A 72,089-nucleotide genomic window follows, 5' to 3' on the forward strand; every position below is an offset into this window, starting at 1 on the left:
TTTTCTACCTGGATGTGACTATACAATAACTTTTCATAGGTCTCGAGAGTTTTTGTGGGACCTCTTTGAACACTAGTCGCCCCCTTTGGGAATTGTGGATATCCATTCACCTGAATTGAATCAACAATATTCAATCCATTTCAGGTAGACCTCCCAATGTTTCTATTTATTTATTTATTTTTTCACCTGGAGATTTGTGGAATATTTTCATAAGTTTATGGTTCATTGTTTGCTTCACTAAGCCATTCTCCATCTCCCCTTTTTGCATAGGTGGATCATTTATAGCCCCAGTCTTTGAATATGTCTCCATTACATACCACCCTCTATGGTTACACCATATGATCCTTTTTCTGGGTTTCCTCTCGACCTCAATTATACATTTTATATCTTGATCAGTCCATCTTTATACAGGTAATTGTTGCTCCTATTACAAGTTGGTTATTATGACCTCAGCCACGTTGGGATTAAATATCAATTGTGTTTATTTTTTGATAATATGTGTATTCCTGTATTTATATTATTTTGTAATCATATGTATTGTTGTAGGCAGCTTACTAACACTGGTGAAACATGTAGAGAATTTTGTCAGTCCGAACACTCTGAAATTGTACTGTATACTTTTGGATGGATTTTATTCTGTCAATTTTTAACTTTTATAAATAAAATCTTTTTTGATATCTGTTTGTGTAATTTGCACCTAAAAAATGCCAAACCTTCCTTTTCCTTGTGCCCTCATAATGGACGTTGATGGGAGCCCCTCATAATGGATGTTGGTGGGAGCCCCTCATAATGGGCGTTGATGGGAGCCCCTCATAATGGATGTTGGTGGGAGCCCCCCATAATAGATGTTGATGGGAGCCCCTCATAATGGATGTTGGTGGGAGCCCCTCATAATAGATGTTGGTGGGAGCCCCTCATAATAGATGTTGGTTGGAGCCCCTCATAACAGATGTTGGTGGGAGCCCCTCATAATGGATGTTGGTGGGAGCCCCTCATAATAGATGTTGGTGGGAGCCCCTCATAATGGATGTTGGTGGGAGCCCCTCATAATGGATGTTGGTGGGAGCCCCTCATAATGGATGTTGGTGGGATCCCCTCATAATGGATGTTGGTGAGAGCCCCTCATAATGGATGTTGGTGGGAGCCCCTCATAATAGATGTTGGTGGGAGCCCCTCATAATGGATGTTGGTGGGAGCCCCTCATAATGGATGTTGGTGGGATCCCCTCATAATGGATGTTGGTGGGATCCCCTCATAATGGATGTTGGTGAGAGCCCCTCATAATGGATGTTGGTGGGAGCCCCTCATAATAGATGTTGGTGGGAGCCCCTCATAATGGATGTTGGTGGGAGCCCCTCATAATGGATGTTGGTGGGATCCCCTCATAATGGATGTTGGTGAGAGCCCCTCATAATGGATGTTGTGGGAGCCCCTCATAATAGATGTTGGTTGGAGCCCCTCATAATAGATGTTGGTTGGAGCCCCTCATAACGGATGGTGGTGGGAGCCCCTCATAATAGATGTTGGTTGGAGCCCCTCATAATAGATGTTGGTGGGAGCCCCTCATAATGGATGTTGGTGGGAGCCCCTCATAATGGATGTTGGTGGGAGCCCCTCATAATGGATGTTGGTGGGATCCCCTCATAATGGATGTTGGTGAGAGCCCCTCATAATGGATGTTGGTGGGAGCCCCTCATAATAGATGTTGGTGGGAGCCGCTCATAATGGATGTTGGTGGGAGCCCCTCATAATGGATGTTGGTGGGATCCCCTCATAATGGATGTTGGTGAGAGCCCCTCATAATGGATGTTGTGGGAGCCCCTCATAATAGATGTTGGTTGGAGCCCCTCATAATAGATGTTGGTTGGAGCCCCTCATAACGGATGGTGGTGGGAGCCCCTCATAATAGATGTTGGTTGGAGCCCCTCATAATAGATGTTGGTGAGAGCCCCTCATAATGGATGTTGGTGAGAGCCCCTCATAATAGATGTTGGTTGGAGCCCCTCTTAATGGATGTTGGTGGGAGCCCCTCATAATGTATGTTGGTGGGAGCCCCTCATGATGGATGTTGGTGGGAGCCCCTCATAATGGATGTTGGTGGGAGCCCCTCATAATGGATGTTGGTGGGAGCCCCTCATAATGGATGTTGGTGGGAGCCCCTCATAATGGATGTTGGTGGGAGCCCCTCATAATGGATGTTGGTGGGAGCCCCTCATAATGGATGTTGGTTGGAGCCCCTCATAATGGATGTTGGTGGGAGCCCCTCATAATGGATGTTGGTGGGAGCCCCTCATAATGGATGTTGGTGGGAGCCCCTCATAATGGATGTTGGTGGGAGCCCCTCATAATGGATGTTGGTGGGAGCCCCTCATAATGGATGTAACAGGTGCACAAATAAAGGAACACAGCTCAGAGATCTCAACAATAAATTTCCCAAAAGATAAAAAATTGTCAGATGGTTTAAAGGAGTTGTAAAGGAAAAAGTGTTTTCACCTTAATGCATTCTATGCATTATGGTGAAAAAACTTCAGAGTATACCGCCCCCCCCCCCGGTCCCCCGTTATACTTACCTGACCCCTCAAAAGTCCCACGCTCGGCCTCGACATCCTCTTCGCCGCTCATCCTGGCCGCTGATTGGCTAGAGCTGATGGATTTAAAGCAGCGCAGACATTGGCTGGCGCTGCTGTCAATCACATCCAGTGATGCGGCGCGCCGGGGGGCGGGGCCGAGTGATACAGTGAGCTGCTATGGCCGCTCGCTGTATCACGGGAGTGTGCCCGCAAGGACTACACACAATGCAAGCTCTCTCACATGAATGTGTGTAGTTCTTGCGGGGAGTACCAGAGACAGCCGCTGAGGGACCCCAGAAAACGTGGATCGTGGCCACTCTGTGCAAAACGAGCTGCACAGTGGAGGTAAGTATAACATGTTTGTTATTTTTAAAAAATATATTTTTTTTGTTTACAACTCCTTTAACCACTTCCAGACCGCCGCATGTATATGTACGTCGGCAGAATGGCACGTACAGGCACATTGGTGTACCTGTACGTCCCTGCCTAGACGTGAGTCGGGGGTCCGATCGGGACCCCCCCCGCTACATGCGGCGGTCGGATTCCCACGGGGAGCGATCCGGGACGACGGCGCGGCTATTCGTTTATAGCTGCCCCATCGCGATCGCTCCCTGGAGCTGAAGAACGGGGAGAGCCGTATGTAAACACGGCTTCCCCGTGCTTCACTGTGGCGGCTGCATCGATCAAGTGATCCCTTTTATAGGGAGACTCGATCGATGACGTCATTCCTACAGCCACACCCCCTACAGTTGTAAACACACACTAGGTGAACCCTAACTCCTACAGTGCCCCCTGTGGTTAACTCCCAAACTGCAACTGTCATTTTCACAATAAACAATGCAACTTAAATGCATTTTTTGCTGTGAAAATGACAGTGGTCCCAAAAATGTGTCAAAATTGTCCGAAGTGTCCGCCATAATGTCGCAGTCACGGAAAAAATCACTGATCGCCGCCATTAGTAGTAAAAAAAAAAAAAAAAAAAAAACTATCCCCTATTTTGCAAACGCTATAAATTTTGCGCAAACCAATCGATAAACGCTTATTGCGATTTTTTTACCAAAAATAGGTAGAAGAATACGTATCGGCCTAAACTGAGGGAAAAAAAAATGTTATATATGTTTTTGGGGGATATTTATTATAGCAAAAAGTAAAAAATATTGAATTTTTTTCAAAATTGTCGCTCTATTTTTATTTATAGCGCAAAAAATAAAAACCGCAGAGGTGATCAAATACCACCAAAAGAAAGCTCTATTTGTGGGGAAAAAAGGACGCCAATTTTGTTTGGGAGCCACGTCGCACGACCGCGCAATTGTCTGTTAAAGTGACGCAGTGCCGAATTGTAAAAACCCCTTGGGTCATTTAGCAGCATATTGGTCCGGTCCTTAAGTGGTTAACTCACCAATATCTACCAAAACTGGAAATATTTGTTTTGTGTGGATTGACCCCTTAACATATCAATATATTATTGAACTATTGGTGAAAATCCACACTAGCACATACAATTCTCTGGTGGGATTTAGGGCAGTGCTAGGTACCATACCAGAACACCTCTACAATGGAAGAACACAACAGTCACTGTAACAAAGCTGACAGTTGTAATTGTGTAATTGATGAAAACTGTTTTGGAACATTACCATGACACCTTGCATCATTCATTGCACTTTTTATACTAATGTAAAATTGTGGTTTAAAAGATAATAAACCACAACTTCTGAAAATTGATGTCTATAAAGAAGCACAGAGGTGTCCAAGAGATGAAGAAGCATTTGGATGCAGAAAGAGCCCACTGACCCTTCATTGATAAAAAGGTAAGCCAAACCAATTTCTAAAGAACAAAACTTGGAGGAAAGAAAAAAGAATATATGAGGTGATCCCTAAAGTGACGAGTCAGACTTTTCTCATTAAAGACGGGTCTCTGGGGTCAAGCAAGCATTTCCCTTTTTCCCCTGCTATAAAAAATATAGTAAATACTTTGACATAACCAGACTTTTTTTTGCTTTTACAGACATGTATCCTCTACTTCTGATCCTTTTGTTGGGAACCATTTATGCCCAGGAACCAGGTGAGCTGACAATCTAATATATCCGTATTAGAATTTTTAGGGTAAAAAGGAAACACAATTTTCAGTGACAAAATGTTTAAACTTTTTATTGCTTAACCACTTGAGCTCCGGAAGGTTTACCCCCTTCATGACCAGGCCATTTTTTGTGATATAGTACTGCGTTACTTTAACGGGTTGTGCAACACTTTACCCAAATAAAATGTATATCCTTTTTTTCCCACAAATAGAGTTTTCTTTTGGTGGTATTTAATCACCTTTGCTTTTTTTTTTTTTTTGCGCTATAGACAAAAAAAAAAATAGAAAAAAAACAATGGCCCAGATTCAGCATAGTTTTGCGCTAAACTTACGGAGGCACAGGGCAACGATTTTGCCCTGCGCCCCCGCAAATTTGCGCCGCTGCCCTTGATTCACGGAGCAGTAGCTCCGTTACTTGCGAGGGCGCGCCGGCAAAATTGTCCGGCGTAAGCGCGCGCAATTTAAATGATCCCGCCGGGGGCGGGAATCATTTAAATTAGGCGCGCTCCCGCGCCGAGCGTAGAGCGCATGCTCCATCGGGAAACTTTCCCGACGTGCATTGCGGCAAATGACGTCGCAAGGACGTCATTTGCTTCAAAGTGAACGTGAATGGCGTCCAGCGCCATTCACGAATCACTTACGCAAACGCCGTGAAATTCAAATTTCACGGCGCGGGAACGGCGGCTATACTTTAGCATTGGCTGCCCCTACTATTAGAAGGGGCAGCCTTGCGCTAAAGTTGCCGTACGGAAACTCCGTACCTGGCTTGCGAAGGGCCCGCGCAAGTTTGTGAATCGGTGTTAGTATGCAATTTGCATACTACACGCTGATACACAATGGGAGCGCCCCTAGCGGCCCACGCAAGAATGCAGCCTAAAATCTGCGTGGCATAAGAGCCTTATGCCGCGCAGATTTTAGCCTGCAGTCGGTGTAACGAGGTTCCTGAATCAGGAGCACTCGTTACACCGGAGCAAGTAAGCAATTGCGCTGTGTAACTTATGGTTACACAGGCGCAATTGCTTCTTGAATCTGGGCCAATATTGCTTACTTTCTGCTATAACACACATCCAAAAAAACAATGTAATTTTTTTTTTCATCGATTTAGGCCAATATGTATTCTGCTAAATCATTTTGGTAGCAATGTATTGATTGGTTTGCACAAAAGTTATAGCATCTATAAACTATGGGATAGGTTTACAGAATTTGTATTTATTTTTTACTAGTAATGGCGGCGATCAGTGACTTTAACTACGCACCCCACCCTTCCACAGGGTAGGGGGGAAGGGGGGTTGAGCATGCTGCAGCTACTGGGCGTGGGAGGGTCCTAAAAGGGCATTAAATATCAGGAGGGTGCTACATATAGGCCTAGATTCTCAAAGGGCTTACGACGGTGCAACGCAATGTGCGCCGTCGTAAGTCCTAATCTGGGCCGTCGTATCTATGCGACTGATTCTTAGGCCTAGTACACACGAGAGGATTTATCCGCGGATACGGTCCAGCGGACCGTTTCCGCGGATAAATCCTCTCGAGGATTTCAGCGGATTTGGATCCGATTGAGTGTACTCACCATAGGATCGAAATCCGCGCCGAAATCCCCTCGCGATGACGTGTCGCGCCGTCGCCGCGATGATGACGCGGCGACGAGCGCGACGCTGTCATATAAGGAATTCCACGCATGCGTCGAATCATTACGACGCATGCAGGGGATCCCTTCGGACGGATTGATCCGGTGAGTCTGTACAGACCAGCGGATCAATCCGTTGGGATCAATTCAAGTGGATAGATTTGTAGACATGTCTACAAATTTTTACCTGCTTGAATTGGGAAATTTCCGCGGATAAATATCCGCAGGAATGTACACACCATAGAATCTATCCGCTGAAACCGATCCGCTGAGATTTTTCAGCGGATGGATTCTATGGTGTGTACGGGGCCTTAGAATCAGTTACGCATAGAGAACCATTAGATCCGACAGGCGTAAGGCTCTTACGCTGTCGGATCTTAACTGCAATTTTTTTTTTCGCCACTAGGTGTCGCCTCCGTAGTTTTCCCCGTCGGGTATGCAAATTAGCAAAATATGCGAATTCCCAAACGTACGCGCGGTCGACGCAGTGAAGTTACGACGTTTACGTTAGATTTGCGATGCGTAACGTTGCCCCTGCTATATGAGGGGCAACCAATGTTAAGTATGGCCGTCGTTCCCGCGTTGAAATTTAAAAATGTACGTCGTTTGCGTGAGTTGTCCGTGAATAGGGCTGGACGCCATTTACGTTCACGTCGAAACCAATGACGTCCTTGCGACGTCATTTAGCGCAATGCACGTCGCATGCGCATTAGGTTCGGCGCGGGAACGCACCTAATTTAAATGCTATACGCCCCCTACCCGCCTAATTTGAATTAGGCGGGCTTGTGCCGGGGGATTTACGCTACGCCGTCGCAACTTTACACGCAAGTGCTTTGTGAATCAAGCACTTGCCCGTAAAACTTGCGGCGGCGTAATGTAAATGAGATACGTTACGCCTAGGGTTGCCACCTCATCCCTTTAAAAAGGAACACATCTGAATTACACAGATTCTGAGGCTAATTTAATGCAGATAAGGCACCAAGTGAGTTTAATTACCACCTTAATCAGCCACAGAACCTGTGTAATTCAGATGTGTTCCTTTTTAAAGGGATGAGGTGGCAACCCTAGTTACGCCGCCACAGAGATGCGGCGATCTACGAGAATCTGCCCCATAGTGTGCAAAGTTCTGGAGGTTGCTAGGTACTGGGTCAGGAGGCTGCTAGGTATGGAATGCAGGGTTCAGCAGGGTGCTAGGTAAAGGGTACATGGTTCTGGAGGGGGCTATGGACAAGGTGCAGAGTTCTGGAGGGTGTTAGGTGCAGAGTAGTTCCACCCCTGAATCCCCATTCCTGACAGGATTGGCTTCCCAATCCACCTTACTTTGCAAATACCACACTAAATGCTTTTAATCCCCCCCAAACCTCCCCTCCCAACACGGACCCCAGATACAGCGTGGCTTGGTGCAGGGTGGGAGATGCCCTTCCTCCCAGGCTCCTCCTCAAGACCTGTTATAAGACACGTCAAAGCTGAGGAGGAGCCTAGCAAAAGCTTCCCCTGCTCTAGTGTGATAGGCGGTGGTGAGAGATGCTGTGGGTGTGGAGAATCGCAACAGGGCAACTCCTTGCTACCCAGCATTAGTACACCAGCTGTGCCCGGGGAGGATTTAGTGCAGTGGTCCGGACAGGAGTGCTGTCACTTCTAAGCACAGATGCCCAGAAGTGACAGTAGTAAGTGGAAAGCACAGGGCCAGCACTGGATGTGGCAGACCTCCAGGCAGGTGCATAAGGCAATGAATAGTGTTTAGGAAGACTTATTGCAACACAGAAAAAAAACTGAAACACACACAGATCCATTGCGCCTTTTGAAAATAGAAAAAAAAAAATCAGCCGCACTCCAATTAGCTCTTCTTGCAGTATATATATATATATATTTTAATAATCAATGTGTTGACTGCATACAGCAATGTCTCCGACAAAAAAACAGCCTTTCTTGATGCATTTCACCACTCCTGGCTTGCTCAAAAGCAAGCCTATCCTTGTGAGTAAACAAAGAGTGATGAAACACACCGAGAAAGGCTGGTTTTGGTTTGGAGACATTTCTATATGCAGTTAATGCATTGATTCAAAAAATACTGCAAGAAGAGCCAATTGGAGTGCATCAGATTTTTTCCGATTTTCACAGAAAAAAAATCTGATCTGCCCAAAGCAGCTGATTAGATAGGAGATTTTCAGAAGTTCATTGGAGAGGAAACTGGTCTACGATTGGTTGCTACAGCCCACTCTACACCCCTGTGGCCTTTTGGTACCTACTTTACGTTCCTCAGGCCCAGGTGCCATTAGTCAATATTTTCCCTGCTTAGGCGCTCACTCAGGGCCAGTGAAGGGGGTAGATTCAGAGAGCAATTACGCCTGCGTATCCATAGATACGCAGCGCAATTGCTAAGTAGCGCCGGCGTATCTACTTTCTGTATTCAGAAAGCTAGATACGCCGACTTTAGCCTAAGATACGACTGGCATAAGTCTCTTATGCCGTCGTATCTTAGGGTGCATTCTGACTCTGGCCGCTAGGTGGCCCACCCGTAGTTGTCAGCGTAGAGTATGCAAATTGCATACTTACGCCGATTCACGTTTTTTACGTCGTTTGCGTATGTCGTTTTCGCCGTAAGGCTGCTCCTGCTATTAGGAGGCGCAGCCAATGTTAAGTATGGACGTCGTTCCCGCGTCGCGATTTCAAAATTTTACGTCGTTTGCGTAACTCGTCCGTGAATGGCGCTGGACGCCATTTACGTTCACGTCGATACCAATGACCTCCTTGCGACGTCAATTACCGCAATGCACGTTGGGAAATTTTAGGGGCGGCGCATGCGCAGTACGTTCGGCGCGGGAACGCCCCCTACGGGATTATTTGAATTACGCGCCTACGCCGGCCCCTTTTACGCTACGCCGCCGCAACTTAACAGGCAAGTGCTTTGTGAATCAAGCACTTGCCTGTAAAACTTGCGGCCGCGTAACATAAATGTCATACGTTACGCCGGCGCAGTTTTGCGCGCCCCTACCTGAATCTGGCCCAAGGAAGATATCCACCAGACTGGGTTCTTCCGCTTCAATGGTTTGGTTTATTTCTTTCACGTTTTCAGATTTTTGTTGTTCCTAATACTATTCTCTTTCCATGTATTTTATTTTCCTCTAATCTTTTTAAAGGGATACCACTCAAAAGAGACAATGCAACATGTATAATTTTTAGGGGGCTGTAGGTAGTGAAAGTAAAGAGACTGTAATGGCAGAGATCCCTAACAGTCTCAGTACCATTTCCCAAGTTTCTGACTGTCCCCTGCAGTAAATGTTGTATCCCCCAATCACATCAGTAGCATATTGGCAGTTTCTCATAGTTAGGTTGAAAAAAGACACAAGTCCATCTAGTTTAACCCCCAAACAGAAAACATATTATACACGATACTATACCCACAGTTGATCCAGAGTAAGGTGAAAAAGCTTCCTCTATTTAAATACGATTGCTGTCCCTGACCATCTCCTGTACCAATACACTAACCATTTACCTCAGTATGTCTGAAATCCTACAGAAAACTGTCATAAACTGCAAACACTAAGGCCGGGTACACACGGACAAACATGTATGGTGAAAGCGGTCCGTCGGACCGTTTTCACCATACATGTCTGCCAGAGGGCTTCTGTACGATGGTTGTACACACCATCGTACAGAAGTCCGCGCGTAAACAATACGCGGGGCGTGTCCGCGGTGTCGCCGCGTCGATGACGCGGTGTCGCCGCGACAATGACGCGGCGACGTGGGCGGCCCGCCTTTAAAATGCTTCCACGCATGCGTCGAAGTCATTCGACGCATGCGAGGGACGGCGGGCGCCTGGACATGTACGGTAGGTCTGTACTGACGACCGTACATGTCCGAGCGGGCTGAATTCCAGCGGGCTGTTTTAAAACAAGTCCAGGAATATTTGCCCGCTGGGAAAAGGCCCGGCGGGCAAATGTTTGCTGGAATTCGGCCCGCTCACGCCCACACACGAGCAAACATGTCTGCTGAAACTGGCCTGCGGGCCAGTTTCAGCAGACATGTTTGCTCGTGAGTATGGGGCCTAAGGCTCTGTACACACGAGGAGACATGTCCGATAAAAACGGTCCGCGGACCGTTTTCATCGGACATGTCTCCTGGGAACTTTTGGTCTCATGTGTGTACACACCATCAGACCAAAATCCCCGCGGACAGAGAACGCGGTGACGTAGAAGACACCGACGTTCTCAAACACGGAAGTGCAATTCTTCCACGCATGCGTCAAATCAATTCGACGCATGCTAAGAAACTTTTGTCCGCTGGAAACCTGTCCGCTAGGCCGTACACACGGTCGGACATGTCCGCGGAAACTGGTCCGCGGACCAGTTTCAGCGGACATGTTCGACCGTGTGTACGCCGCCTGAGGCCCGGATTCACAGACATCGGCGCATATTTATGCTGCCGTAGCGTATCTCTTTTACGCTATGCCGGCGCAGCGCACAGAGGCAAGCACTGGATTCACAAAGCACTTGCTCCCACTCGCTGTTAAAGATACGCTGGGTTTCCTCGGCGTAAGCCAGCGTAGGTGGAAGTGGGCGTGAGCCATGCTAATGAGGCGTGACCCCATGCAAATGATGGGCCAAGCGTCATAAAAGTACTTAAAATTAATGGCGCATGTGCCGTCCCATGGCCACATCCCAGTGCGCATGCTCAGAATCACGTTGAAACAACTGCCTAAGATACGTCGAATCACTGCCTACGACGTGAACGTAACCTACGCCTAGTCATATTCACATACAACGTAAACGACAAAAGATACGACGGCTTGTGTTCCCTGGTCCATAACTTTGCATAAGTTGCGCCTCCTATATGGGGAATAACTTTACGCCAGACGTACGACTCAGGCCTCGTACACACGACCGGACATGTCCGCTGAAACTGGTCCGATCGTGTGTACAGGCTAGCGGACAGATTTCCAGAGGACAAATGTTTCTTAGCATGCTAAGAAACATGTCCGCTGGAAAGCTGTCCGGCGGACATGTCCTCTGGTTAGTATGTCTAACCAGCGGACCGAAATCCCGCACATGCGTCAAATTGATTCGACGCATGCGTGGAAGCATTGAACTTGCGCGAGAGAGAACGTCGGTGTCGTCTACGTCACCGCGTTCTCTGTCCGCGCGGATTTCGGTTTGATGGTGTGTACAGCCATCAGACCGAAATCTCCGAGCGGACAGGTCCGATGAATACGGTCCGCGGCCTTTGGCAAACCGCGTATATGATGCGCGGGGCGCAACTACGTTTGTGAATCGGCGTATATCCCTCATTTGCATATGTGCATAGAAAATCTATGGGAGCGGCAAATGCGCCCGGCGTAAATATGCGCCTACGGTACGACGGTGTAGGCAAGTTACGTCGGTCGTAGGAAGCCTATTTTCAGGCGAATCTAGTTTTGTGGGCACGGCGCACAGATACGACGGCGCATAGTTACACTTACGCGGCGTATCTCGAGATACGTCAGTGTAAGTGCTTTGCGAATCCGGGCCTGAATGTGTGTGGCCCTTTGTTGATATATAGAGCCCCTGTGCAGCCCTTGACATCAAGGAAAATTTACTAGCACTATAGTATGTCATCAACTTCATTTCTTTCTTTAAACATCATGATTTGGTAAATAAATTTCATGTTTAAAAAATACACACTTAAAAGTATTTGTAGAAATGGGGGTTAACTTGGGGTGTAGCTCTGGTCCTGTCTCCACCAAGCACTCTAATATTGAAAATTCAAACCTACTTGTAAACCATCTCAACATTTTAAATGTATTTTTTCTTAAGATGATTACTCTCAAGATGACTCGATGTCTCAAGATGAAATAGAGGATCCAAATGGCCAAGAGAATCACTGTGACATGCCTGATACCCTGGAGACAACCCCTTTAAATGACTGTCAGTTGGAGAAATGCCACAATGTCTCTATGAAAATAAATACAAGGTTTGGTGATGTTTGTCCAGACAAAAGTACCTGTCACTATCAAGCTTTCAACTGCCCCACAACCTTTGGGTGGGCTCAGGTTAGTGAAAATCTTAAAAAATATAATTTTTTCCCTATTTTTTTTTTATTAAACACAGAACAATATGAATTAGATAGGTGGGAGGATGAGTTGGGATACAAAATGGCAGGGAGGATGGATGGCAGTACCAAAATGGAGACCAGTCTGCAACATTTTGCAACCCAGACTAAAATACACTTTTTTGACTATAAGATAATTTCAGGATAAGCAAAGACAGTAAATTGATGGTTAACCCAAAGGTGAGTTTTAGTTATGGAGGGAATCTACTAGGTTTAGTTAGGCCTTGACTTACTTTATATAATTTCTACAAGTTTTTAAAGAACGTTCTTGAGAAAGTTTTTTTAATATTATGGCTAAAATATATCCTCAGCTAATATTTTCACCTTATTGTCTCTTCTCATTAGTGACCATGGTTCTTAATCATTGTTCATCCCACAGTAGGTTGGAAGGAAGTTTTGTGGCTGGGTGCTATACATAGTCACGGAGGGGATAGTACAAGTGTAGCACTACCCTCGGAGGAGCTGCTGGTTTGTTTTGGGTCTACGCTCTGGTGGTCAACCTCTGAAGTGGCTCAAAACCCTCCCTTGGCACAAATTGTAAAATGGGAGTTGTGGGCCCCAGTAAATGGTTGGGGAACACAGTATTCCTTTACACCAGCCCTCAAAATTTCCACTCGCCTACTAGCATTTGGCGAGTGGATTTAAGGGGGGGGCAAGTGATGACAGGGCTGCATGACCAATCTCCCTCCAATCTGTGCCTACACTTAGAGTCTCGATGCGATTGGCGGCCGAAGAGAAAAGGTGCATGCTCGGGAAAAGTAGTCTGGTGAGCCGCGCACAGGCAGAGCAGTACACAGGTGCTCTCCTTAGAAATTCTCATTAAGCCATGGGACCTAACAGTATGACCTCTCTGAGCCTGCCCCCCTCCCCGGGCCCCCCGACCAATGTTGCTGGAGAGCAGAAAGTAATGAGTGAGGTGGAGGATTGCAAAAATTACCACTCGGTGCAGCGCTCACTGAAAGTTGTCCTGACATGACAGCGGCAGCCTTCTAGTTTGTGCAGTTTTCTTCTTCTTGTGCTCTATGTAAGCCTGAGCACTGTGAACAGACTGGTCTCAATGTGTGCTGTGCGCTGTCAGTGTGCGCTGTGCTATGGTGTCAATGGCTGTGCAGTTGTGTGGATCTCGGCGCTGGATTGTACTCCCTCCCGTTGTGCTGCAGCTCCTCTCCTCTCTGCCAGCCTGAATAAAAGGGGGAAGTGGGGACATGCAAACGTGGAGCCGCACACACAGGCTCCTGATGATGAGATGAATGGGAGAGAGAGAGAGAGAGAGGATGGATGGGAGTTGCAGAGGAGACAGCAAGAGAATGGGGAAGAGACCCAGTTCTAGTGCCCTGTCCCTTTGGTCTGCCCCCAGTGCCCTGTCCCTTTGGTCTGCCCCCAGTGCCCTGTCCCTCTGGTCTGCCCCCAGTGCCCTGTCCCTCTGGTCTGCCCCCAGTGCCCTGTCCCTCTGGTCTGCCCCCAGTGCCCTGTCCCATTTTGTTAAAGTTGTTGTTGGTAATATTTAATTTTGTAACTTGATTCTGCATAAAACATTGTCATTCCATGAGATAATCTACGAGGGGGTGTTTACGGGTGCAATTAGGCGCAGGGCAGTGTATGAATTAGATGGGGCAACTGGTGGCGAGTAACTCTTGAGGCCTGGCTAGTAGCTCAGGACTTGAAATTTTGAGCCCTGCTTTACACTACACCAAAATATAAAGGTTAGAGGTTACCTTAATTTGAATGGATCCTGCAGTATGACAGATAGACTGTACATACGTTTCAACGTAACCAAAGGGGGTACTTTACTTGTAAGATAAAGCAAAGAAACAAAAGTAAAACGGTAATAATTTGCTCTCAGAGCCCTGCGGAGTCAGTAATAGTAATAACACATAGGTGTGAGTTAAACTACAATACTTAGATAGACCTGTGTGAGCACACAGAAAGGGGATCCCCTCAATAAAATATCTATATTGAGGTAATTTATAATGCAATAGAATCAGTTACTCAATTAGATAATATAAACTGGATATCCATACTTTATGATAACTAAATAAAATGGGCTAGATTCAGCATTTTTCACCAAATCATGCTAGAAATTCAGTAAACGTGAACTAAGAAGTGATTCCTTTTAAAGAGGCAAATATTGTTAAATTCTGGCCATTTTTAAGACTAATAATTTCTGTGAAAAAAGCATAGGAAGCTCAGCACTGCCATAGGGGACATGTACCAATGTATTTTTTGAAATGCTATATGGAAGGCAGAGTGTCATTCGGCTTGGAGAGCAACATTGAGAATTCACAAAACCTAACTGTACGTGGAGTCACTTGACAACGTATACTGACATATTTTGTTGTAAATGTTATTAAAAAATTATCTTCACTTTCATACAACAGCACCCAATCTGATTTATTCCAGTTTATTCAGATAACTTTAGCAGTTACCTATGCTTTTTCTTCAAATGGCAATATACCAACTTTGACCAGCAAATAGAAATTAGTCTAATTTGCTGTGGTTGTCCTTTTTTCTGGAAATGAAAAGGTGTCTTTTATCTGTCCTGTATCAATTACTATAAAGGATTTATTAAGAATTATTGTAGCGCTAACCCTGCAAAGGCCACTGAGTTTTGTCCCAGGTTCTTTCCCACTAGTGTGATGGCAGCCAGGCACACCACAACATTCACTCTTCAGGCTCAAAGAACAGTCTAACTGCCCTTTCACACGGAGCGGATCAGTAATGATCCGCCTCCGTGTGTCCGCTTTGCTCAGCGGGGATCCTCCGTAAAATCCCTGCTGAGCTGGCAGCTAACAGGGCGGTCCCCGCACACTGTGCAGGGACCGCCCTGTGTTTCCTCCGCTCTCTCCTATGGGGGATCGGACGAACACCGTATGTCCGTGTTCATCCGATCCGATCCGGCATATGGAAGAAAAATAGGATTTCTTCTGTCTGCAAATGCGGATCTTTGCGGAGGCGGACAAATTACAGGTTTCAGCGGATGTTCATCCGCTGACAACCGTAATCACATTAGGGACCCATGTATGTCCCATTTTCATCCGCAAACGGACGGATGAAAATGCGGACATATGGTCCGCTAGTGTGAAAGGGCCTTAAGGGTTGCTTTTTTTCTGTATTTATTGCTCAATAGCTTGGATAGGGCATGAAGCTGTGGGATACTCCAGAACGCTCAACAGTAATAATAGGACACTCTTCTCTTAGTATTGTTGCTGTTAACCTCTGTAGTCACTCAGGGCCAGATTCAGGTAGAATTACGTTACGCCGCCGCGGCGTAACGTATCCCATTTACGTTACACCGCCACAGGTTTACAGCGTAAGTGGCTGATTCACAAAGCTCTTACCTGTAAACTTGCGGCGGTGTAACGTAAATCCGCTTGGCGCAAGCCCGCCTTATTCAAATGGGGCGGGCACCATTTAAATTAGGCGCGTTCCCGCGCCGAACGTTCTGCGCATGCTCCGGCGACGTGCGTTACGTCGTTTCGTATTCCCGGACGTCTTACGGAAAAAAAAAATTGAAATTCGACGCGGGAACGACGGCCATACTTTAACATGGCTGTTCTAAAGATAAGCCATGATAAAGCAGGCCTAAGTTTGCGATGGGAAAAACCGACTAGCGACGATGTAAGAAATTGCGACGAACGCGCGTATCTTCGTGGATCGCCGTAAGTAGTCATTTGCATATTCTACGCCGACCGCAATGGAATCGCCACCTAGCGGCCGGCCTAGAATTGCATCCTAAGATCCGACGGTGCATAGTTAGGACGGGCGGATCACAGAGATACGACGGCGTATCAGGAGATACGCCGCTGTATCTCTTTTGTGATTCTGGCCCTCAGATCCTGCTCTCAGGTCTGTATTCACAAGTCCTTAGGTACTAGGATGCCTACAGTACCTGCTGTGTTAGTTTCCTTTGTGAACTCTCCAGACCAAATCCTAGGTGCAAATCCCCCTTTCTTTTAGCTTCAGATGTTCTTATTAAATAGGCCTCTCAGCTTTAGCATAGCTGGGACCTCAATGGTAAATGTCAGCTGGGCTGCCTGAGAGGGCAGTAGCCCTCCAGGCAGGGAACTTATCCTGGACAAGACCCAGCCTGCCCCAGGTTATTTATGTGCTCTGCAGCCACCTATTGGTGATGCCTCTCCAGGGGTTGGCTGAGACCCCAAACATATTCAGGTTACTCCTTCGATCTGCTCCACTGCTATGTTCTGGAACTCTCCAGAAGGTGTGGGGGAGGGGGGGGGCAAGCTTGCAGCCTGTGGGATAACATGAAAAACAAAAAGGCAGGAATGTGTTAATTGGTGTAGGAGCCAACACTCTGAATTAAAGAACAGTGTCCTAGCTGACCCTAATCTCTCCCTATGCAGTTTATTAGCTTTCTCTATGCTTCCCCTGCAACAGCTTCAAATTTACTATGGCTGCTCTGTGACCCCCTTGAATAGGGAGGGGGCTGATTTATCCAAAATGCCCCTTTTTGGCCCTTCCAGGCCTGCTGGGCAGAGTTCAAAAGCCATTATGGCTAAAAAAAATCTCTTCTCACAAATGCATATAATTCATCTCATGTGCCCTCATCGTTTTTTGGTTTGTTACAAAATGTTCTGACATAGAATTGCTTGGGATTTCAATGCTTTTGAAAGAAGTTCAGGTGAATTTTCTAATAAAATATGAGGGTATCAAAAAATGTCATAGAATAACTGATATACTGTATCCAGTATTAGAAAGGAATCTGACCCTTTTGCTGCAATATTTTGAGTTCTATTCCTCTTAGGCCTCGTACACACGACCGAACATGTCTGATGAAACTGGTCCGTCGGACCAGTTTCCGCGGACATGTTCGGTCGTCTGTACGGCCGACCGGACAATTTTCCGGCGGATCGGACAGGTTTCCAGCGGACAAATGTTTCTTAGCATGCTAAGAAACATGTCCGCTGGAAGCCTGTTCCTTAGGACATGTTCGGTCGTCTGTATGACTCACCGGACATGTCCGCTCGGCCAAAAGCCCTCGCATGCGTCGAAATGATTCAACGCATGCGTGGAAGCATTGACCTTCCAGGGTCGCGCACGTCGCCGCGTCATCGTCGCGGCCATGTCACCGCGTATCCTAACCGCAGGGAATTTGGTCTGATGGTGTGTACAGCCATCAGACCAAATGATCCCAGCGGACATGTCCGATGAAAACGGTCCGCGGACCGTTTTCATCGGACAGGTCCCGTCGTGTGTACGAGGCCTTAGGAAAAGTTAAGAACATTATGCTACATTTTCTCAGTCTCCTAATCTGAATGCATTTGTTAAAGGAATGCTCCAAAGTGTGAAACTCGTTGAAAACTTTTACAAGCTTATGCTGACAAATTTGTTGCTACTTACTCCTAAACATCATGACCAGGTCACATATATGGAGGGATCCTATAAACACAGTTGTCACCCCTTAGGTGTTTGTGAACATCTGATCACCTGTACACCTGATCATCACACATATGTGAGCCCCCCCCATTTGCAGCTACATCTGGGTAGGCTTTCCCCAACATTTAGGGTGTGTCTGTGGGAATTTCTGTCCATTCAGGAAAATATTGTGAGGTCAATATTGACATTGGATGAGAAGATTTGGCTCTTCATCAGTGGTCTGATTCTTCAGAGAAGCATTTAATAGGGTTGATTTCAAGTTCTGTACAGTACCCTCAATTTTCTTTATGCCAACCCGGCCAAACCATGTCATCATGTCTTTATGGAGCTGGCTTTGTGCACAGGGCACAGTCACATTGGAATTTTTGCTCCAAAATTGTAAGCACACAATTGCCAAAAATGTATGCTGTAGTATTATAAATGCCCTTCACTGGAAAGAACTTAATCATTTAAAGGGGTATTTTCATACTTTTGGCCGTATTTCAGGTACAGTATGATGGTCAGGTGTCCTCAAACTTTTTGTCATATAGAGTGTAATTGATTGTTAACAATGTTATTTTATTTTTTTATTTTTGGAATAAGTGGCTCAGTAATGATGTATTTACATGAACTGATATATTCATTATCCCTTTTCACTTCTTCTACAGTATTTCTGCAGGTGCCACAGAGGGAACCTGAGTTCAGTTCCTAATGTGTGTGCCAATAATAGGATCAGATGTTATGTACAGAGATCATGTTCAAACCAGCACTATGCATGGATTGGTGTGTGGAAACCTGCCAATGTAAGTGACAGTTTATATAATCATACTATATACTATAAGAAATGCCACTCAATCTCTATGTAAGGGATCCTCAAACAACGGCCCTCCAGCTGTTGTAGAACTACACATCCCATGAGGCATTGTAACACACTGACATTCACAGACATGACTTGGCAGGATGGGAATTGTAGTTCCTGAACAACTGGAGGGCCGTAGTTTGAAGACCTGTGCTCTATGTTATGGAGAGGGGAGGAACAAAATGAGTCAAAGGGCTTTCTAACTAAAACACTTGAAAGGATGAACATTATCTTCTTAATTTTAAAATCCCCCAAAAACAAGAAATGAATACCAAGTATTTTTGGGGATGTCTCTACCAACTTTGCACATCTACAGAGTGATATTTTGGCCCATTCTTCTTTGCAAAATAGCTCAAGCTCTGTCAGAGATTCTCAATTGGATTTAGGTCTGGACTTTGACTGGGTCATTCTACCACATGAATATGCTTTGATCCAAAACATTTCATTATATCTCTGGCTGTAGGTTTAGGGTTGTTGTCCTGCTGGAACATGAACCTCTGTCCCAGTCTCAAGTCTTTTAAAGACTTTTGCAGACTCTAACAGGTTTTCTTCTAAGATTGCCCTGCATTTGGGTCCATCCATCTTCCCATCAACTCTAACCGGCATCCCTGTCCTTGTTGAAGTGTAGCATCCCCACAACATGATGCTTCCACCATTATGTTTCACAGTAGGGATGGTGTGTTCAGAGTGATGTGTTGTGTTAGTTTTCAGATACACATAGGGCCAGATTCTCGTAGAATCCACAGCGGCGTAGCGTAAGCCATTTACACTACGCCGCAGCAAATTACTGGAGCAAGTGCCGTATTCTCCAAGCACTTGCTCCGTAATTTGCGGCGGCGTAGTGCAAATGGCCCGGCGTAAGGCCGCGTAATTCAAAGGGGGCAGCTTGTATTTAAATTAAGCGCGCCCCCGCGCCGATCGAACTGCGCATGCGCCGGGCATAAAAATAGCCCAGTGCGCATGCTCCAGCTCACAACGGAAAACGTCAACGACGCCGACGTGAGCGTCATTGACGTAAAGTCCTATTCGCTAACGAGTTAGGAAAACTACGTAAACAATGGAAAAAGACGACGCTGACCCGACGCCATACTTAACATGGCATACGACGGACCTTCGTAAACTTACCCCTCATATAGCAGGGGCAAGTTTACGCTTACGGAAACGTTGTAAATTCACTACGTCGACCGCGCGTACGTTCGGGAATTCACGTAAATAGCTAATTTGCATAGACAACGGGGAAAACGACAGCGGCGGGAAAAAAATTGCATCTAAGATCTGACAGCGTAAGAGCCTTACGCCTGTCAGATCTAATGGATATCTATGCGTAACTGATTCTAAGAATCAGTCGCATAGATACGATGGCCCAGATTAGGACTTACGACGGCGCAAATGGGGTTGCGCCATCGTAAGCCCTTTGAGAATCTGGGCCACAGCGTTTTGCTTTTAGGCCAAAAAGTTCAATTTTGGTCACATCTGACGAGAACACCTTCTTCCACATGTTTGCTGTGTCCCCACATGGATTCTCGCAAACTGCAAACAGGACTTTTTATGGCTTTCTTTTAACAATGGCTTTCTTCTTGCCACTCTTCCATAAAGGCTAGATTAGTGGAGTGCATGACTAATAGTTGTCCTGTGGACAGATTCTCCCACCTGAGCTGTGGATCTCTGCAGCTCCTCCAGAGTTACCATGAGCTTCTTGGCTGCCTTTATGATTAACGCTCTCCTTGCCCAGCCTGTCAGTCTAGGTGGACAGCCATGTCTTGGTAGGTTTGCAGTTGTGCTATACATTTTTCATTTTCAGTTGATGGATTGAACAGTGCTCCATGAGATGTTCAAAGCACTGGGATATTTATTTATAACCTAACCCTGCTTTAAATTTCTCCACAACTTTATTCCTGACCTGTTTGGTGTGTTCCTTGGCCTTCACAATGCTGTTTGTTTACTAATGTTTTCTAACAAAGCTCTTAAGCCTTGTACACACGATCAGTCCATCCGATGAGAACGGTCTGATGGACCGTTGTCATAGGTTAACCGATGAAGCTGACTGATGGTCCGTCATGCCTAAACACCATCGGTTAAAAAAACAATCGTGTCAGAACGCGGTGACGTAAAACACAACGACGTGCTGAAAAAAAATAAGTTCAATGCTTCCAAGCATGCGTCGACTTGATTCTGAGCATGCATGGATTTTTAACCGATGGTTGTGCCTACTAACGATCATTTTTTTGCCATCGGTTAGGAATCCATAGGTTAAATTTAAAGCAAGTTGGGCGCATGCGCGGCGCGATGCTGAACGGACTGGCCTGAGCCGCGCTCCACGAGACCCGGGCCTTCTAGGCGGATTTCCCAGGGCAATTCAGCACTCTCAGCGGCGATTTCACCAAGCACCCCTGCAGGAACACCCAGTGTATGCCATCCGCTAGGAAGAAGCGGAATCGGAGACCCGAGCACACCCTGACGAACTTTCTCCTTAACATGGAGCAAAGACACAAGAAGGTGTCCCAAGATGGCGCCGACCAGCACATGTGGACACAGCCCTGCACCGACAAACATCCGACGGAGATCGCGGCTGTACAACCCCACAACAGTGAGTACAACTCACCGCTATCTAAAGCGGATCTAGATGACAGTCTGACAGCCATATTCAATAAACTTGTGGATAAAATTGAACATGAAGTTCATAAGTCCACAGCGGCTCTCTCCCAGGAAATTGCCAATATAGGCAGTCGCACAGACCTTCTAGAAACAAAACACGATGAGCTCTCCCTAGCTCACAATGATCTTAGGAAGGATTTTGAAAACCTAGCAGACAACTTTGCCTTCATGCAGGCTCAGGTCGAGGACCTTGACAACAGAAATCGCCGCCATAATATTAGGCTGCGTGGAGTCCCTGAGACAGTCACTGACCTGATGCCTGCAGTTTCAAAATTCTTTCAAAATCTTCTACCAGAAAAGCCCCCATCTGCCTTCATTTGTGACAGAATACACAGAGCATTGCGGCCTAAACCTCCCCCTGAAGGTCCCCCCAGGGACATAGTGATGTGCATGAGGGACTTTTTAATCAAGGAAGACATAATGCGCGCTGCAAGGAATTCACATAATCTGAATATGGAGGGCAAAAGAATCCAAATATATCCAGATATTTCACCTGCGACTCTGGACAGGAGACGCAGAATGAAAGAAGTCACTACTGTGTTACAAGCTGCTAGAATTAGGTACCGTTGGGGGTTCCCCTTTAAGCTTACGGTCCCACACAATGGATCTACATATACGGTCTACAACGTCATAGAAGGGAAGGAACTCTTGGTAAAATTGGGCCTGATTACTCAAGATCCCCCTTCTCGTCCCCCAGCTACACCCAGGCCTTCCCCCATTTGGTCGACACCTCCCACCAGACGCAATCAGAGGGATCAGAGGAGACTGATCCAGTCCTTCCAATCATAATTCTCATTGACCATGTATGGTCCACCTCACATTAATTTGTGAATCCGTTCTGTTCCCTGGTTCTCTCTGTTACCTCTCCCACTGTTGGTCTATTGACCCTTTTATCACCCAGTCCCCCCTCTTTGGAGCAAGACTGCGAACCAGATCTGGTCACCAATCTATCTTCCAGACTCTCACCCTGCTTGCACTTTGGAGGACAGTTGCTGCGGATACATGAATAACTGAATACTCACCTTAGAAGATTTATTACTACTCCCTGAACAAGCGGACAAATGTATTGTTCACTTCACAAACTTTGTGAACCTTCAAATTCCATGTTGCCATACAAAAAAATGCACGCATCTCTTTGCCCGATTGGATCCAACTTTAATAGACCTGGCTGACTCATCTTCACTGCAACATCGAATTTGGGGTGGGGGCTCCCACCCTAAGTAGCTCTCCGCAAATTTTGATTATGCCCATTATTTTATCTCAGGGGGTCCCACTTTTTTTTTTTTTTTTTTTTTTTTTTTTTTTTTTTATTATTTGTTTTTGTTTTGTTTTATTATCTCCCTCTGCTTCTTCCAGCTCACTGATAACCAAATACCTTTACAATGCATTACTGCTTTGATATATATAATACAAGATGCCTAGAACATCCGTCGTCGCTAGATTGACCCCACTTCCACAGCTGTTCTCGATTGCTGCTCCATCCTCGGATGGGACATCACCCGAGCAGTTTGTGGTCCAGGGACATTTTGGTCCCACCTTCTACAACCCAGTGTTGGGTAATGTTTGACAGGATTTCTCCTGTCCCCAAGTTATATCCTACTATGTTGATGATTCAATGGTATATGTTGTTGGCCACTAGGGCCCTTTTCATTTCGGATAAGCTCACTCAGAGACAATCATTTTACGGTTTTATATATGCTGGTTTCTTTCTGATGCATTTTGCTCCCAAAATTATCACTGCCTCATGCAGACTGAGAATACATGACTCACACACCCCCTATGGCTACGTTCAGCACTTCAGAGATAGTTACCATATGTGTATACTAACCCTATGTAAGATAAATATGCTCCAGAATGCAACTTTGTGGTCTGATACCCCAATAGATAATACTCAGAAGATAATACTATTATTTCTTACCAATGAACCTTAAAATAGTTTCCCACAATACACAGGGATTTAACTCACCGCACAAACGAAAAAAAGCATTTCAACATTATAAAAGACTTGGTGCGGACATAATCATGCTACAAGAGACACATTTTGCCACGGCAAACCACCCGACATTCTTTAATAGGACATATAGCCAACACTACTACACCACTTACACTAACAAAACGAGGGGAGTTGCAATCTTTATTCGTAATACAATTATTTTTGATATACAACAAATGTATAAAGACCCGGACAGCCGATTTCTAATTCTTAAGGGTACTATCAATAACAAAGAGATCACAATAGCATCTATATATGCTCCAAATGAATCACAAACAACGTTTTTCTCAAATTTCTTCAATGTACTTGATAGATTCCACTCCCCACATACAATCCTGGGTGGAGATTTTAACCTGACAGCGCATCCTGCTCTGGACAGAAGTAAAATCTCACCCTCCTCAAAATCCTTCTCCAAAACTATTAATAGGCTAATTAATAGAAATCAATTAATTGACACCTGGAGGGCCCACAATGTAGGGATCAAGGCCTATTCGCACTATTCCCACCCACACAACTGCTATGCCAGATTGGACTACATCTTCTGTACTCCTGTCTTGTTGGCTAACTCTTCACATGCTTGTATACACCCTTGCCCGTGGTCTGATCATAATATCATTTCCTTCGACACATCTCACATCGGCCTTGCCCCCTCAGTATACAACTGGAGACTTAATGATGCCCTTTTGACTGACCCAATAAATAGAGATTCGATCGCCTCCCATATAGATAATTACTTTGAGGATAACATAAATGATGTCACCCCCCCAACCTCTATCTGGGTGGCCCATAAGGCAGTTCTTAGGGGCCACATCATTAAAATGGCTGCAGCTAAAAATAGAGAAAGACTGGCACAAATTAGAAGCCTGACCAATGACCTGAACCAACTGTATCACAAATTACAACACTCAGCCTCACCAGAAACGACGCAACAGATCCAATCAAAACGTAAAGCCCTTGATCTAATTTTATCAGCTAATACAGAGAGATCTCTGAGGTTCTCGAAAGCCAAATTTTTACTATACAGTAACTCCCCCTCGGCAATGTTCGCCAGAAAATTGAATCAAGACATTAACCCCTCCCATACTTATAAATTAAGAGACTCTCAGGGCAACTTGGTGACACACCCCAAAGGTGTACTTGACATCTTCACCAATTTCTACCAAAAACTATTATCTGACCCAGGTACAAACCCAGATGCCATTGCGAACACGTGGCTAGACAACCTTAGACTTCCCTCGCTTGACCTCAACCAATCTGAATCCCTGAATAAACCCTGTACAGCTGAGGAGATAACCCAAGTAATTAAATCTCTAAAGGTTTCAACGGCCCCGGGCCCTGATGGTTTCACAACCATGTATTATAAAAAATTCTCCTCCCGTTTAACCCCTAGTCTTATGAAATTATTTAATTATGTCCTAGACGGTAATCAATTCCCAGATGAGATGTTGCTGGCAAACCTCTCCCTGATCCCTAAACCAGACAAAGACCACACCCTCCCTCAAAATTTTCGCCCCATTTCAGTTTTGAATAATGATCTTAAGATATTTGGCAGAATCCTTGCAAACAGACTGGCCTCTGTTATCTCCCCATTAATCCATCATGATCAATCAGGCTTTATCCCAGGTAGACAGATAGTAGACAACATAAGATTAGTTACTAATATTATACAAGACGCTAATCTGAAATCCAAACAGGCCTGCCTCTTGAGTTTGGACATACACAAGGCCTTTGACAGCGTTAGCTGGTCCTATTTGAATAAACTTCTCCCTAAATTCGGCATTACAGGTAACTTCCTACAGGGATTTAATGCCCTTTACCACGCCCCAAAAACCCGTATCAAAATTCCGGGACATAACTCAGAATTCTTCACACTGGGCAGAGGAACCAGACAAGGCTGCCCCTTATCCCCACTCCTTTTTGCGTTGGCTATAGAGCCGCTAGCACAGGCCATCAGGCACAACACTGACATACGGGGATACCCTTGCAAGGACTCGGAGTTCAAGATCAGTTTATACGCGGACGACGCACTGGTATTCCTCACAGAACCCCTCCTGTCTATTCCGGTGTTGTTGGATACCTTAAATACCTTTCACACGGTCTCGGGTCTCAAAGTTAACCCCACCAAATGTTCAGCTCTTTCACTAAACTTACCCCCTGATCTATTAACCAGATTGAGCAGCAACTTTCAGTTCAATTGGTGTCAGGATTCCCTAAAATATCTAGGAGTCAATATTACCTCCTCATATCCACAACTATACAAGGCAAACTACCCCTCTATCATCGCTCGTGTTGAACACCTCTTGAACTCTTGGTCTTCTCATCACATTTCCTTTCTAGGCAGAGTCTGCGCTATAAAAATGAGTATAATTCCAAAACTATTATACTACTTCCGCTCCCTCCCCATTTTAGTCCCCAAATCCAAGATTGAAGGTATTCAGAAATCAATCAACAAATTTATTTGGGAGGGTAGGAAACCCAGATATAGTTATGCACTCTTACACAGACCCCAATCAAAAGGAGGCCTGGGCCTACCAAACCTATGGCACTATTACCTGGCCACGAAACTCTCCCAGATATCACAATGGTTCTCCCCGCTACAAAACATACCCTGGAAGAGATTTGAATCTTCCTCAATCCTGCCATATCATCTCCAAGGTATACTATGGTCTCGAAACATTCTATATAGAAAACTCTCCAAATATAACCTAGTAGTAGCACATCTTTTCCAACTGTGGATGAAGATCAACAATATTCACTCCCTCTCCTCCCCCATTTCCCCACTTACCTCATACTTAGGCGACATTAGATTCAACCTTGCTTTTACCAACAAAAGTCACTTTACATTATGGTTAGATAATAACTTAAGCACCTTATCAGCACTACAATCCAAATGGGAATTTAAGACTTTTGAAATGATCCAAAAAGACCATGGCCTCCCGCATTCGGAGATAGGAAATTACAGACTCATAAAATCCTTCTACGCAGATCACTTCTCATTATCCACTCTCCCTACCAAAACATTATTTGAAAAAATATGCCTCTCTTCCTCACGGGATAAAGGGATGATCTCTCTGTTGTATAACTACATTAACAATTCTAGGGCAGAAGAGAAATCCACACAAATGCTTCATTGGGAGGCAGACCTAGGAATCACACTTACACCTGAAACCTGGTATTCCATGGCAGAAAACCTACGGAAAAGCAATAAGGCTATCCCCTTTAGAGAAACGCCAATTAAGATCTTCTCCAGGTGGTACCTCACACCCTATAAACTTCACTCCTTTTATACATCAGTCTCCCCATACTGCTTCAGAGGGTGCTCTGATCAGGGGACTTTACTACACACATTCTGGAGCTGCCCTTACATAGAACAAGTGTGGAAAACCGCAGCAACTAAATTTGAGGAGTCTTCTGGCCTTAAGATTTCCTTCACCCCTCAAATCTGCATCCTTTATGCTGGGATCCCAGACATCCCCATCCCATATATTAGACTGCTTCATTCCCTCTGTAGTTCAGTTCAGTGGATGGTTGCATTGAACTGGAGATCCAACAACATCTCGTGGCAACAGGTGTTGGATCGGATGGATACCCTTAAGCTTACGGAGAAAATTTTTCATTCCCTCAACGATTCCATGCAAACATATAACGATAAATGGTCCAATTGGCCCTTAGTTCACTAGGTTCACCTTAGGTTACACTACCCTATACACAATCCTCTCACTTCATACACTATGGATAACTCATGGATAGGGTATGTCGAGTCATCAGAGATTGTAATAGCTGTTTTCTGTATTACATAGATACATATGTATATTTTCACAATTATAAATGTTTTGTCATCCATAGAGACTATGCTGAACAATGTATTGTCCATATATTCCACAATGTACGTTTGCTTATCCACATCTATATTTGAAATAAACTTTGGTAAACAAAAAAAAAAATTTAAAGCAAGTTGGCTTTTTTTCAACCTATTGTTAAATAACCTATGGGGCCCACACACGATCGGTTTGGACCGATGAAAACGATCCATCAGACCGTTGTCCTCTGGTTAACCTATCGTGTGTACAGCTGTATTTATACTGAGATTAAATTACACAAAAGTGGACTTGATTTACTAATTAGGTGACTTCTGAAGACAATTGGTTCCACTAGATTTTAGTTGGGGTATCAGAGTAAAGGGGGCTGAATACAAATGTACGCCACACTTTTCAGATATTTATTTGTAAAAAGAAATTGCAAAACGTTTATCATTTTCCTTTCACTTCACAATTATGTGCCACTTTTTGTTGATCTAGCACATAAAATCCCAATAAAATACATTTACATTTTTGGTTGTAACATGACAAAATGTGGAAAATTCCAAAGGGTATAAATATGTTTTCAAGGCAACATATCTATCTATCTATCTATCTATCTATCTATCTATCTATCTATCTATCTATCTATCTATCTATCTATCTATCTATCTATCTATCTATCTATCTATCTATCCAACTATCTATCTATCTATCTATCTATCTATCTATCTATCCAACTATCTATCTATCTATCTATCTATCTATCTATCTATATAGATCTTTTCCCTCACCTTGTCCATTTGTACTCTATTAATGACAGCTATTTAAATGTTTTGTAATTTTCCTTTCTTATGCCGCGTACACACGGTCGTTTTTCGACATTAAAAAATGACATTTTTAAAAACGTCATTTAAAATCATCGTGTGTGGGCTTCATATCGTTTTTCAGCTTCTTTAAAATGTCGTTTTTCGGGTTGTAAAAAATGATCGTGTGTGGGCTAAAACAACGTTTTAAACCCGCACATGCCCAGAAACGAGTTATGAGAGGGGTGCGCTCGTTCTGGTAAAACTACTGTTCATAATGGAGTAAGCACATTCATCACGCTGTAACAGACAAAAAAGCGCGAATCGTCTTTTACTAACACGGAATCAGCTAAAAGCAGCCCAAAGGCGAATAGAACTTCCCCTTCAGAGTGCCGTCGTACGTGTTGTACGTCACCGCGCTTTGTTCATTTTTCAAAAACAATGGTGTGTGTGCAACATCGTTTTTAATGATGAAGTTGGAAAAATTGTGTTTTTTGGACATGCTGAAAAATGATTTTTTTTTTCAAAAACGACCGTGTGTACGCGGCATTACATGTCTAAACAAAAAAAACATAGTTACATAATCAGTCAGGTTAAAAAAAAGTCCATCGAGTTCAACAAAAAAAATCATGCAATTCCATATACACAATATACACAATCCTTCACTCACAGTTGATCCAAAGGAAGGCGAAAAACCCCAGCAAAGCATGATCCAATTTTCTACAGCAGGAGAAAAAATTCCTTCCTGATCACCCGAGAGGCATTAAGATATTCCCCGGATCAACTATACTTATACATGTTAGTATCCAGTTATATAGTGTACATTTAGGAAATAATCCAGGTCTTGTTTAAAGAAATCTACTGAGCTGGCCAGAACCACCTCTGGAGGGAGTCTTTTCCACATTTTCACAGTTCTTAGTAGGAAGAAGCCTTTCCATATTTGGAGATGAAATCTATTTTCCTGTAGATTTAAAGAGTGCTCCTTGTCCTCTTTGATGACCTTAAATTGAATAACTCACTCAACACCAAGTTCACTATATGGACCACTTATGTATTTATTAGACATGTGTATTCGTTTTCGTCCGAATGCATTTTCGTCCGAATTTCGGGTATTTTTGTTATCGTTTTAACAAACAAAAACGAACGCGCAGAATCCAAAATTCGAAAGAACCGACATTAAAAAAAGCTTTATTTTCGTTGCTACAACAGTTCGATATATAGATAAGAGATTCGACATGACGCTGACAATAGCAATCTGTGTCTATTGAACCTGCGGTCGAATGTGCCTAACCTTAATTCTATTAGTCCAAGATTATTCTACATAGAGAGAACAGATTTGACATTATAGAGACAGTGTTAGGGTAGACCATTCGACATGTACGACGATGATTCGACTGTTGGTTGACTAGTAATAATAATTCATAAATATAATTACTACTAATGTCATTAGAATTCTACTGTAGCTTGTAGGCGGAACATTCGTCCGGAAATGTACGATTGTGGCATCGTACAATTTAGCTGCTTCGTCAAATCTTCTTAGAACATTCAACAGACACCATAAGCCTTAAATTATAGATTCAACCCTAATTCATTCAGATTTTCAGACGAATGCATTTTTTAACGAAACAAAATAAATAAAAACAAATTTCTGGAGTGACTAAATAAATGTATTTCTCGGACGAAAACAAAATTCCCAAATGAAATATTTCAGTGTGCACATGTCTAGTAATTATACATGTTGATCATATCTCCCCTTAATCTCCTCTTCTCAAGAGTGAATACATTCAGTTCCTCTAATCTTTCCTCATAGCTGAGCTCCTCCATGCCTCTTATCAGTTTGGTTGCCCTTTTCTGCGTATTCTCCAGTTCCCCGATATCCTTTTTAAGAACTGGGAAATAAAGTGGGGAATTTGGGACTTTAACCACTTAACCACCAGCCGCCGTCAAATAACGGCGGCAAGGTGGTTGCTTAACTCTGGGAGGACGATATATAACGTCCTCCCAGAATCGCGCACACAGGAATGTTCGTGACCGCCGGGTCCAGAGGACCCGGCGCATCACGGATCACGGTAAATTGCCGCTGATAGCAGCCGTTTACCACGTAGAACATAGAACCCCAAAACTTTCGATTTTCCTTCTAAATGTTTTTTTTTCCTTTGTTTTCTTTGTCTGAATTTCTCACTTCCTGTTCCTCCTCAGTAAGCTGTTCTGACTGACTTTCCACCGCTCGGATGATGGTGGAAAGCTTACTGAGGAGAAACAGAAAGTGAGAAATTCAGACAAAGAAAAAAAAACATTTAGAAGGCAAATTGAAGGAAAAGGTAAGTGAACCAACAATGCACTAGCTTAAAGGAACCTATTTAGAAAATAAAAAATAAACCTTTACAACCCCTTTAAATATAGCCAACAGTGGAGTTTAACTTTAGGAATAATGTATTTCTTGCTCTCGAAACAAACATACTGTAAGGGCCAGATCCACAAAAACCTGACGTAACTTAAAAAATCCAATTTAAGTTACACTGGCTTAAAGTTTCTACCTAAGTGCCTGATCCACAAAGCACTTATCTAGAAATTTCAGGCTGTGTAACTAAAATTCCGCCGGCGCAAGGCGTTCCTATTCAAATGGGGCGAGTCCCATTTAAATGAGGCGCGCTCCCGCGCCGGCCGTACTGCGCATGCGCATCGGCCGTACTGCGCATGCGCGAAGTTACGTTACGCCGAGTTTTGAGGATCGCGACGGCTTAAAGTTGCGTCGGGGAAAAAAAAAATGACAGCGGCATGCATTCCTGAGGGAGAACTCCATGCCAATTTTCAAAGAAAAAACCGGCATGGGTTCCCCCCCCAGGAGCATACCAGGTCCTTAGGTCTGGCATGGGTTGTAAGGAGACCCCCCCACGCCGAAAAATTGACGTAGGGGGTCCCCCTACAATCCATACCAGACCCGTATCCAAAGCACGGTACCCGGCCGGCCAGGAAGGGAGTGGGGACGAGCGAGCGCCCCCCCCCCTCCTGAGCCGTGCCAGGCCGCGTGCCCTCAACATGGGGGGGTTGGGTGCTCTGGGGCAGGGGGGCGCACTGCGGGCCCCCCCACCCCAGAGCACCCTGTCCCCATGTTGATGAGGACAGGACCTCTTCCCGACAACCCTTGCCATTGGTTGTCGGGGTCTGCGGGCGGAGGCTTATCGGAATCTGGGAGTCCCCTTTAATAAGGGGGCCCCCAGATACCGGCCCCCCACCCTAAGTGAATGGATATGGGGTACATCGTACCCCTATCCATTCACCTGGAGGCAAAAAGTAAAAGTTAATAAACACACAACACAAGGCTTTTTAAAATAGTTTATTATTCTGCTCCGGACGCCCCCCCTGTCTTCGTTATTAGCTCAATTACCAGGGGGGGCTTCTTCTTCCGCTCTCCGGGGGTCTTCTCCGCTCTCCGGGGGGGCTTCTCCGGACTCCGGGGGGCTTCTTCCATCTTCTCCCCTCTTCCGCTCTTGACTCGGCGAACCCCGGTTCTTCTGCAGCTCTCCGGTGCCTTCTTCTTCAGCGCTGGCTGCCTGCTATGTTTGTGTGTTAGCTCGATTTCAAACAGGCAGCCGGCGCGGTCTTCTGTGGCGTCAGGGTCTTCTGGTCTTCTGTTCTTCCGATGTTGCCTCGTCGCCTGTTGTCGCTGTAATGATGGAAGCGCGCCTTGCATCACATTTATATAGGCATCACCGTCCCATCATGCTCCGGTAGGTACCCACGTGGTGGGTGCCTACCCACGTGCACCCACCACGTGGGTACCTGCCGGAGCATGATGGGACGGTGATGCCTATATAAATGTGATGCAAGGCGCGCTTCCATCATTACAGCGACAACAGGCGACGAGGCAACATCGGAAGAACAGAAGACCAGAAGACCCTGACGCCACAGAAGACCGCGCCGGCTGCCTGTTTGAAATCGAGCTAACACACAAACATAGCAGGCAGCCAGCGCTGAAGAAGAAGGCACCGGAGAGCTGCAGAAGAACCGGGGTTCGCCGAGTCAAGAGCGGAAGAGGGGAGAAGATGGAAGAAGCCCCCCGGAGTCCGGAGAAGCCCCCCCGGAGTCCGGAGAAGCCCCCCCGGAGAGCGGAAGACCCCCGGAGAGTGGAAGAAGACCCCCGGAGAGCGGAAGAAGAAGCCCCCCCTGGTAATTGAGCTAATAACGAAGACAGGGGGGGCGTCCGGAGCAGAATAATAAACTATTTTAAAAAGCCTTGTGTTGTGTGTTTATTAACTTTTACTTTTTGCCTCCAGGTGAATGGATAGGGGTACGATGTACCCCATATCCATTCACTTAGGGTGGGGGGCCGGTATCTGGGGGCCCCCTTATTAAAGGGGACTCCCAGATTCCGATAAGCCTCCGCCCGCAGACCCCGACAACCAATGGCAAGGGTTGTCGGGAAGAGGTCCTGTCCTCATCAACATGGGGACAGGGTGCTCTGGGGTGGGGGGGCCCGCAGTGCGCCCCCCTGCCCCAGAGCACCCAACCCCCCCATGTTGAGGGCACGCGGCCTGGCACGGCTCAGGAGGGGGGGGGGCGCTCGCTCGTCCCCACTCCCTTCCTGGCCGGCCGGGGTAGCGTGCTTTGGATACGGGTCTGGTATGGATTGTAGGGGGACCCCCTACGTCAATTTTTCGGCGTAGGGGGGGTCCCCTTACAACCCATGCCAGACCTAAGGGCCTGGTATGCTCCTGGGGGGGAACCCATGCCGGTTTTGTTTTTTACAAATTGACGTGGAGTTCTCCCTCGGGAAAGCATACCAAATGCCGTCGCTGCAATGGGCCTTTACAAGGTGTGACTAACTTTACACTTTGTAAAACGAGCCCTAATTTTACACTTGCAAAATAACACTTACGGCGCAAAAAAGAAGCTAGAAAGCTTTGTGGATCGCCTTAAGTGCTAATTTGCATACTAGCAACGGCATTTCGACTCGAAATGCCCCCAGCGGCGGATGCGGTACTGCATCCTAAAATTAGGCAGTGTAAATCAATTACACATGCCGGATCTTCTGTGTAACTTTGGAAAAAGCCTTTTGAGGATCGTTTCCAAAGTTACACACAGACTGAACAGCACTTAAGTCGGAGTATCTCTTTTGAGGATCTGGCCCCTAATATCTATTTTTTTTTAATAGTCTTGTGCCTATGTAAATGCTGATGGAAGCAGATTGACCTACACTAACTTTGCTCCGGGACAGTATCGAACACACGGAACCTGGTGTGTGGCCATGAATTTGTCAAGTAAGTAACAAAAAACATAAAATAAAATAGCAAATATTGAATTTCTTTACTTTTCTATGACATTTGTAATGGGACAGTCTACTCGAAAAATTATTTTCATGTCTCTTAGAATTTTGCAGTAAGACAGATGGATGTTAAAGCATATTCATTTTTTATACTTGTATAATTTTTAATTTGTTTATGATATATTCCCATCAGTGCCGATCCTGACCTCCCTGGGGCCCTAAGCAAAATGACATGTCACATTAAAGTTGAAAAGCGGGGGGAGGGCTGACGGAGGGGCTAGGGTTTATGTCTCAATATCCTACTGTGCCTGCAATTTGGCTGGGAGACTTTAATAACGTACCCAACAACGACCTAGACAGGATGTCCCTGACGCCCCCTGACCGTTCACCACCGGCCCAGACTAGATTTGGTAGACTCCTCCTCGACTTGGAGCTAGTGGACACGTGGAGACACAGGCATCCGCTTGATAAGACCTATTCCTGTTTCTCCCCGGCGCACGGCTCCCTGTCGCGGATTGATCTCATCCTAGTTTCCCACACTTTCCTCCCTATCCTGGGAGACGTGGGATTCAGTTCCCGAGTCCTCTCTGATCACGCACCATATTGGATAACACTTAATACCGAATCCCCCCCGTCCACTTACAACTGGAGGCTCAACCCCTTCTGGCTGTCGGTCATCCCCGACTTGGAGGAGGCTGGTGCCGAATGGGACCTCTTTTTTCAGACCAATAGAGATACCGCACCCTTTGACGTTGTTTGGGACTCCTTCAAATCCCATGCCCGTATGTTCTTGTCCCGGCACATATCTCAGTATCGGCGAAATTCGTCTCGGGTGGTTGAGCAGGCAGAGGGGTCCCTGGCCGAGGCGGAGCGGAGGTTCGTCTCTGCTCCGTCCTCGTCCACGGCTGATGTATTGAAACTACAATCTCGGGTGGTGAGTGGCCTTCTCTTTGAGAGGGCCGAGAGGAAGATATTTTACGGCAAGCAGAGGGTGTATGAGTATGGGGAGCGCGCGGGACGACTATTGGCCTATTTGGCCCATAGACCCCCCACGGTGGTTTCCCTCCGCAACGCGGGTGGAGTGTTGCTCTCTGATCCTGATGAGGTGGTTGGGGAATTTCGCTCTTTCTTCGCAACATTATACTCCTCGGTGGCTGAGGTTCCTGGTAGGAAATCGGCCGAGCTACTGGCTGCAATAGATTTGCCCGTGCTCTCGAGACCCCAAGTAATTGCCCTTGAAGCCCCCATCACGACGAACGAGATAGTGCATGCAATCTCCCTGCTTAACTCCTCTAAGGCGCCGGGATCGGACGGTCTGCCCCTTGAGTTCTATGCGACATATAGCGAATCCCTAGTGCCCAGGCTCCACGAACTCTTCTCGCATATTTTTCAATCAGGCTCTCTGCCCACATCAATGTCTGAGGCCTATATAGTCCTCATCCCTAAACCAGGTAAAAATCTTGAACTCCCTGAGTCCTACCGTCCCATATCTCTTCTCCAACTAGATATCAAGATCCTGGCCAAGATCCTTGCACTGCGCCTGAACGAGGTGATCCTTACCCTTATCCACCCGGACCAGGTCGGTTTCATGCCAGCCAAAAATGCGGCTTACAACTTGCGTCGGCTACATATGAACCTGCAGGCTAACCATGACCGGGTTGGTTCTAGAGTTGTAGTGTCCTTGGACGCAGCCAAGGCATTCGACTCAGTGGAATGGAACTATCTATGGGAATGTCTAGCGCGATTCGGTTTCGGGCCCAACTTTATTAAATGGATCACCCTGCTTTACCAAAACCCAAGTGCCAGGATTTTGGTCAACGGTAGGATCTCTGCTCCCTTCCCTCTTTCCAGGGGCACCAGGCAGGGGTGTCCCCTTTCCCCACTGTTGTATGCCCTGGCGGTGGAACCTCTGGCCGCATCCCTTAGAACTCATCCGGGCGTCGGGGGCCTCAAACGCGGTGACATAGTGGAAACAATCAGTCTATACGCAGACGATATGCTCTTATACCTGGCAGACCCGGGCCGACCCCTACAAACTGCGCTCGCGGTTATTGAGAACTTCGGTCACCACTCTGGTTTGAGGATCAATTGGGATAAATCCCAGATCCTCCCCATTGATGTGAGCGCACCGTCTGAGCTCCAGGCATCCTCCCCCCTCCTTAGAGTTAGCTCCATGAAATACCTTGGGATCCAGATCTCTAGATCCCCTGAGGACTTCGTCCGCCTGAACATAGAGCCATTAATGCTGTTCCTGAAAGCAAAGACGCAGATTTGGGCCAGACTGCCCCTGGGAGTCATGGGCCGAGTGAACTTAATTAAAATGGTCCTTCTCCCCAAATTCCTATATGTCCTGTGGCACTCCCCGGTCTACCTCCCTCTCAAGATTTTTAAAACTATAGACTCAATCCTCAAGTCGTTCGTGTGGGGCCCCACTAGACATAAGTTGTCCTGGCAGGTATTGAAGAATTCTACTGAGTTGGGTGGGGTTGCACTACCCGACTTCAACTCATACTATCTGGCAGCGCAGATGTCTCATTTTTTTTATTTTGACAAGCAGGACCGCGACCGCTACCTCACGCTGATATGCTCCCATTGCGCTCCCGGACTCACCCACCCCTTCCAGGTCCTCTTCAGGGGCTTGGGGGGAGCTGGGACTCTGGGTAGCCGAGTGGGCCTCCTCTATCACCATAGCAAAATCTGGGAGGTAATGGGCAGAAAATTGAAAATACCGGCCACCCATTCCTACACCCCCCTCTGGGACAACACAGATTTAGGCGAATTGCTTACTATCCCGGATCGGGCTCTCTGGATGGATCGGGGAGTAAGGTACCTGTCAGACGTCTACCATGGCCCTATATTAAAATCGTTTCAACAGCTTAAAGGTGATTTCGACTTACCCAATTCTATGCACTTTCGCTACCTCCAGCTTCGTCACGCCCTCCACGCCCAGTTTGGGGCCTCGCCTCCGGGTGTTGAGCAACTTGAAGTGCTCCGCACCATAACGGGGCGTGATTCCCGCAAACTTATTTCGATACTCTACGATACCCTTCTTAGGCCCGGTGCCGTTGTTTTGGCATATAGGCTTAAGGAATGCTGGTCTGGGGAGGTGGGAGGGCTGGAGGACGATGAGTGGGAGGACGCGCTAGATACCGCAAAGAAGGTTTCACCCAAGCTATCAGATCGTCTTACCCACCTCTACATTCTGCACAGGTCATACTTGACCCCTGCTCGCATGGCCAAATACAAATCGGGATACAGTCTGCTATGCCCTAGATGTGACGGTACCCCTTGCACATTCTTTCACCTTATGTGGTCTTGTCCGGCCATACAGGGATACTGGTCACAGATTGTAAAGTTCATACACGACGAGATGGGGTCCCCCTTGACAATGTGCCCTAAACAGTGCCTGTTGGGGATATTCCCTGACCCCGACTCGGACAAATACCACAAAATATTCCTTCAGGAATCACTGTTTACGGCGCGATTATTGATAGCTCGCAAGTGGCTCCGAACCCTGCCCCCGACTGTCCAGGAGTGGATTGTTGCGGTTAACTCCGTCTTACCATATAAAAGGGAGATATACGCCCACAGGGGATGCCCGGCCAAATACAACAAGGTGTGGGATGACTGGGCTGAGAATGCCGCTACATGCAATGCCCTGTCTGACTGAACTTGGGAGCCCCTGCCCCCGTGCCCACCCGTGAACAATTGCTGATTGTCCGCTCGACCCCCTGGCTCACATGAGCTTCCGCGTTTTTTCTTGATGGATGTGTCTCTTTTTCTTTTCAATTTTTTTTTTTTTTTATTTAAATTTTTTTTCTGGTCAATGATTATTTGCTGCGCTTGGGATGCCATTTGCATTGTATGTTCAGTGTTAAGTGTATATGCTGACTCCTGTATTCCCCTTATCTCACCTGCGTGTGATGTATGATTATGCGTTCTGTATACCTTTTATTTTTTCAAATAAAAAACACCAAAGTTGTAAAAAAAAAAAGCGGGGGGAGGGAGTGTTCTGCTGTCGGAAATTACATCTTACATTAAAGTGAGAAGCTGGGGGTGCTGACTTCGTTGCCTCTTCTCCCATGCAGCCAGCGAGTTGAGAAGCCGAAAATGACTTCTCACCAGACGGGGCCTCAAGTAATTTGGGGGGCCCTCTGCAGCTTTGCGGGGCCCTAAGCCGCTTGCATAGTGAGCCTATAGGGCGGATCGGCCCTGATTCCCATCGTACTGGAGAGAGTGGGAGGACCTGGGTTGACTAATAGAATCAGAGAGAAAGTGGATTTCAGAAACACTAAGGCCCCGTACACACGGTCGGTTTGGTCCGATGAGAATGAACCGAAGTTCATTTTCATCGGACCAAACCGACCGTGTATATAGGCTATCGGTCTGTTTTCCTTCGGTCCAAAATTTTAAAACATGCTTCAAAACCGAACCGATGGACCGCTGCCCCATCGGAAAAAAAAACGATGGTTAGTACAGAAAAGCATCGGTTCAAAACCCGCGCATGCTCAGACTCAAGTCGACGCATGCTTTCAAGCATTGAACTTCGTTTTTTTCAGCACGTCGTGTGTTTTACGTCACCGCGTTCTGACCCGATCGGATTTTGAACTGATGGTGTGTACACACATCAGGCCACTTCAGCGGTGAACCGATGAAAACGGTCCGTCGGACCATTCTCATCGGTTTTGTCCGACCGTGTGTTACAGGGCCTTAATGTACATTTAAAGTACAACCAAACGCTAACAATCTAAACCAGTACCAAATCCATTTACAATGTGAAGCACAAGCGTCATAAAGTAAACCAAAAACATCCTCTTCCCTCTCTTGACTGAGCCAAATCCTATGATCATTTTCTCAGACACAGTCTACTGAGTGATAACGCAGCTCTGAACTCAGGAGCAGTGCAGCATTATTGCCACACCATCATAGGAAAATGCATTAAGTGGACTTCATTAGCAAGATCAACAGGAATTTGCAGGGGAACTAGGAGACAATTGTAACCACAGATGCACTTATAAATATCTACTGTAGCACTTTTAAAGTAGAAAGGTGGCCTTTCATTAAAATGTACAGTGCACCAGACACTGTATAATTGAAAATAAAATGGCTTGGACAGCAGGAGATGGGACAGTGACTACAAAGACATAATAGGTGGTACAGAAAAAGCAGCTGATATGGCACAAAAGTAACTATAATTCCATTTTTGGGCCTGAATTCAATAAAGCTCAATTCTGTCCAAAAATGTATTTTTTTAGTTTTAAATATTAGGGAAAGGGTTTATAATCTTTTTTCAATAAAGACAGTGCACATACCATATATCTATATGTTGCTTAGCACCTTTGTCCTGTTTTGTCTTTCAGATGGTCTATGGTATACTGCCAACTGTTGCACTTTACTGGCCTTCGTCTGTACCATCTAACAGTGGAGGATCTACGAAGGCTTCTGACCTCCATCTCCAAAGTTCCTGTTGCAAACTTTCTCGATTGTTTGCTTTCAACTACACCTTCCCCTGCTTTATATACCACATGCTGCTTTTTAAATAAATCCTGAATGCATTTAGAATTGTTTTCTGTGTTATTTTTTAATTTGTGGCCTTTAACAAAAGTCATGGTTTTGCTGGTTTATCATACAAAACTAAGCTTAATTTCAAATACTGTCTGCCTGGCTTTGACCCTCAGGTACAACCTTGTATTCCCTACAACACAACCTGGCTTCTAAACTGCTGTCATATTAGAAGACTCAGGGCCAGATTCATAAAGAATCGCGGCGGCGTAGCGTATCGTCTTAACGTATCGTCTTGCCGCAAGTTTTCAGTGCAAGTGCCTGATTCACCAAGCACTTGAGTGTAAACTTACGGCGGTGTAACATAAAGCCGTCCGGCGCAAGCCCGCCTAATTCAAATGGGGCGTGTACCATTTAAATTAGGCGCGCTCCTGCGCCGAACGTTCTGCGCATGCTCCGTTAGGAAATTTCCCGGACGTCATAGGAAAAAAAATTGAAATTCGACGCGGGAACAACGGCCATACTTTAACATGGCTGGTCTAAAGTGAAGCCATGAAAAAGCAGGCTTAACTTTGCGACGGGAAAAAACGACTTGCGACGACGTAACGCACGCGAGTACCTTCGTGGATCGCCGTAAAAGCAAATTTGCATACCCGATGCTGGAAAACGACGCGAACTCCACCCAGCGGCGGCCAAAGTATTGCAGCCTAAGATCCGAAGGCGTACGAAGCCGTAAGCCTGTCGGATCTTAGCCAAATGCCATTGTATCTTGTTTGTGAATCACAAATTAAGATACGACGCGGCAAATTTGAAAATACGCCGGAGTATCAGTAGATACTCCGGCGTATTTCTTCTGTGAATCTGGCCCTCTGCTTTTTAGTTTGTTCAGTTACTTTAGATCTGATTCTTAGCCATCAAAGGAGGTTTGCAACTTGCAAAAAATTATGAATGAATGAATGAATAACTTGTATAGCGCAATGCATGCAAACTGAATCGCCTCTGGGCGCTTTTTCCAGCCAGTATCTGCTTGGCTGGTGCGGTAATTTTTACCCCGTAGGATCATGACACGCTAGGGACACACAGTCATACACACATATATACATACTGGGCCAATTTGGACGAGACCAGCATGTCTTTGGAGTGTGGGAGGAAACCGGAGTACCCAGAGTTAACCCACGCAGACACAGGGAGAACATGCAAACTCCAGGCAGATGGTGTTGTGGTTGGGAATCGAACCAGCGAACCTTTTGCTGCTAGGCGAAAGTGCTACTCACTGCACCACTGTGCTGCCCTCATTATGATTTACGAAAAAAAATCTGGCTCCCCTCAATGTAGAGTCAAGTAGCTAATGGAATTTTAAGTGCATCAATCTTTGTAGCTCCTTTTAGTATTATATGGTATATAGGACTAGCAGAAGTGTTCTCTTTAGATGTTTGAGGCAAGGAAATGTGTCTGTGTAAAATATTTACCTATTTATTTCCTTACACATTGTTTTTGTCCTCTGTATTTCCCTATTCAGCACCCCAGTGTGCCTGGAAACGTTTTATAGTTAGGTTGAAAAAAGTAAAAAAAAAGTCTCACTAGTTCAACCAATAGAAAAAACTAAATTAAATACATAGAAAACCCAGGGCAATATTTAAGGCAGTGAAAAAGGCCCTGTCATGGTTGTGGGGCCCCTCATACCTGCCAATTATCCTGGTTTAAATTCTCTTGTCCCTTGAAGTTTTAGTCATGTGCTGAGTTCTGATATCTCAGTGTGAAGTTCTGTTACTAATGCTGCCCAGCCCTGCCCTATTGCCGTGTACAGATAACTCACCCGCACATCCTGTGTTTACATGCAAATCATTTTTATTGATATGTAGATAGCGGGGCAATAATATGTTAAAAGCGTCGGACCATTCGCATTGATATGTAAATAGAGTTGCCTGTTCTGCAAAGGTAAGCAAAATGGAGGTAGTAAAGGGAAAGGTAGTGTGGGGTGTGCAGAGGTAGGTAGAGAAGGAATTACAGTTTGGGAAGCACAGGTGAGCCAGGAGGGGTGTAAAGAAGTAAGGAAGGTGATGCAAAGATGAGCAGAGGAGGCAGGCTGAATTAAAGGAAGGGGGGTTGGAGTGGAGAGGCTGGGAGAGGTTTGGGGTCCAGAGGATAGCAGGGGTTTTGGGATGTAAAGGTGTACTGACAGGGTGGATAAAGATGTAGGCCACATGTAGGGTGGCCCATTCATTTCAATGGGCGGCTCTATGCACTAAAAATGCAGAAAAAGTCCCTAACAGTTTTTTCAAAATCACACAATGCTACAGTACCATAGGATTTTGGTGCATGTGAAAACGCAGACTCATAGCTAGATTCAAAAAGTTAGGCCGGCATATCAGTAGATACGCCGACCTAACTCGGAATCTGCGCCGTCCTAAGTTTAAGTGTATTCTCAAACAGAGATACACTTAAACCTATCTAAGATATGATGGCCTGCGCCGTCGTATCTTAGGGTGCAATATTTAGGCTGGCCGCTAGGTGGTGCTTCCATTGCATTCGGCGTAGAATATGTAAATCACTAGATACGCCTATTCACGAACGTACGTGCGCCCGTCGCAGTAAAGATACGCCGTTTACGTAAGGCATTTTCAGGCGTAAAGTTATTCCATCAAATAGCTGGACTAGTAATGTTAAGTTTGGCCGTCGTTCCAGCGCCAAAATTTGAAAATTTTACGTCATTTGCGTAAGTCGTCCGTGAATAGGGCTGGACGTAATTTACGTCCACGTCAAAACCAATACGTCCCTTGCAGCGTACTAGCTATCAGACTGTGTCCGGAGATCAGGCTAATTCGCAGCAGCCCTTCTGTAACTTAAGTGACTTAAAGACCATTGCGGATGATATAAAAGATACCCTGTCAGCCGACAGTGCTGAACTGAGATTAGACATACACACGCTGACTGACAGGGTACTAGAAGATCAAAAGACAACGGCACAGCACGATACTGTCCTCTGCAGGGCTTCAAGAAAGATAGATTTGTCAAGACGTCTTTAATATAATAATAGGGCCCTATAACTTGATTCTTAGCCATAGACACATTCTTGTCTTCCATACCACATTGGCCATTGAACTCTAAGAGCAAATTAAACTACATCAACCGTATGATGCAGACATTTACCTTATATGATTGTAATGTAACCCCTTAAAATACTACCTCCACTCACTTGATCCACTAGATGGCCACAGCGGGATAGCTCTATATTCGGAAGTTACTTCTGTGTTAGGCACTTGCCGACCCCCACACATTGTGGTGAAATGGTGCTGGCCTGTGTCTGGGTCAGGTTCCACTGGTAGCTCACTGTACTTATCTAACCTCTCTAGACACAGAATAGGTTAGCTAGTTTCTCCCTCCCCTTTCCATTCTTAAACAACCCTTTATTTGACATTGGTGGCCAGTGTAAAAATCCCCCTTTATTGGTTGTTGATGTAAAATCCCCCATTACTTTGCTTGTCAGTGTAACTTTTCCCTTCACACTGGTAATAAATGCAGAATTGCCCTTACACTGGTGGTCAGTCTAAATCCCCATTCACGTTGGTGGTCACTCAGTGTAAATCCTCCCTAACATTAATGGTCAGTGTAGAAGTGTTACCTTAGGCCCCGTACTCACGACCAAACATGTCTGCTGAAACTGGTCCGCGGACCAGTTTCAGCAGACATGTTTGGCCGTGTGTAGGCACGAGCGGACCATTTTCGGGCGGATCGGACAGGTTTCCAGCGGACAACTGTTTCCTGGACTTGCTTTAAAACAGTCCGCTGGAAACTTGTCCCCCCGACATGTACGGTCGTCTGTACAGACCTACCGTACATGTCCGGCCGCCCGCCATCCCTCGCATGCGTCGAATGACTTCGACGCATGCGTGGAAGAATTTAAAAGGCAGGCCCGCCCACGTCGCCGCGTCATTGTCGCGGCGACACCGCGTCATCGACGCGGCGACACCGCGGACACGCCCCGCGTATTGTTTACGCGCGGAGTTCTGTTCGATGAGTGCCTTGAAACAATTGAAGCCTGGAAAGAGTCCTGGCCCAGACGGCCTAAGCTCGGGATACTACAAGACGTATGCATCACTGCTAATTCCCCATTTCATCAGGGCGTTTAATGATCTCCCTTTCTCGCCTCCGACTGGATCCGACTTACTGGAAGCACACATTGCCTTAGTACCCAAACCCGGGAAAGACAACACGCTAGTCCCTAATTACCGCCCCATATCGTTACTTAATGTCGATCTAAAACTGTTTGCAAAAATATTAGCTAATAGGTTAATCACCCACCTCCCGTCTCTCGTCTCGACAGACCAAGTTGGCTTTGTCCCTGGCAGGGAGGCCAGGGAAAACACCACGAAGGCAATCAAGGTCCACCACTGGTTATCCTCATCCACGACTAAAGGGTTCCTGTTGTCCCTTGATGCCGAGAAGGCGTTTGATAGGGTGGCCTGGGACTACATGGAGGCCGCTCTCCGCAAGCTTGGTTTGCCTACTCGCTTCATGCAAATGATTATGGCGCTCTATTCAGTCCCTTCAGCCCGGGTTAGGGTTAATGGCCGACTATCGGATGCCTTCTCGGTACACAATGGTACCAGACAGGGATGCCCCCTCTCACCCTTAATTTTCATTCTGACATTAGAACCCTTCCTGAGACGTTTGAGAGACAATCCGGACATACAGGGAGTTACCATCAAGCGTCGACAATATAAGGTAGCTGCGTACGCGGACGATGTCCTATTATTTCTAACGAACCCTCTGATCACACTGCCCAATCTGCTCAAGGATTTCAGATTATTTAACACACTCTCCAACCTACAAATCAATTTTGGAAAATCCATGGCACTAAACGTATCTCTCCCGCAGGAAACAGTGGTCCTCTGCAAAAAAAATTCCCCTTTAAATGGGATCCTAGTGACATCACCTATTTAGGGATTAGGCTACCCACAAAACTTTCTGACTTGTATACACGGAACTTTTTGCCAGCTTTACAATCAGTCAAGGCCGACCTGGAAGCTTGGAATAAGGGCACATTCTCATGGTTTGGAAGGGCGGCCATCCTAAAAATGAACGTCCTTCCAAGGCTTCTGTATTTGTTGCAGGCTATCCCCATTAAACTCCCTGCCGCCTTCCTGACCTCCTTTAAATCCTTGTGTAGATCCTTTCTCTGGGGTGGACGTCCAGCTAGGTTGAGTTGGGACCGACTAACTATGCCTAAGTTGAAGGGAGGTATCGGTGTACCAGACCTGTCCAGGTATCACCAAGCCTGTCTCCTTTCACGAATTGTAGACTGGCACGTTCATAGGAGGGATAAGAGTTGGGTTGAGTTGGAGGAAGCCTTCGCTGGCTTTCGGATTTCCCACCTTCCTTGGATAGGCCTGCCATCCACCCCCAAGGCATGTACATCGCACCCTTTGATTGGCCCGACCATTTCATGCCTTAGGGCGATATATGGAGGCTCGAGCTTGGCACCCTTTCCGGGTCCCTTGACTCCGCTTACCCATAACCCCGGCTTCCCAGACGGCATCAGCACTGTTGACCCGTGGACATCCCAGACCGCGCCTTCGTTGCGGGCACATCAGTTTTTTGATGACAGTGTGCTTTTGTCCCAGTCGGACATGGCCCTGAAATTCCGTAGTTTTCAGATACCCCGCTTTAAATTCTTCCAAATTAGGCATTTTCTCCAGAATTCGCCAACGCTGGCTTTGTGGTGCAGAGATCTCACACCTCTCGAGAATCTGTGTGATTCCACTGCCCCGCAACGCCATCTAATTTCAGTATTGTACTCCATGCTTACGCCACGGACTACCTCCATGGCCCTCATCCATGAAAAATGGGAAAATGACCTTCAGATCTCCCTATCGGATGATGACTGGAACTCGATCTGGACTCACACTCACAAGGGTTCCATAAACGTGTCAGCCCAAGAAAATAGATATAAGATCTACTCGCGGTGGTACAGAACCCCCAGCAAACTACATAAATTTTTCCCTGCGGTCCCCTCCGCTTGTTGGAGATGCAATGAAGTGGAGGGTACCCTTTTACATATTTGGTGGAGCTGCCCGAAACTCCAACCCTTCTGGAAGACTACCCATTCTCTCATTGCTCGTATAACCTCCTACACGCCTGATTTCACCCCGGAGCAGTACCTTCTTCACCATACCTCTTTGCCCCAATCGGTTTATCGTAAATCTCTGATGCTCCATTTGATTAATGCTGCTTCCCAATGTATTCCACTGCGGTGGAAAGACCCCCTACCGCCTTCCTTGACGGATTGGCAGAATAGAGTAGACAAGGTTGAGATGATGGAAAGACTGATTCACCAGGCTAGGGATGCTACTGAAAAATTTAGGCTCACCTGGGGTTGCTGGGCGCAATACAAAGAATCACTTCCACCTGACTCCCCGACGGCTCCCCCTGACCACCCTAACTGACACTCTGTAACTGATATCTTTACTTCATGTGACTTCTGTCTCTGGACCCCTTCTTTCCTTTGTTTTACCTTTTTCCTCCCTCCTCTCCTCATCTACCCTCGTTCTCAACTACATTGACCTACCAAGTACAGAGGTAATCGGAACACTCTACCCAGGCGGGGTAGACCCCCCCCCCCCCCGTGGAAGGCATTGCTCGTCTTGAGGAAGGGTTGAGAGACCGTGACCTTCGATCTCGACCTAGGAGGACGGGATGCGTTGCAGGCACAGACCAGGTCTTCCTCCTTCTCCTGGGTACATACTTTTTATTCCCCCCCCCCGCCCACAGTTTAGTTCCCATTGGGGGTGGGTGGGGGTGGGGTTTGCTCCTACTGGTTGTTTTTGTTAAATTTCTTCCGCGTAATATTCCCGTCCCCCCGTGATACAATATTTGGGGGTTCTGACCCTTGTATTGGACAGTTTACCTATAAGTATGGTTCTCCCATCCGGAGGACCACCGACACTCCACCGTTCATGTGTCTTTGACTGCCCCCTTTACATCACAGGTTTGCATAGGTGGTGATAGGATTTGTGTGTTTGCCTATTTAATGGTGCAACATGTTTACAGTATTTTTATCTGCACTGTCATGCTATATTCGCAAACTGAATGTACTATGTATTCTGATGTACTAACTAACTTTTCAATAAACGGTTATTCTGGAAAAAAAAACACGGCCAGCTGCCGAAAAAAAGGACGAGCGTGTCCAATGGCCACGAGCTGATGAGGATGCACCGTGTCCACAACCAGCACTGTTGCCTCTAGATGCAGAGCCTGCTTGCCCTCTTATATCGGCTTGTGACTCTCTGCCTCTCCTTGTTGTCCTTCCAGAAATACTAATGGCCTGCAGGGAGATGTAGCTGCACAAATACTGACAATATTTGCTGATCCCTGCCTGTGGTATTATTATGAGAACACCAGCAAATCTATTGACGTAGCTTTAGGTGCACACTGTGCAGAGGACACAGTACACCACGTGGAAATACTTGCAGATCCTCTGCCTGTGGTATTAACCACTTCAGCCCCGGACCATATTGCTGGTCAAAGGCCAGAGCACTTTTTGCGATTTGCTGCACCTCTAGCACTGGACTCACCTATACCAATCATGCAGGCAGATGGAGGGGCAGAAGAGGGAGCATCCCTCTGGCCATTCCAAGCCCTTCGTTGCAAACAGTGCTGGACAACATCCACAATGCCACTTCTGCAGGTGGACTCTCAGTGCTTCCAACTCAGCAGCTCCTACTCCAGCTCCCACCCCGCAGCCTCCAAGTCCCGAGCATTCAAGCTGCATGAGGCAGAGCATCACTGGCACCTCCCTGTTGGCCGTAAAGTAATAGGTATCATTCTGCACCAGTGCCTGCCTGCCTCCCCTGTGTATCCATCACTCTAAGTGCCATTGTGGGGCCCCCAATTTTGGGGCAGCATGGACTCAAGTACCAGCTGCTTTGGGGGTAAGTGCAGGGCCCCCCATTCAGCTGGGGTCCCTGGGCAGTGTCCAGGTTTGCCCACCCATTAAGACAGCCTTGGACACAGATCCTTACTGCTTTGCTACAAAAACTAAGGTACTTCCTGTATGGGAGGGGTTATATAGAGGGGAACTTGTTCTCATTGGTTGTGCCAGTGCCCAATCACCTCTGGTGACCATACAACCCACTATGTAATGACTAAGGCTCTGTGTCCCATGGTGTACTCAAAGAAAAGGATTTTACAGGTAAGCTGTTATTAAAAATCCTACTATGTTCATGTAGCATAGACTCAGAAAATGGTGTTGGTGTTGTAGAAAGTCTCTGCCAACCGACATTTTACTAGTCTCAATGTAAATTGATGACTTATATTTCTTAGTCTTTCTTAATTTAAGTTGTTTTTAATTGTCTTACATACAGTGGCGGCTGGTGCTCAAAATTTTTGGGGGGCGCAAACGAAAAAAATACAAAAATAAAACAATTGCAGCCTCACTGTGCCCATCAAATTCAGCCACTGTGCCATGCCATCAAACACAGCCACTGTGCCATCAATTGTCACCATTGTGCCATGCCATCAAATGCAGTCACTGTGCCATGCCATCAAACGCAGCCACTGTGCCATCAATTGTCACCACTGTGCCATGCCATCAAACGCAGTCACTGTGCCATGCCATAAAACACAGCCACTGTGCCATCAATTGTCACCACTGTGCCATGCCATCAAACGCAGCCACTGTGCCCTTTAATTGTCGCCACTGTGCCAATTGATGCCACTGTGCCCTTTAATTGTCGCCACTGTGCCCTTTGATTGTCACCACTGTTCCCTTTAATTGTCACTACTGTACCAATTGATGCCATTGTTACCTTTAATTGTCGCCACTGTGCCAATTGTCGCCACTGTGCCCATTGATTCCACTGTGCCCATTGATGTCACTGTGCCCATTGTCGCCGCTGTGCCCTGTAAAATGCCCCTCCCCCGCCCGGCACTTACATTTCTGGGAGTCAGCCATCCTCCTTCCATGTCCCTTGATGTCTTCTCCTGCCCTCGATGACGCTTCAGCCAATCAGGTTACCGGTAACCAGAACTGGTGAACCTGATTGGCTGAGACGCCTGTCAGTCTTATCCAAGGAACGCACCGCCGGTACGTCCCTTAGATAAGCATTCGGAAGCCGACTACAGCCTGAGGGCTGTACTCGGAAAGCCGCTGGCTCTGATAGGCACTTCCACACAGCCAACCAGCTGCCGTTATTCAGGTGGCCGACGCTCACCATCCGGCCATCTGAATAGTAGGCGGCAGCGGCGAAAATACATAGATTCATGCAATGCATGAATCTATGTATTTCAGTGGCTGTGCAAGAGCCAGTGGGGGCGGCGCTCCGGCGCCCTCTATGGACGAACCGCTACTGCTTACATAGATAACCTTGAGATAAAGTTGAGATATCGGCCTAGGCTGCGATGATGAGCATGTCTTCACAGCATTAGCAACACACATAAGCCTGTAAGTTCACCGATACATTCAGTCCAACTGATGATTTTCTATTTATTTATTTATATACAGTATAAAGTCCAGATGAAGTGCCCCCCCCCCCCCTATGTCCACCAAATATGTTGGCTGCATATGGCTCTTTTGTTCGTTTGGAATGAGCAGTGCACGTTAGTGGCAGTCAAGTGCACTGGTACAAATCCCACAGGCCATTAAGCATCTTAGGAGCGAGAGAGTGAGGGTGGCTTTGTTCCTACATACAGTGGGGCCATGGAGAACAAATTTAGCCACTCTAGTAGACACTCTAACTTTGAACAAGATCACCATATAACCATTAATGTTTATTCATGAAGAAATTACAACAGTCACAGTATTGTTCATTGCTTGTCATTTATTATCATTGTATTTAGGTAAATGCATGCAGAAGGGAGGGGCAGGGAACAGGAGGGGTGCAAAAGGGCAAGGTGTGGACCCACACAGTGAGATGACTGAAGGTTGTATGAAGGTTTATAGTCTGCATATAAAAGGCAGATTGGGTCCAAACGAGGTGAGGTGTATGAAGGATTATATTCTGCATATATAAGGCAGTTTTTTACTGCATTTGACAGAAATCCATTTTCCATCTGAATAAGGGAAGAAAACAAGAGAGATATTAAACAGGCGCTCCAGCGAAAAACCTCTTACTGTAGAGAATCGGTTAAGAAGGGGTGCTTGTACATCAAAATTCCTTACACAAGGCTCTTTTATACCAGCATTGCATACACACAACACAGTGATATATAGTCCTAACACAGTGTTACATAATCTTAACACACTCCCTGTCTTGGGGTGACAACTCTGCTTAGTACGGTTGTCACCTTAGGACAGGAAGTGAGTTGATGGCAGGAATACCAGGCTAAAATTAGTGGCAGCCCATCTAATCCATGCGCCCGGTCCTTAATCTACATACAGGGCGCTGGACGCATGGATTTCAATGTTTTTCTTTTTTTCGAAGCACGTGATTACGGCCGGAGGTTTAAATTGGCTTTAAAAAGGGTGGGCCCATGCCCACCCCACCCACTTGTGAGCCCACCCGCTTGTGTGACAAAAGCAAATTATTTTCGCTATTGTCTTCCTGATTCTCCTCCCAGGCCATTTAGCCTAGAGGAGAAGCGACTGTATTGGCCGCCGAGGAGGAGGAGACCAAGTAAGGATCCGAAGCTGCCTGCGACCTAGAGGTGGTAAGTGCAGGGCTGGTGGGCTGACAGATGAGCGAGCGATGGGGGAGGGGTCGTGTTTGTTTGCCGCCCCCCCCCCCCCCCCCCCCAAAAATGGAGCACCAGCCACCACTGATTAAAATAAAGGATAAAAGTTGTGAAAAAAAACGAATGCGTGGACTACATTTAAAGACCTGTAAGCTGCAATACTTTTGTTCTTTATGTATTTTTTTCTTGCTACCAAATCACGTAGCAGCTGCAGCTATCACACGGTATCAGTTTTTAGAGCACATGGTCGGCTGTCGTGTAATAACAATCAATGAATCCACTCAATTGTTATTACACGCAGTGGGAGGGGATGTACACCCCCTCCCGCTGCCTTCCACTGTTCGCCCGGGCTCTTCCATATACACGTTTTACAAATCTGGAAGGTCTGGGAAGTTTCTTTGCTCCCAGAGCTGAACAGAGTGGCGGGGGCAAAAAGGTAGGTGAGTATGTGCTGCTGAAGAGGGAAAACATTAAAGAGAACTTGTTGGTGATATCTAGTTTAGTTGGAGAATACAGTAGTTGTTGATTTCAGTAGTAGTTGATTTGGTGGTACTTACTTGCTACATTTAGGGCAACGCACCATCTTCCTTTACGTTTGCATTGTTGGAAGCCAAAGTTGGTATAGTTCAATTTTGTCCCATCAACATTACGGTATCTGCGTAACTGCATGAAGGATGTAAAGAAAAACATTTATGTCAGTCTCCACAAACATAAATTTAAATATAATAATGCCTTTCTACAGAATGATCACAACCTCTCTTACTGAAACCTCTTACAGTTCCATATATACTAAGCAGACAAGGAGGGTAATGGGTGAAGGTAGAAGGTTAAGTCACATAGCTATGTGTTTAAATGTCAGCCTTAGCTTTTAGACTCTGTAAACAACAGATTGTTCAACAGAACAGCTAAGAGTAAACAGGTCAACATATGTTAAGGAGCTCCACCTAATGGCTGGACATAAAAATAAAAATCATATTCATAAACAAAGTTTTATAATTATTAGGGTTGTCCCGATACCATTTTTTTAGGCCCGAGTACAAGTACTGATTGTCAGGAATGCTGGTAGATCAGACTGTGTGACCGCACAGAGGAACCAAACAAGGTGAGTAGTGAAATAAAAGGTGTTTATTTACAAATGTGTGAACCACCAGTGCACAATAAAACGACAAACAGTATGTACAAAATAAGGGGAATACCGTATTCATAAACAAGCCAAGCCGAGGTCATACACATGGGAGGTCAGTAGATGGGTGAGGATGGGAACACAGCGGATCAGGGAGCGGATGGATGGACAGGCTGCGGGGCAGGAATCCAAGAGGGAACAGGAACCAATGTAAACAGGCAAAGGGAAGAACGGGTCCAGGATAAGCTCAGGCTGGGGAATAGAAACAGAGTCCAGATAGCAGGGTCAGATAACAGGCTCAGGTCCAGGAGGTATGACGATACCAGGGCGAGGAGTGATTACACACGCCGGGTATTTATAGAGGCGTGCTGATTGCATTCAGGTCACACCTGAACGCAGGGAGGGCTGTATGCTCCATACTGCCAAGAACGCCCCGCTGGTGGACACCAGTACTGCAGCCCAAGGATAACATAGCACCACCAGGGAAGAACTCCCCCGACAGTCCAAGACTGTCGGGAGACACCTGGTGGTGGGCCACAGTACTGCACGCCAAATACCAGGCAGTAACACCAGCAGGGGGAACCTTCCCTGACAGTACCCCCCCCCCAAAGGAGCGGCCTCCGGACGCTCCAATTAGATGTTGCTGGGGGAAGTCCGTGGTGTCAAGCTGGGCAGCAGATAAAGTCACATCAGGTTGGGCCGGATGAAAGTCCATGACTTTTAACAGGGCAAAGTGCAGCTCAAGCTGGGCAGCGGGTACAGAAATCTTAAGTTGGGCAAAAAGTACATCAAGCTGGGATGCAGATAGGGGCAAATCAAGCTGGGCAGCAGACTCCAGGTCGTCGAGCTGGGCAGCAAACTCCGGGTCGTCGAGCTGGGCAGCAGGCTCCGGGTCGTCGAGCTGGGCAGCAGGCTCCGGGTCGTCGAGCTGGGCAGCAAACTCCGGGTCGTCGAGCTGGGCAGCAAACTCCGGGTTGTCGAGCTGGGCAGCAAACTCCGGGTCGTCGAGCTGGGCAGCAAACTCTGGGTCGTCGAGCTGGGCAGCGGACAGGGACACCTCAGACTGGGCAGCAGATGGCACTGAAACAGGCAGGGCAGATGGCACTGAAACAGGCAGGGCAGATGGCACTGAAACAGGCAGGGCAGATGGCACTGAAACAGGCTGGCAAACTGGCACAGCAACTTCAGGCTGGCAAACTGGCACAGCAACTTCAGGCTGGCAAACTGGCACAGCAACTTCAGGCTGGCAAACTGGCACAGCAACTTCAGGCTGGCATACAGGATCAGGCTGGCAAACTGGCCGCATAGCAGGTAGAGGTTTGGCAGAATCAGGTTCAGCTGGCATGCAAGCAGACTGGAGCAGGTTGGTTGGTGTGAAGACAGGTTGGGTTACTGGCAGGATCATCTTGGTTGGGAAAAACTTTCGTTTTTTCTTGGGCTTAGCCACAGAAGCTCTGTAGGTAAGGGGTGCAGCGGACTGGAAAGGAGGATTGGGATATGGCAGAGTAGAGGGAACAGTAGCTGGAGGAAGTTTTTGTGGGTTAGTAGGCGGCTGAGAAGAGACAGGTGGGTTGTATGCAGGATAGGTACAGGGAGCAGAGACTGGATATTGGTATCTGGTGGGAAGCAGTGTATACTGAGCTTCGACTGGGGTTGCCATTGGTGATGGACAGATGGATCTTTGGGAAGGTGAGTGGTTAATGGCAGGGCTGGAAACAGGTGGTTTGGCAGAAATCAGGAGATCTGACCATGCCTGCAGCACAGGCTGAACAAAAGCAGGTTCACACACACCTTGCCTAATCAGAGACTGCACAGAACAAATGCACTCAGACAACTTTTGCTGGGGACAGGAGGAATAATGCTCATCAAAAGACGCCGGATCATCCTCTAATAACCACACCAGGGATTCAACTTGGTCATGACCGAAGGGGGGAGAGAAATCGTCACTGCCATCAGGAATAAATGACAGAGCTGGCTTTACACACAACCGAATTAATGCCTGAACATCATCATAAGACATATAACCCTGATCCACCATGGAATGGGCTGATCGGATGGCTTCCATCAGCTGGTCACTTGTCCATCCCTCAAAAACCTGGCGACAATACTCCTCATCCTCCTCTGCCAGCAGAGAATAGTAAATGATTTCATTGAAATCCATCTTTAGAGCCACACACTACACCAGTATGATTCCTCAAAGCAATCACGTCTGATCAAGGGATGGCCCTGGTATACTGTCAGGAATGCTGGTAGATCAGACTGTGTGACCGCACAGAGGAACCAAACAAGGTGAGTAGTGAAATAAAAGGTGTTTATTTACAAATGTGTGAACCACCAGTGCACAATAAAACGACAAACAGTATGTACAAAATAAGGGGAATACCGTATTCATAAACAAGCCAAGCCGAGGTCATACACATGGGAGGTCAGTAGATGGGTGAGGATGGGAACACAGCGGATCAGGGAGCGGATGGATGGACAGGCTGCGGGGCAGGAATCCAAGAGGGAACAGGAACCAATGTAAACAGGCAAAGGGAAGAACGGGTCCAGGATAAGCTCAGGCTGGGGAATAGAAACAGAGTCCAGATAGCAGGGTCAGATAACAGGCTCAGGTCCAGGAGGTATGACGATAACAGGGCGAGGAGTGATTACACACGCCGGGTATTTATAGAGGCGTGCTGATTGCATTCAGGTCACACCTGAACGCAGGGAGGGCTGTATGCTCCATACTGCCAAGAACGCCCCGCTGGTGGACGCCAGTACTGCAGCCCAAGGATAACATAGCACCACCAGGGAAGAACTCCCCCGACAGTCCAAGACTGTCGGGAGACACCTGGTGGTGGGCCACAGTACTGCACGCCAAATACCAGGCAGTAACACCAGCAGGGGGAACCTTCCCTGACACTGATGCTTTTTTTTCATGTACTCGCCAATACCGATTACCGATTTTTATGTATTGTGACAGTTTGACTCATGGGCACTGAAAGATGGCACTCATAGGCAGCACTTATGCACACTAATGGGTGGCACTGACAGGTGGCACTGATGGCACTTATGGACACTGATGGCACTGGAAGGTGGTTGGCACTGATGGCTGGCACTGACAGGTGGCTGGCACTAATAGGCAGCACTTATGGGCATTGATGGCACTGACATATGGCTGGCATTTATGGGCAGGCACAGAAATGCCGCAATAAATGACATGAGGGAAGAATTTTGAAATGCTATTCTGCGATGCCCATCTTGGTACACCCTACACTCGGCATCAGTAAGTATCAGCAGACATCTTGTTACACCCAGCCCAAACTGGCTTACTGTGGCCAAGTGCAGGGTGTACCAAGATGGGCGTTGGGATGTCCAACCTGACGGCGACTGAATGTGATGGCTCCGGTCACCAATCCTAATGCGGCTCATCCTGCACACTGCCAGCTTACCTAGCTCTCCACCGCACTGACTCCGCCTACGGATGCGTCCCACCCTCTCCGCTCACAAACTCTGCCCGCCCTTTCGGCTCACAAACTCTGTCCACCCTCTCCGCTCACAAACTCTGCCCACCCTCTCCGGTCACAAACTCCGTCCGCCGACCAGGTATCGGGTCAGGCATCGGGAGCATTTGTGTGAGTACAAGTACTTGCGCAAATGCTCTGTATTTGTCCGGATACCGATACTAGTATAGGTATCAGGACAACCTTAATAATTATCCAACTTTATTTATTTAATTTCTGGCCTCTGGAAAAGTAAAGTAAACATATTTAAAACCAATATACACTCACCGACAACTTTATTAGGTACACCTGTTCAATTGCTTGATAACACAAATTGCTAATCAGCCAATCACATGGCAACAATTCAATGCATTTAAGCATCTTGACATGAAGGAAACGACTTGCTGAAGTTCAAACCGAGCATCAGAATGGGAAAGAAAGGGGATTCAAGTGACTTTAAACGTTGGTGTTAGATGGGCTGGCCTGAGTATTTCAAAAACTGCTGATCTACTGGGATTTTCAAGCTCAACCATCTCTAGGGTTTACAGAGAATGGTATAAAAATGAAAAAAACATCCAGTGAGCGGAAGTTGTGTGGAAGAAAATGCCTTGTTGATGTCAGAGGAGAATGGGCAGACTGGTTTAGGACTGGTCCAGTGAGTCTCGATTTCAGCTGCGACATTCAAATAGTAGGGTAAGAATTTGGCGTACATAAGCATGGATCCATCCTGTCTTGTTTCAATGGTTCAGGCTGGTGGTGTAATAGTATGGGGCAGTGGCGAATGCAAGGACTCGGGAGGAGACGCAGGCCTGGATGGGGTAAGTGCGGCCTGACAGGCGAGCAGAGTGGTAATACATCGAGTGACAGGGGAAGCAGCGTTTGATCGATGGGGGGGTGGGGTGTGGTTGGCTGGCTGAGGAAAGGGGTGGTGGCTGGCTGGCTGGATGGAAGCATTGTTCTCTGGACAAGTGACAAGAGACTGCAGTCATGCCCAAAAGCACTCTGAAAAATCAGCTATATCTGTTTGCAGTAAATTGCATGAAACCCAGGTTGGAGGTAAATGGAAGAGACTTTCCCAGCCACAATTTTTCTTTCAGAAGTGGTTCAGCGACTGAAAATTAAACAATGAGTAAACTGATACTTACACATGGTTTTATGACACCGATCCATGCAAGCTTTTGATTATTGCGTCTGGCAAAGGCTGTCAGTTGGTTGTTGACACAGGAATTTTGTACAGAACACAGATTTCCTTTCTGACGTTTGCACACACTCTGTAGAGGCAACACAAGAGTACATTTACTTATCGTGCATCAAAAGACACAGAGCCACCATATTATTTTCTTACTCATAGTGTTATGTGTCACCTACAGGTGATTGGACCCCAGAGCCACCATATTATTCCTTACTCATAGGGATGCCTATTCTGGGATAACTGGACAATCTGCTTCTCGGCTTCTAGAGCAACAATGTATCTCTCACAATGTTCTCCCTGAAGAGGCTGACTTATTTTCATTCTCCAAAGGTCGGCATTGGTGCCAGCACAATATTTGGAATATCTGGTCATCCGACTGCCTTTAGTGCTGTCAGAAGACATTACAGTAGTCTTCATCAAAACTTAAAGAGGAAGTAAACTCTCCCACTTTGATGCTTCTTTTCATTTAGTCCATTATATTAAGTAATTATCAATCTATAGCCACTGTAATCCAGCCCAAATTGCATATTACTTACTGTTTAAAGAAACTTTTTAAAAAAAAACTTGTTTCCAGGGGTAAGGCAGTGCCATCTTAAGTATTGTTTTCTGAGTCCACATAGAGTGTATTTTTCGCCCATACATTGAGCACTTCCTGTACTGTTAACCAAGTCTCCTTCTCAATCCAACGTTTCTATGGCAACCCTACTTCCCTGCTCATAGCCAGGGCCGGATTTGCTCTCCCTGCCGCCCCAAGGCCAGGTTCCGCAATGCACCCCCTCCCCACCAACCAAACCCCCCTCCCCAAATCAACGGAGAATGGGCGGCGCGGTTAGTTACATTTTTTTATTTTTTTTTACTTTTTTATCACATTTTTTTTTGTAGCTTGTCGCTTACTTTTTTTAATTTTTGTAGAATTTTCTTATTATTTTCCTTATTATTTTTCTTATTCTTTACATTTTTATTTTATTAATTTAATTATTATTTCTTATTATTTATTTATTTTTTATCAATTTTTTTTTCACTTAACTTTTTTTGCTATCACACAGGAGAAAACAATTCCCTGTGTGATAGCAATTGGAGGTGACATGTTCTCTTTATTGACCCTGTCACCTCCAAAACAGGAGTCCTAGGATTTCCCCATAACTTACCGCCCCTAACTGTATGTTCCGGGCTTCGGGGGACTCCATGCCACTGCCGCCCCTTGGCGCCCTGCCGCCCCAAGGCCTGGCCTCAGTGGCCTTGTGGGAAATCCGGGCCTGCTCATAGCCACTTGTTTAATTTCATAGTATTTACTTGTGCCGATTATCTAGTGTTTGCCTATGTCAGTCTTAACATCTTAAGTAGAGTTGAGCGGACACCTGGATGTTCGGGTTCGGGTCCGAACCCGAACTTTAAAAAAAGTCCGAACCCGAACTCCGAACCCCATTGTAGTCAATGGGACACGGACTTTCAGAAAAAAAAAATGTGCGGAGGTCCCCGCAAATTCAATAACCAGACCCTTTAGGTCTGGTATGGATATTATGGGGAACCCCGCCGTCAATTAAAAAACAAAAATGACGTGCGGTTCCCGGTAAATATCCATAACCAGACCCTTCAGGTCTGGTATGGATATTAAGGGGAACCCCGCCGTCAATTTAAAACAAAAATGACGTGCGGTTCCCCCGCCAGTGATGTAGCAGAGGGTACGTCAGAGGGGGCGGGGTCACGTGACGGGTGCCCCTGCCTCCTCTATATAAGTAATGTCACACAGCCCCAGCACGTCATTCCGCTGGGCTGTGTCCAGCGATGAGGAGGTCGGGGATGCTGCGCTCCGGATGGATCTTCTGAGCGATGGATCGAAGATGACATGGACGCCGCAGGATCTTCTCATCGCGGGAGATCACCGTCGCAGGATGAGGACAACGCTGGAAGCTGGGAACGAGTGGATTTTTCAGCGCTGGAGTTTTTTTTAATAAAGGACTTTATTCTACGGTGTCAGTGTGTTTTTTTTACAATACTTTTCACTTCCTTCGTGAAATGGTAGAGGTACAGTGTACCATTTCACACAGGGGGGGGTCAGGATCTGGGGGTCCCCTTTGTTAAAGGTGTCTTCCAGATTCTGATAAGCCCCCCGCCCGCAGACCCCCACAACCACCGGGCAAGGGTTGTGGGGATGAGACCCTTGTCCCCATCAACATGGGGACATCCTCCCCATGTTGAGGGCATGTGGCCTGGTGCGGTTCAGGAGAGGGGGGGGCCGCACTCTGTCCCCCCCTCTTTTCTGCGGCCGGCCAGGTCAACGTGCTCGGATAATGGGTCTGGTTATGGATATTTAGGGGGAACCGCACGTCATTTTTGTTTTAAATTGACGGCGGGGTTCCCCTTAATATCCATACCAGACCTGAAGGGTCTGGTTATGGATATTTACCGGGAACCGCACATCATTTTTTTTTTTAATTGACGGCGGGGTTCCCCATAATATCCATACCAGACCTAAAGGGTCTGGTTATTGAATTTGCGGGGACCTCCGCACATTTTTTTTTTCCCGAACTCCGATCCCGGACCCAAACTTTTTTCAATTATTCGGGTTCGGGTCCGGGTTCGGGAAAAACCCAAAGTCCGTACCGAACCCGAACTTTACAGTTCGGGTTCGCTCAACCCTAATCTTAAGCTGATAAGACTGCAGTAATCAGTCCGATGCCCAGGTTTGCACGCCATGTGATGTCACACGGTCACATCGGGTGTAGGAGAAAGCTCTGAGTGATTGGGCAGTCTCGTTGGATTTCACTGTTGTGCCGTAGAAAGTCCTGATAACAGACAGACAATAAAACAGAGTGTGCCGTAAATCAGGGGAGATCTGGGCATGCTCCAGTGATGTCATTCTAAAGAACAAAAAGCTCACTTTAACATGGGTCTCCGAGAGCATCCTGTCGCAATTTCATTAACATCATCTGCTAAAGGACTGATAAAGGGCAGGGCCCTGCACCCGTCCCACCCTCGAAACACGTTGACTGTATCTGATGTTCTCAACCATTACATTTTTCAAAACATGCTTTCAAGTGAGATGGACTTTTTATACACCAAGAACTCCTCTGTAATCACCAGGATGGGAAGAGAGGAGATTCAACTTTGGTTATGGTATTGTGATGATATGTACAGTCTTACTAACACATACCAAACACCAAAGAACAACCCAAAATTCTTCTGCTTCTAATGATCACAGTGATACCACATATTTGTTATTTGTACCCATAGAATGTCCCAAACATTTTTAATTCTACCTAAAACACACTGATACTAAAAAAAAATTTTTTTTAATCCTACCTAAAATACACTGACCCCAAACCTTTACTCATTTATCCTAACCCTAACCCATACCCTGATCTAGCTATTTTTTTTTATTATTATTATTATTATCTTTTTTTTTTTTACACACACATCGTTGTTTATCTTTTTTTTCTTTCCTTGCTAGAGAAGAAAAGTGTACAGTGTATCCCTTTCTCCACTTAAGAGGAGAAAAAACAAAAACAAAGGGGTGGGCTGTACAGTGACTGATCACAGTGATAGCCAATCCAGAGTCTATCACAGTAATTAGGTGATTGGGAACCGGTCCTCCTGTTTCCTGATCTCAATGAGAGCCGATCTCTGTGCTATAAGGGTGCGCTGTGCATCATGGCAGGTAAAATTTAAGAAAATCCGGCAACTCCAATCCGTAAGAAATATTTATTGACACATATAGGAAAACAAAAAAGCAGATGCGTTTCGGCTAAAGAGCCTTGGTCACTGCATCATACTCCCAACACAAACACAGGCATGTATATATACTGCCCCACAGATAAAGGAGCACTTCCATGGGGCCGCATATATGTGTACACTCTGCAGGAGAAGGTTATTGAGGGAGCCTCGGACAGATTTTTGTTGTTGTTTGTATCTATGTGGAGGAAATAAATTTCCCATCACTTTCTCTACCAGACAAGTGACAAGGATCACCACAACAAATAGAGAGGATTTAACATTTTATAGGTGTGACCAGAAAAGGAGAAAAAGGCAAATTTTCCAGTGGGAAAACCTGTCCCAATGACAACTGTAAAATGTGAGATATCCATGTCACTGGAACAGAAAGTGCATGGAAAAAATAACTCTGGTGACAGGCATTCACTTGGGAGTGGGGAAAAAAAATGGTTACACAAACAGCAAGAATGTTTTTGTTAGTAAAGTGGGGGATGCTGGAAGTGTCCACACTCTATACTATATAAAAGATAAAAGTTTGTGGTTCACTGAAAAAGAAAATGTCTATTGAAGCCCTTCAGATGTCTTCTGCAGGTGGAAAACGACAGCTGGGATCTGATTGGCTATTTTCTGCCTATTCCTCCACTAGCCCCTCCTCCTGGGGGCATGTCTGCATTCCAAAACAGAGCACATCGCATCATGTTTTACGCACCTGAGCCTTTCTGAAATTCTTTCCACGGAAATAGAGCTTGAAATGGCAGGTGGCTTCTGAGTCACATTCCAGTAAGGTATTGTGGCTCATCTCATTAAGATCAGCTTCCTTTGGGTCCTCGGGCAAGTCATCAGCTTCCTCTGGGTCCTCGGGCAAGTCATCAGCTTCCTCTGGGTCCTCGGGCAAGTCATCAGCTTCCTCTGGGTCCTCGAGGAAGTCATCAGCTTCCTCTGGGTCCTCGAGCATGTCATTGTCATTCTCCTGGCTGCTTGGATCAACTAGTTCATCAACCTCATTTTCAAAACAATCTTCTGAAAAATAAAATAAGCTAAATATTGTTCAGGTGCATTCAAACACAAGTTGAGAAAAGGCTCACAGATTTTTTATTTATTTAAAAAAAAAAACAGCCACAGGCTGAGTAGAAACGTTGGTGCCATGCCAGCTTGCTGCAGAAAATAACCTCTCTGTATGAAACCATTGGTTTTCTGCAGAGGTCCAACACTCCCCTAGCTGAGTCAGACCTATAGCTCTGCAATAAACAAAGCTCATGTGCAGTGCTGGTTGGAATGCTGGGGCTCTGACTCAGCAGGGATCTTCTGGACCACTGCAGAGGGCCCACTGCTTTCAAACAAACAAGAACATGGTCCTTCTCTGCAGCATTCTGGCATGGGACAGGCCTTTCTACTCAGACTGTGGCTAAAGGGGCGTGGCCTGGAGAGCAATGGCATAGGTCGCAAATAGTGTGAGCTCTGCTGCTAAAACTCCTGCTCTCACAATCCTGCCTGCATCCTGTGCATCTCTTACCATCCTCTCTATCAGGGGATCTCTCCTGTCTACTCCGATGTCCCTGGGGCCTGCCGGCCTGTTAGAAAGCCGCCCGCATCGGTGTGGATTCCAGGCTGTGTGACTACCTTAGGAAAGGCCTTCGGCCTAGTCCTCGGAGCGGCGGCCATCTTGCTCCACCCACAGTGAGCCATCCTGACTTCCCTGACCACCCAGAGCTCACTCCCCTCATGGATTTGCCTCTGGACTGCCTGAGGCTGCTACCGAGATGCGTCCAAACTTGGTGTCTGCCGTAGGAAAGGCCGCGGATTCGGAACGGTGGGGTGTGCCTCTTTTCCGTAATGGTGGCCATCTTGCTCCACCCGGCGGCGGCACAGGCAAGCTCTCCTGACCACCGAACGCTTACTCCCCTCCTGGAATAGCACCTGGACTGCCTAGGACAGCTGCCACGATGCATCCCCACCCTGTACCTGCTGTAGTACGGGGCGCGGCGTCGGCCTACCCTCCGGATTGGCGGCCATTTTGCTCCACCCAACTCTGGTAAGCTCCCCTGGCCTCCCTGACTGTTTTGTGTTTTGCCTCCCCCCTGGAACAGCCTCCGAGCTGCTTGCGGCTGCTGCCGGGGCACATCTGCACCCTGCCTCTGATTTGTGGACAGTCCATGGCACAGCCTAACTCCCGGAGTGACGGCCATCTTGCTCCACCCGGTGACGGCCTGGTGGTCCTTGCCTCGGAGCAGCGAGGGAACGTGTCTCCACAAAAAAGGACCTCTGAGGCAGTGGAAAAGCTGGCGAAATACCGCTATCAAGATCAAGACCTGCAGGCCAAGGATAGTGACGACGCGTAATCAGCAGCGGACCATTAGGGGTGCGGACACTGCTAAGGTCTTGGATGCCATTGCGACGCTGCAGGGGACGCTCACTGCCAAAATAGATGAGGTTAAGATTTACATCTCCCAGCTGTGCCAGGACCTGTCCAAGGTAAAAGACAAGGTCACTGAGATTGAGACACGCATTGGGGTGGCAGAGGACATCCTTCACCGCCTGAGCCATGCCACAGAGGACCTACATCGCCAGATCCACCAGCTTACACGCTCATCAGGATGATATGGAGAACCGTTTGAGACGCTGCAACCTCCGGTTCATTGGATTACCTAAAAAGGCTGAAGGTACCAATCCTGCTGAATACTTTGAATCTCTCCTGATTCAACAGTTTGGAAGAGAAGCCTATTTTTAGTCATGTTCGTTGTGGAATGAGCACACCACATCCCAGCTAAACCTCCACCTGCGAGAGCCCCCCCAGGACCTTTATTACCAAGTTTCTTAACTTTAGAGACAGAGATAAAATCCTGCAGTTGACCAGAGAGAAAGGTAACATCGCCCTGGGCAATGGCCATGTCGCAGTGTTCCCTGACTTCTCTAGTGAAGTCCAAAGAAAGCGTGCGCAGTTCCAAGATGTTAAAAGGCAGCTCAGGGTGATACACCTTAAGTATGCCATGTTGTTCCCGAGTCAGATTGGGAGTGGAGGAGAACGGCAGAGCCCTATTCTTTGAGGACCCGAAGGCGGGGCACTCTGGTTGGATCAACGCAGACGCCCGAATGGATGACCAGGTCCTTGGCCTGTTACTGTGGAGTACTGTTGCCGCTGTTAGATATTGGCAGGCCCCATTTGTCTTCTAAGTGTTCCCTTCTGTTGTCGGGGATGTTATCATATTACCATTTATTTTCATGCACAAACCCCCCCATCTATCTATATACCTCATGCATTACTTAATGTGAGGCCGGAGGCTCCCCCTCTGGGGGTCAGGGGGCCCGATCCTTATACTCCCCTTTGGGGGGGAGGAACTCAGTTTGTTGATACTCATGGACACTCGGCTGTAGGCCTGGAGCTACTTGGACTATGGAGGCTGTCACCTTGTGTTTCTTACTGCCCCTACCCAGACTGTGGCTGAATTATAAAGAAAACAAACCGTAGGGCATTACACACCTTTTGTTTTGAAGCTCCTAAAATGCATTTAGCTAATTTTAAACTGAGAGTGATGTTAAACCCAAAAATGATTAAAGGTATAATCAGTGGTGGCTGGGGGTGTTTTTTGTGGGTGCGGAAAACAAACCCTGCTTGCTGGGTCGGTCAGGCACTCACCCCATCGTGGCAGGCAGCATGGTGCAGCGGCTGCAAGGCCTCTCCTACATGGTGGCTTCCAGCCCCTACACTCCTAGGTGTCCAATAGGATCGCCTGTCCTTTTTAGCAAATCGGGTAACAGGTGTCAAAACCGGCTTCCTGATTGGCCAGGAGGAGGATCAGTGTTACAACAGTGAATATTGATTTGCTGTTGTAACACACCTGGGTGGGCTCGGAGCACACTATCTGCGACCCAAGCCTGCCCTATATTGAAGCCTATTAGAGCCTCTGGCTCTAATCGGTACTTAAAAAAAAAAACCTCTGCATTGGACTACACATCCATAATGGACATTTATGGACAGATGTAAAAATCACGGATTTTACAAACTGTTTATAAATTTACTGAAAGTTGGCAACCCTGGCGCCGGTGTCCTTTAAGGGGCCAGACGCATGGATAGGGGAGGTGCCCATGCGCCCTTAATCAGATTTTATTAATTTATGTAAAACCTTTAACAAATCTAAGGCTGGACAGTTTTTTTTTCCATTTTGGGATAGTCAAGTCCATCTAAATCTGCCAGTGCATCTGACAGATTGACAATGCCAGTGTCCCAAGGCGTTTCCCGTTTTCCAGGGAGGAGACATGCTAGGACAGGAAGTGTATTACTGCCCAGATCACCAGGTAAAAATAAAAGAAAACAAATGCATCCACCACATTCAAAAGTAGAACTATAAGCAAAACTTTTTTTTTTTTGGATATAGAGTAAGGGAGGTTTATAACCCCTGTCAGATTTTTTTTGTGCCATTGGTGAGATTTACCTTAACTTCCTGTCCCATAGCCAAAACAGGAAGTAAGGAAATTCCTGCAAATTTGGGATTTTTTTTTACTTTCATTTTCGAAGCTAATAGTAAACAGGACAAATAGAGAGGATGAATCTCCCTTATGGGGGCACAGACAGCTAGACATCCTAATAAATGCTCTAATCCACCACCATTCTATTTGAAACCAAAAAAAAGGTTTTGCCTTTAGTTACACTTTAAGAATTGGTAAGCTGCTATATATCGCATTTTTACTTTTGGGTTCATTGTAACATATGGATATCTGCTGATGGTTCATCTGATTTATGGATGACCACTGGAGGATGCACTCACAAGTTTTTTTTAAACATAATTATAAAACTATAATACAGAATACAGGAGCAACAAAAAGGCAATAGATCACAATAATGTGATATATACAGAATGTCAGCTTACCAGGTTCCTTAGCATAGGCTGTTCCCAGCAGAAGTAGCAGCAGTAGATGGAGCATGTCTGCAGAGACCAAGAAAGAATGATGGAGTCAGTCTTCTCACATGGCTGTATCAGGCATATTTAATAGGATAGCACAAAGTAACCTGCATTATCCAATCACATTTCATCTATGATGAACCGAAAATATGACTATTTGCTGTTTCTTACGCCAGTATACCAAGGTTGCTTCCTCATCAGATTTCAGAAGGACCCACATCTATGTTGCATTCATAACCCCAAGCAAATTACTGTCCTATATATTTTGCAGATAAATCAGCCCAATTGGAGCTTGGATTTTTAATACTATAAAAGCAGATTGGGTCTCCAATTTAACTCATGTTTATGCAGCCCAACCAGGGCTCAAGTCCTGCGGGAACGCGTGGGAACAGAGTTCCTGCACTTTTTTCACAGCAGGAACTCAGTTCCCTTTGCAGGACTAGAGCAGCTGAGAGCAGCCGAGCTGCCCGAGCCAGTCCTTCACTAATGCCCAGCTCGAGTCACTGTCAGGGGCAGGCAATACTTAGTAATACTTAGTAATCATGCGGGTATTCCGTCACTACCTCGATGCCGCAATTTCTCCTGGGAGCTTTTGTCATTGTTCCCAAGAGACATTGCGGAGGTCTGCCGCAAATTATCGCGGGATTTATAAAGAACTTGCTTCTTTCTAAATCCTGCGATAACTCGCGGCAGACCTCCGCAATGTCACCTGGGAACAATGACAAAAGCTCCCAGGAGACATTGCGGCATCGAGGAAGTGACGGAATACCCGCACACTACACGATGAATCCATATGCAGGAAGCGGACAGTAACATAAAGGATTACTAAGGTACACTGGATTGAAAAAAAAAAATAAAACATGCGGTTTAGTAAATATGCATATGAGCGTATAATTATTATTTTTTTGGTGGGGGAGTGGATCTTGGGTGGGAGTTCCCACACTTTTTTCCCCAGGACTTGACCTCTGAGCCCAACTGAATTTCCACCATGCTGTGAGCAAAAAGATTATTGCTTGTAATGATAACACACAATGTAACACAATGGTACTGGTCTTTAACACCTGACTTCAATTGGACTTTGAAAGATCAATGGGTGGCCAGATCTTGAGATCTTGTAGAGCAGGGGTGCCCAACCTTTTGAAGAGCGAGGGCCATTTAAGCAACTTGGTAACCGGGCGAGGGCCACAATGAGCGTAGCGAGTGGATGGCAGCCCACTCTACTCTGCAGAGCCCACTCTACTGTTGTTTTTTTTTAGTGGATCAAATTGGAGGTAGGCGTTTGTAAACAGACACAATTCCAGTTACACCTGCCACTCCTTAGAGGTGAATGGTGGATCCGATTGGGTCGGACTAACTGTGTGAAAGGGGCCTAAGGCTGCTTTCAGACTGATGCATGATGGTTTACCCGCATCACGAGTGGAGCACAGTTCACCTGTGGCTTTCCTGCAGGTTAGCTGCACTTTGCCAAAGACTTCTGTTATATCCTGGTGGTGTGGTGCACTTTCAGAAACCACACCAAGATCGCAGGTAATAGAAGTCTATGGCTCAGTGCAGGTAATCAGTTTAAAAGCAGCCCAGTAATCACTGCAGAACAGATATGCCTATATATACACTGGCCCAGATTCAGGTAGCAATTGCGTCTGCGTAACCATAGTTACGCAGCGCAATTGCTTACTTGCGCCGGCGTTACGAATGCTCCTGATTCAGGAACCTTGTTACGCCGACTGCAGCCTAAGGCCCCATACACACGATAGAATTTATCCGCGAATACGGTCCAGCGGACCGTTTCCGCGGATAAATCCTCTCGATGATTTCAGCAGATTTTAATGCGATGGAGTGTACTCACCATCGCATTGAAATCCGCGCCGAAATCCTCTGCCGATGACGTGTCACGCCGTCGCCGCGATTATGACGCGGCGACGTGCGCGACGCTGTCATATAAGGAATTCCACGCATGCGTCGAACCATTACGACGCATGCGGGGGATCCCTTCGGACGGATGGATCCGGTGAGTCTATACAGACCAGCGGATCCATCCGTTGGGATGGACTCCAGCAGATGGATATGTTCTGCATGTCAGCAAATATTCGATCTGCTGGAATCCATCCCAGGGGAGATATATCCGCGGAAACAGATCCGCTGCCGTGTACACACCATAGGATCTATCCGCTGAAACCCATTTGCTGGGATTTATCTGCGGATGGATTCTATGGTGTGTACGGGGCCTAAGAAATGACTGGCATAAGGCTCCTTATGCCGTCATATCTTAGGCTGCATTCTTACGCAGGCTGCTAGGTGGCGTTCCTGTTGTGGTCAGCGTATAGTATGCAAATTGCATACTAACACCGATTCACAACCCTACGCGAGCCCTGTGTACGCAGTTTACGTCGTTTGCGTACATCAGTTTTTGCGTAAGGCTGCCCCTGCTATTAGCAGGGGCAGCCAATGCTACAAATACCCGTCGTTCCCGCGTCGCAAATTTAAAATTTAACGTCGTTTGCGTAAGTGAATTGTGAATGGCGCTGGACGCCATTCACGTTCACTTTGAAGCAAATGACGTCCTTGCGACGTCATTTGCCTTAATGCACGTCGGGAAAGTTTCCCGACGGAGCATGCGCACTACGTTCGGCGCGGGAACGCCTAATTTAAATGATCCACGCCCCCTACGGGATCATTTAAATTACGCGCCCTTACGCCGGGCATTTTTGAGGAGCGCCCACGCAAATTACGTGGCTACTGCTTCATGAATGAAGCGTAGCGCAAATATTTTGCGGGGGCGCAGGGCAAAAATGGGATGCTGCGCCTCCGTAAGAAGTGCGCAGCGGTACCTGAATCTGCCCCACTGTGATTTTAGTAATAAACGTACCGTATTCTATTCCAGAGCAGGAGGTCTTGGGCCACATCACAGGGCTCCGCGGGCCACATGTGGTCCCCGGGCCACTGGTTGGACACCCCTGTTGTAGAGGATAGACCAATAGAAAGAAAATAAAAGCTGCAAACCACAGGAACGCTCCAACGATTTTATTCCAAGAAATAGCAAATAACAGCCGTTCTTTTCTTCCTATTGATCATCGGTGGCCGTAGCTTGCACCCAGCGCATTCAGACTGTAGTGACTGCTCGCCTGGAGTGGCGTCTTCCTTGGAGGATAGACCAAGGTGGAAACCATACACATAATCATTAGGGAGAGGGAGCATTTTTTGGACATGCTCAGCACCAACTTCTATAATATAATAGCAAAAATTATTAATATTTTTAATTATTAATAATATTACTAATAGGAAGTAAATATATTAAATAATATTAATAATGATAATATAATATTCTAAATAAAAAAAAATTGACTTTCAACCTAAGAATGTTAGGCCTCGTACAGACGACCGGATCTATCCGCTGGGATTGATACGCGGATCAGTTCCAGCAGATAGATCCGGTCGTGTGTACGTCCGAGCGGACATTTCCCGGGGGATAAAAATCCAGCCGACAGATTCCCAGCGGATAAAAATTTCTTAGCATGCTAAAAAATATATCCGCTGGAATCCAGTCCAGCGGACTGATCCGGTCGTCTGTACAGACTCACCGGATCAGTCTGTCCTCTCCCCTCCCTCGCATGCCTCGTAATGATTCGACGCATGCGTGGAAGTATTTACCTGCCAGCATCGCGCACGTCTCCGCGTCATCGCCGCGGCGACGGCGCGACACGTCACCGCGGATGTATTCCGCGCGGATTTCGATCTGATGGTGTGTACAGCCATCAGATCCAAATCCGCCAGAGGATTTATCTGCTGGAAACGGTCCGGCGGACCGTTTCCAGCGGATATCCTCTCGTGTGTACGGGGCCTTAGGCACCACTGGAAGACATCCCTGAGCGAGCCTAACCAAAAACAATCCCAGATCCAGCTGTAAACTACCAGACTGGCCAACATTTTCTAATGTTGCTGATGTAGACATCTTAAGGCCCATACACACGATTAGAAAATTGTAAGAAAAATACTGCTTTTGAAGCCTGCGTATGATAATCCGATTGTTAGTACAAAGCTTTCGAGACCGGATCACGACAGTTCATCGGATATCCAAAGGGACAAAAACTAAAAAAAAAAATCATACGATACCAGGTCATATGATTTTGTTTAACCACTTAACCCCCGGACCATATTGCTGCCCAAAGACCAGAGCACTTTTGCGATTCAGGACTGCGCCGCTTTAACTGACAATTGCGCGGTCGTGCGACGTGGCTCCCAAACAAAATTGGCGTCCTTTTTTTCCCACAAATAGAGCTTTCTTTTGGTGGTATTTGATCACCTCTGCGGTTTTTATTTTTTGCGCTATAAACAAAAATAGAGTGACAATTTTGAAAAAAATGAATATTTTTTACTTTTTGCTGTAATAAATATCCCCCAAAAATATATAAAAAACCTTTTTTTTTCCTCAGTTTAGGCCGATACGTATTCTTCTACATATTTTTCGTAAAAAAAAATCGCAATAAGCGTTTATTGGTTTGCGCAAAAGCGTTTACAAAATAGGGGGTATTTTTATGGCATTTTTATTAATATATTTCGCCCATGAGAGTCGACCTGCCGTATAATGACGGTGGCTGGTCGGCTAGTAGTTAATCGGTACAGTTGTCAACCAAATATACAATATAATAATACATTTTTATTCTGTTGTATGAGAATTTTCATAACCTCTTTTATTTTTGACTAGCATGCAAAAAAAGAATAAACAGACGATCATTCATCCGATAATCTCATTGTGTCTACCCATTCAGAGCTAGGAGACATTGTCAGTAGAAAGCCAACCCCCCAGATTGCTTAATACTCATATCCCCTGCACTACCACACTACCCCTTCCTCCATGGTTACCACCACCAAACTGCCAAAGCTCAGATGGAGTGGTGATGTCAGCCCATCCTTACAGTGTTCTGACCTTTAGATTTACCACACGGGTCCAAGTTCTGCATCATGGTATGAGATTGCATTCAACCCCATACTGAAAACACTGGGTGGTATACAAATTAGTCTTTAGACAGAGTCTCTTTGAAGGCAAAGTTGTGCTAAAAAAAATTCCCACCCTTCCCTGGCAAATGGCCAGCCCCCCAGGTGACCAAACATACTTTTTTCGCTCCCATCTGCAACCACCTTGAAAATCCCAGAACTTCTGAATATGGGGAAACACAACAGTCACAATGCAGTGCCTGGTACCTGAGCAACCAATCCTCAGACCCAAGTGCATTTTCATGGGGGCATGACTTGCTAGTACTTGTCTAGAACATGTGTGGAGGCTGCAGTGGGAATCTAATTTTCTTTTTATTGTTGGTTCAATCACTTCCCTGGTGTGACAATTAGGTGGAAAAATGAAGTCCAAATAACTGCAGATACGTTTATAGAGTGAGGGGAATTCCCCTCTTAGATTGTTGTCATCTGAATGTTAAAAAAGACTATCCCACATTCCTCTTGCGGTCACATACATAAAATGTAGGATTTGTGTTATATTATAATTGTATTTAAATATACATCTAAATAACATCCTCTAATTGGGACACCTGATTTGGTGACAACTAAAAAAATGATTTCCCATCTCTTTGGAGAGCTTTCTGCCCACTTTCTGTTGTTTCCGCAGGACAAGAAGTAAGTGTAAGGCTGCGTACATGCGATCGGTCCATCCGATGAGAACGGACTGAAGGACCGTTGTCATCGGTTAACCGATGAAGCTGACTGATGATCTGATGTGCCTACACACCATAGGTTAAAAAAACGATCGTGTCAGAACGTGGTGACTTAAAACACAACGACGTGCTGAAAAAAATGAAGTTCAATGCTTCCAAGCATGCGTCGACTTGATTCTGAGAATGCGCAGGTTTTTAACTGATGCTTTTGCATACCAACCATCGGTCTTGACTAATCGGTTAGGCATCCATCGGTTCAATTTTAAAGCAGGTTCTAATTTTTTTGACCAAAAGTTAACTGACCGATGGGGCCCACACACGATCGGACTGAAGGACGTTTTCATTGGTCCAAACCGTTTTCATCGGTTTGGACCGACCGTGTGTACGCGGCCTAAAGCTTTCCCTTCTCTACTCTTTATCCCAATTTCTTTTTTAGCTTTTGACTAATACATTTTTAGTAGATTTATAAGGTAACCCATAACATTAAAAGTTTTAGTAACCCATAACATTAAAAGTTTTAGTAAGTGAACAAAGTCGATCAACTTAAAATCACCCTCAAATGGTTGGGCCATGTGAGACTGTCATCAAAGAAGGTCACAAATACTGTAGAAATGTATTAGGAAATAGAGAAAAAAAGGGTTAAGAGTAAGAAGCTTGGATAAAGCTGATGACAGGGAACCAGACTTCAGAGGAAAAGGCAAAAAGAGAAAAAAAAATATCAGAATGAAGAATGAGAAGAGGGTTCTCCAAGAGCTGTAACTCCATGGAGTAAGGTAAGGAGGTAATTTTACCTTTTAGAGTCTGGAAGCTTTTGTGTCTTCAGGCTTCTGTAAGGTCTTCTCTAAGATTCTTCCTTTCTTCTCAGAGACTTCACATCACTCTTTTATACCTTGGATTTAGTAGCTGTGGTTTGTCTTGGACTCATTTCACAAATAAGGCAATCTGTTATGAAAAGATCAAGGCTAATCTCTAAACCCCTTCCTGTTGGTTATTACCTAAGTGCAGCTGTCCAAATCGCCTGGTTGATTTCTCATTGTTGGCTTATTTCTATCAAATGTATAAATCTCTACATAGATTAACCACTTAACCCTCGGACCATATTGCCGGTCAAAGACCAGAGCACTTTTTGCGATTCGGCACTGACAATTGCGCGGTCGTGCAACGTGGCTCCCAAACAAAATTGGAGTCCTTTTTTCCCCACAAATAAAACTTTTTTTTTTTCGTGGTATTTGATCACCTCTGTGGTTTTTAGTTTTTGCGCTATAAACAAAAATAGAGCGGCAATTTTGAAAAAAAAAAAATATTTTTAACTTTTTGCTATAATAAATATCCCCCAAAAATATATAACAATTTTTTTTTTCCTCAGTTTAGGCCGATATGTATTCTAATACATATTTTTCGTAAAAAAAATCGCAATAAGCATTTATTGATTGGTTTGCGCAAAAGTTATAGCGTTTACAAAATAGGGGGTATTTTTATGGCATTTTTATTAATATTTTTTTTTTTACTAGTAATGGCGGCAATCAGCGATTTTTTTTTTCGGTACTGCAACATTATGGCAGACACTTTTGACACATTTTTGGGACCATTGGCATTTTTATAGCGATCAGTGCTATAAAAATGCATTGGATTACTATAAAAATGCCACTGGCAAAGAAGGGGTTAGCACTAGGGGGCGGGGAAGGGGTTGAGTATGTTCCCTGGGTGTGTTCTAACTGTAGAGGAGGTGGCCTCACTAGGGGAAATGACTGATCTTCTGTTCATACATTGTATGAACAGAAGATCAGCATTTCTCTCCCTGACAGGACCGGGAGCTGTGTGTTTACACACACAGCTCCCGATCCCTGCTCTGTAACGAGCAATTGCGTGTGCCAGGCGGCGATGCGGGGGGCCTAGTGGCCTGCCCGAGAGCCAACGTTATATTAGGTGCTCTTGCGCAGGGGAGCCGACCTACTGCCGTAAAACGACGGCGGCTGGTCGGCAAGTGGTTAACCACTTGTGTAAATATTTAGCACTGATCACTGTATTAATGTCACTGGTTTCCACAAAGTGTCAAAAGTGTCAGTGTCTGAATGTCCGCAGCAATATCACAGTCACCCTATAAGCCGCTGATCACCACCACCATTACTAGTAAAAGATAAATAAATACAAATTACAGTGTATATATACCATAGTTAGTAGATGCTATAATGTTTGCGTAAACCAATCACTGTACGCTTATTGGGATTTTTTTTTTTACCAAAAACATGTAGCAGAATACACATTAGCTTAAATTTATGAAGAAATTAATATTTAAAAAAAAAAATATTGGATGTGTTTTATCGCAGAAAGCAAAAAATATTGTTCTTTTTTCAAAATTTGTTTATAGTGCAAAAAATAAAAACCACAGTGGTGAGAAAACCACCAAAAGAAAGCTTTATTCCCTATTAGGGAAAGAAGTGACATACGTTTTATTCGGGTGTCACACGCAATGCTGCATCTCAAAAAACAGCCTGGTCATCTTTTGGAGGTCAAGTGATTAAATACAGCTAAAGTTTAACTAAAACAAATATATACATAAATAATAGTGTGCATCTGGTTACTATGCAAGAAATGAAATACTGAAAATGTATCAATATACAATCAAACAGTAAATTGAATAGTCCATAAAGTTCAATATGGAAATAAGTCCATGTGCCAATAGCAATGAAAGCATACAGTGCAATGAAGGTGTATATAATTCTTCTCAAGATAATAA

General features: G+C 46.0%; 2 protein-coding genes across 4 annotated transcripts; one reads left to right on the forward strand and one right to left on the reverse strand.

The window, feature by feature from the left end:
* The first annotated feature begins 4,290 nt into the window (after positions 1-4,290).
* Positions 4,291-38,669, forward strand: LOC120909294 (bone marrow proteoglycan-like). Its single transcript, XM_040321038.1, has 6 exons — positions 4,291-4,378; positions 4,576-4,632; positions 12,064-12,299; positions 18,400-18,534; positions 32,997-33,102; positions 38,468-38,669. Exons 2-6 carry the CDS (start codon positions 4,578-4,580, stop codon positions 38,524-38,526), a joined length of 591 nt encoding a protein of 196 aa, XP_040176972.1. The 5' UTR covers positions 4,291-4,378; positions 4,576-4,577; the 3' UTR covers positions 38,527-38,669.
* A 9,738-nt stretch (positions 38,670-48,407) lies between these two features.
* LOC120909295 (bone marrow proteoglycan-like) lies at positions 48,408-70,252 on the reverse strand. 3 transcript variants are annotated; one of them, XM_040321042.1, is made up of 7 exons: positions 70,144-70,252; positions 63,657-63,713; positions 59,639-59,811; positions 59,501-59,608; positions 55,034-55,159; positions 49,838-49,943; positions 48,408-48,659 (listed from the first exon to the last, which is right to left on the reverse strand). In XM_040321042.1, the coding sequence occupies exons 2-7, from the start codon at positions 63,709-63,711 to the stop codon at positions 48,601-48,603; spliced, it is 627 nt and encodes a 208-aa protein (XP_040176976.1). In that variant the 5' UTR covers positions 63,712-63,713; positions 70,144-70,252; the 3' UTR covers positions 48,408-48,600. The 3 variants fall into 3 exon arrangements, with proteins under 3 accessions (XP_040176976.1, XP_040176974.1, XP_040176973.1); XM_040321040.1 differs by having other exon boundaries at positions 59,501-59,808; XM_040321039.1 differs by having other exon boundaries at positions 59,501-59,811.
* Between the last annotated feature and the right edge of the window lie 1,837 nt (positions 70,253-72,089).

This window comes from Rana temporaria, chromosome 8 (assembly GCF_905171775.1).
Source record: "Rana temporaria chromosome 8, aRanTem1.1, whole genome shotgun sequence".
In the NCBI taxonomy this organism is placed as follows: domain Eukaryota; kingdom Metazoa; phylum Chordata; class Amphibia; order Anura; family Ranidae; genus Rana; species Rana temporaria.

Bases quoted from the DNA above. Each gene is read 5' to 3' on its own strand.
- LOC120909294 (XM_040321038.1), top strand. From the start codon at position 4,578: ATGTATCCTCTACTTCTGATCCTTTTGTTGGGAACCATTTATGCCCAG. The intron at 4,633-12,063 runs GTGAGCTGACAA...TTTTTTCTTAAG, and splicing joins CATTTATGCCCAGGAACCAG to ATGATTACTCTCAAGATGAC. The intron at 18,535-32,996 runs GTAAGTGACAGT...TTTTTTTAATAG, and splicing joins GTGTGTGGAAACCTGCCAAT to TCTTGTGCCTATGTAAATGC.
- LOC120909295 (XM_040321039.1), bottom strand. From the start codon at position 63,711: ATGCTCCATCTACTGCTGCTACTTCTGCTGGGAACAGCCTATGCTAAG. The intron at 49,944-55,033 runs GTAAGTATCAGT...TCCTTCATGCAG, and splicing joins TCGGTGTCATAAAACCATGT to TTACGCAGATACCGTAATGT. The intron at 48,660-49,837 runs GTAAGTACCACC...TCCCTTATTCAG, and splicing joins CGTTGCCCTAAATGTAGCAA to ATGGAAAATGGATTTCTGTC.